The following is a 60,948-nucleotide window of genomic DNA, read 5'->3' as shown; positions in this document are numbered from 1 at the left end:
CTCGCAATTTGATCCACATCGGCTACAAATTCGCCCAATTTTTCCAACGAAATGCTAACAGGGCGGAGACGTCATCGCCCCCCGGGCGCCATCCATCCTACCAGTCGCTTTCAACTCCGATCGAGTACATCAATTACGAATCCGAAAAATTGAGCACCTCCTTAACCAAGTGAATGAAAGATGAGAGAGAGTGCAGCAATGTCGATGAATTTCATCATCATGCTTGGGCCACAGGTGGAACTTTAGCAAAGGTTAAGGTGGGTAGGATGAAGGAATCATGATCCAAAATCAGTCCTAGGTAAGTAGGAAAGCAAAGGCAAGATGTCCGAACTGGTTTGAGCTCCTCCCTCCCTCCCTCCCTCCCTCCACCTTCCCCCCGCACCTTTTCCCATCAATGAAAAAAAGTCGCTTGTTTTAAGCCCCCTCTTTTTTCGCCCTCCTGTCATGCACTTTGGCGTGACTCATCGGTCGTCCTAACACTCCAAGAAAGAAAAGCAAAGAAGAGTTGCAAACAAAAGCCCCACCTTCCCCATCTCACTCTCTCTCTCTCTCTCCTCATCTCCTCAGATTCATCCGCTTCCTTTAGGGTTCTCTCTCTCCTTCCTTTTCTTGCGAATCCGAGACTCCAAAGAGCCCTCACGATTCAAGATTCGGCAACTGTGCGTGCACACCCTCCTCCGCTCTTTCGCCAATTCGAAAGAGACCCCCCTCGTCACCTCGCGCTCCCCACCTCGCGATCTCCGCCCTTCTCCTTTTCTTGGTGGGGGGTGGTGCGTCCGATCTCACGTGGGTCGCTCCTTTTTTCTTCCACTTCGCCTCGTAGCTTCTTGCTTTCTTCTGGGTAGTTGAGAAAGATTGCTGGGTCGCTTGGATTTCCCCCCCGTTTGTTTTGGTCTGGTTTCGCTGGGAGTTGTTAGGTGGGTGTACGATGAAGATATCTTTTTACATAAATCCCGACTAGTTTCAGCTCTTTAGTTCGGTTCCTCGTGCACCCGTTGAGTTGTTTCTGCGTTTTGGTCACTTGGGTTTTGCGGAGTTTGAGACTTTGGTTAGTGTGGGAAACAGGGTCGTGGATTTTGTGGATTTCGATGGCTGCATCTGGGGATGGTGCTGCTGGTGTTAAGGGCGTTGAGAAGCTGGTCTCTGCGAGGAAGTCATTGATGCTCAGCTTGGAGAAGTCGAAAGCCCTGACTTCGAAGCTGGAGAAGACGGGCCCGAGATTGGCCGAGATCAACCAGAGGTTGCCCTCTTTGGAGGCCGCAGTCCGGCCTATCCGCGCAGATAAAGACGCCCTCGGTGCTGTGGGTGGGCACATTAACCGCGCAGTCGGCCCAGCCGCAGCGGTGCTCAAGGTTTTCGATGCTGTGCATGGCCTCGAAAGGATGCTGTTGTCAGATCCGCGCAACGATTTACCCGGGTACCTGTCGGTGTTGAAGCGACTCGAGGAGGCATTGAGATTTTTGAGGGATAATTGTGGATTGGCAATCCAGTGGTTGGAGGATATAGTGGAGTATTTGGAGGATAATACGGTGGCTGATGATAGGTACCTTTCGAATCTGAAGAAATCATTGAGGAGTCTTAGGGAATTGCAGAGCGATGGTGGAAGAGCGCATCTTGATGGTGGGCTCCTCGATGCAGCATTGGATAAATTGGAAAGCGAGTTACGTCGGCTCTTGACAGAGCACAGTTCGCCCCTTCCAATGTCTTCTACATCATCTCTTGGCGAACAAGCTTGCATTGCACCGTCTCCATTGCCAGTAGCTGTCATTCAGAAGTTGCAAGCTATTCTTGGGAGGTTGATCGCAAATAAGAGGCTTGATAGGTGCATATCGATATACGTAGAAGTGCGCAGTTCCAATGTTAGAGCAAGTTTGCAGGCTCTTGATCTGGACTATCTTGAAATGTCAATCTCAGAATATAATGATGTTCAGAGCATAGAGGGGTATATTGCTCAGTGGGGGAAGCATTTGGAATTTGCAGTGAAGCATTTGTTTGAGGCAGAATATAAACTCTGCAACGATGTGTTTGAGAGACTTGGTATGGATGTTTGGATGGGTTGCTTTGCGAAAATAGCTGCCCAAGCGGGTATTCTTGCGTTTCTTCAATTTGGGAAGACTGTTACAGAGAGCAAGAAGGACCCAATCAAACTTTTGAAATTGTTGGATATATTTGCATCTTTGAACAAATTGCGATTGGATTTTAACAGGCTCTTTGGGGGAGCAGCCTGTGCTGAGATTCAGAATCTGACCCGGGATCTCATTAAGAGGGTCATTAACGGGGCAAGTGAGATTTTCTGGGAACTTCTTGCTCAGGTAGAGATTCAGAGGCAAACCCCACCTCCTCCTGATGGAAATGTACCGAGATTGGTGAGCTTTGTGACTGATTATTGCAATAGGCTGCTGGGAGACAATTATAAGCCTATCCTGACTCAGGTCCTGGTCATTCATCGTAGTTGGAATCGCGAGAAATTCCAAGAGAGACTCCTTATTACTGAGATTCTCAAAATTATGAAAGCAGTAGAGCTGAATTTGGAGACTTGGGTGAAGGCTTATGATGATAGTAATCTTGCCAACTTTTTTATGATTAATAATCACTGGCATTTGTACAAGCACTTGAAAGGGACAAAGCTTGGTGAGCTCTTTGGAGAATCTTCATTAAAAGAACACGAACAGTACAAGGAATACTACACCACGGTTTTCTTGAGAGAGAGCTGGGGACAGCTTCCTGGTCACTTAAGTAGAGAAGGCCTAATTTTATTCTCGGGGGGGCGTGCTACTGCTCGTGATCTTGTGAAGAAAAGGCTGAAAAATTTCAATGAAGCTTTTGATGCCATGTATTCAAAGCAGTCAAACTGGGTCATGATGGAGAAAGATCTGAGGGAGAAGACATCCCAGGCTATAGTCCAAGTGGTTGTGCCTGTTTACAGGAGCTTTATGCAACACTATGGACCACTGGTTGAGAAAGACCAAAGTTCCAGTAAATATGCTAAATATACTGTGCAGAACTTGGAGAAAATGCTGGGTTCTCTTTATCAGCCAAAGCCAACTAGATATGGCAGTTTCAAAGGAAGGCAGCTTAGTGGAAAGTTTAACAATGGGCTACAAGACCTTCGTCGCACTACTTCTGCTGTTATGTAATTGTCCCATATATATTTACTCCATCATGGTTAACCCGCAAGGGAACCATGTTCCTATATATTGACCCAGTTGGTTGGTAGTCGGTTAGCCTGTTGCCATGTACATATCTCAAAAGAATGGAGTGGTTCTGCAATTTGAGTTGGAAGGTGGAAACAAGTTCATTGATTGCCTGAAACTCCACCTGGTGATGAAGTTTTTAAGTTGCCCGATATTCTTACCTACTGTGCAGTCTGTTATTCAAAGCTTGAAGATCTGAGTGCTGATGATCTAATTTGTGGATCTATAAGGTCAGATTGGAACACATTAATTTGTAGCTACTCATTTTACTCTTTGTATTCATCATTTCAGCCCGATTTCTTGAGTTGCTTGATAGGTGGCAGTATAATCATGTAGCTGCTGGGTGTTGTTTTTTTTGTTATCATAAATGTATTCAGCTATCTAGCAGCAAAGTTGAAGGTTCAGATCAGTGCTAGTATGTGAACTATTGTGGTAGAAAACATTTGCATGAGGGCTCAGGGTCACCAAAGCAGTGTTGTCAATAAGTAATGAAATCATAGTCTGCCATTAATTTTTATTCAAGAGCAAGCTAATGTTTTCTTCCCTTTCCATCTCTCTCTCTCTCTCTCTCTCCCCTGCTTGCTGAAATGATGTATCATCCTTGAGAAGCTTGAGAAGTAAATGCATCATCAAGCAAGGGCTTCTTTCTCATCCCTTCTCTGTCCTCCATAAAGTTGCGGAATGGGACGGGGATGTTCGACCTTATGATGGTGCTTGATACTCTATATGTTTCTTATTTAGCAGTTCCGCTAGATCTCAAGAGGGTGCCTGCTTTCAATGTCTCTCTTCTGATTACTGTATTTATGGTTCTCTTGGAACAGTTTGGGCTCATCTTTCCAGCATTACCTTAGCAGGTTGATGATTCTTCTTTAAACGCAGTTTATACTCATCTTTTTTTTATTTTTTGAGTTTGTTTTAGTCCCAGTTGATGAGTTTTACGTACAGAAAAACTCTGTAATGTTAAGTTGGAAAAATATTCGAGGGGATGGCTCATGATGTTAAATTAATTCTCGCGTGTCGTGATTCCTTCCCCCTTATAATGTAACTTTCTTTCTTTCTAACTTTCCTTGATATGCCAATAGATGTTTCATTGCTAGTATGTATATAAGACCATCTGCATTGGTAGTACATGGTCTGTGGTCTGTAGCATTCAGAATTTTCCCTTTTTTTGGCTGGAATAGCATTCTAAACTAGTTGGTATTTAGCAAACATCGGAACTCGGCATGATTCGGACAGGTAGATCTTCGGTTGCGATCCCTCAGAGAGAGTGAACAACTCTCTGCAATTCTTTTCTGGTGAGGTTTTTAATGTCTTGATTCGAGACGAGCGCGAGAGGGATGGATTGTATTCAGATAAGCAGAGTGAAATCAATAGTGGAAGGCAAAGCTGGTGGTTTTGGTAATTCAATCTTTTGTGTCACATTCCGGTTTTATCATTGAAACTGCCGAATCAGTCTGAACTCTGTAAATGCTCTAGTCCATCGATGGGAATAGTGCATTATCGAACTTCTGCAGAAACTCTCACCTTAAACAAAATTTAGAGTGCTGAATCTATTACGGAATAAAGTAAGGCCATCTAAGTACAAGCATCAAATACTTCTCCTGGCAACTGTCCTGTAGGTCAAGCCAGGTATTCCTTAATGTGGTGATGCCATTTATTTACATCCGGGTGCAGTTATGGGAATTGAGCTGCTAGCCCTAGTTCAGGGTACATCTTACATTGTGAAAGGCATTGCCAGACCACCCCTATCAGCGAACAAAAGCACCACCCATTATTATGGGGCAGATCTTTCTAGCTGCTGTCGAGATTCAGTTCCCCGTGGAAGCAATTCTTTAGATCTGGGATGCTTGAGCATCGCTGAAACCGGGAAAGTTGCGGGGTTTGTAATCAACCGTTCTTCTACTCGAGAATGAACACAAAATATAGCAAACCGGGTTGTCTTGTGGGGGCAAGATAACTCATTGTCGAATTGGTGAATTTAGTGTGTTGCACATAAAACCCGTGCGATCATAGTTGTGTATAGTTGAATCACAGTGATGCTAGATCAAGAAGGAAACCTGTACCGATAATCAAAGTTAGACGCCCTTGTTGACACCGAGTCCGAAGACGAGATCAATGTCGAGATCCGTATTTGAGATTTAAGATTGAGGTAGACAAGCTCCAATGCCGAGTTTGTGCCTGACTACGAGCTTATCTGTAGCCTTACCAAGAAAAAGCTGTATGATTGTTGCACTAAAGTATAATTATGGGTACACCAGCTGAGAATGACAGTCGAAGAATTTGATTTTGATGCCCCCAATGACGCAATGATGGTGTTGTATTCCTTACATTGAACTCTGCTTATCAAAGGGACTTGGGCATAGAAACCCACAGGCTTTCTACATCAGCTATTGATTGCAAACACAGGACTTCAATGTGGATGTTAAGGGTTTTCTTGGGCCATTAGGAAAGGAAGCTTTAGGGCATCTCTCTCTCTCTCTCTCTCTCTCTCATCTGGTAGATTGTGAATGTTCAGGAAATTTAATGTGAGTACATGAATGAAATGAGGAAGTATGTGGAAGTGACAAGAGTCAAATCTCTGTGGTCAATTAATTGGAAAGAAAAAATATATGATAATTATTCTTGGTGTCATTATTAGTGGAGAAGAAAAATTCTCCACAAGCTACTTTTACCAGCTTTAAATGTATTACCGACTATTTTGGAAAATTAATGCATCAACAGGGATGAAAGTTGTCTTGCAGATAAAATCCTCTCCTATGTTTGTATTTTTAATAAAAAACCAAGAATATCTCATATGTCTTAGTATCCATTTGCTAATAACTTTGGTTATGTTAGTAATTGTGGGTCTTTGCTAATATGTATTCTAAATTTTTGTAGGACCTTGAAATCGAGGGGCAAATTAACCGATCAATCCTAAACGTATTATACGGATGCCAATTCAGTCATAAATTTTTCAATTTTGCCAATTTAGTCATACACATATCCGCGAAATTTTAATACAGTCATTTCGGCCATCCTACACGGCACACCTCACATTAGCGATTTCCTCCAAAAATCAATCGAAAGGACTACATTAGAATTTCGTGCGAAGGTTTAGAATTCACGTGGTATCCATACATTAAATTCATGGCTAATTGGATAAATCTCCTGAAATTGGATGAGGCAGCTTCTATAAAGGTAGGTAAATAAGCTATTGTTGATTATCTGGATTGCTAAAGCTGTGAGGTGTCTAATCTCAATCACAACATGTCTGGCTTCCCACGGGGGAAATCGCAGGTCAAATGTTGGTGGTTCTGGTTAGACTGTCCATCGATGCTGAAACCAAAACAGGAGCTTGCTGCTGGTTCAGGTCAACTTGACTGTTAGCTCAAAGAAGAGGAAAAACAATAATAAACAATAATAAACACGTGACTTTTCTAGCATAGTTGCGCCCCAAATGAGAAGCAAAATGAAAAATAAAATAAAAATAAATAAAACGTGGAACCTCTTGCTTTGTGGAAATTCAATACCCAGCATCTCATCCAAATCGAGGACATCGTACTGTAAAAATCAAAGACTTTTTTAATTAGTGGGTTTAGCTGGCAAGCTGATGTTTTCTAATCATCAACTGGGTCATTGGATTTCACCTAACTTAATGACATTGTTTAATTTGGGATTATATGTCTAATCTAATCTAATCTAAAGAGATAAGGTAGGGTAAGCAAGATAAGCCTAGGAGTAGGACAGCCCACGCTTTGCTTCATTCCTTACATTGACCCAATGATCTAACTTTGATTTAATTAATCCTACTCTTTTCCAAGATTAATTTTCTACTATGCCCATGTTTGAATATCTGTCTGCCAATAAGACATAGTCCACCAATGTTTTTTGGGTGTTTTTTTTTTTTTAAGGATTAGGGAATCTTCATGAGCATTTTCTTGTCATGGTGTTCATATACGCATGTTGGACAACCTGGCGATTACATTTCTTGGCAGATTAGTTCCGGATTGATGATTCGTGTTCACAACACAACATTGAATCCATCAAATCTGTGTTTGTCGTGGGATCGATGTGATTCCTTTTTTTTTTTTATATCCTGATGATAATGATAGCGATGGTGTTTACTGTTTACGGTGTGAAAAAGATAGAGCAGCGACGGATGGTGTTTACTGTTTACAGCGTGAAAAAGATAGAGCAGCGACAAAGAAAACGCGTACCAACTTCAAAAAGTCGGTTTGAAGCTGAGATAAGTGAGCTATAAGTCATAAAATATGTCGCGGAACGACAATTAAGTCTTACTTTCGAATAGTACGATCGAGTCTAGAAACTTATCAAGTTGCATAATCAAGAATTTGTTAACTCTTTTCTCATTTGGCTAATGAATAATGCTGAGATGGTTTTTTCTTTTTATATATTTTCTGTCTCTAACAATGACCAAAATGAGTATCTTAATTTTTTTTTTCCAAACCTTAATTAAACTAGATTTAAAAGTAAAAAGAAAAGCAGGCAACAAACATCAACAAAGAGAGAGACGGAAGGGGTTGGGCCTCCTAATTCGTTAGCAAGGGCAGGCGACCTTCGCTTGGTCATAGGTGATGGTCATGAGCCCTTAACTGTATGCGGTGGGCCAAGTGGTGGTGCCACCAGCGTACGATGGTGAGTAATCCCTCCCCTATGGGCTATGGCTAGGCAAGGGTCGCCGGCCTGCACCGACACTGACACCGACACCGACGAAGCAGGGTGATTGACCCTAAGCCCCAATCTATGTTTTTTTATATCCATTTTTTTTACTTTTCTTTTGGAAATTTTACCCTTTTCTTTTTTATTTATCGACCTTTTTTCTAATGCAACTTCAACACGGACCACATGTCTTCAGAAAATATGAGAAAATGTCATATTAGCATTTCCCGTTAGCTAAATTAAACGAAACTAACCGAGATTTGATTATACCAATTTGACAAGTTTTGGAATCCGATTGCACATTTTGAAAGGATTCTCGATTGTATTTTTGGGACTAGTTTTGGGACTTTCGATCTATTTATCCCCAATAAGATTAGTTTTGGCCAGCAAGGTTAAGTCGATATGTGTGCACTTAGAACCTATGAGATCATCAAAATTTTAGAGGGAAAGACAATTTTTTTTTAATTCAGATGATACGAGAAAATCTCAGGAAATCATGTCGGTATATAGATTATCATAAACAACTTACGTATACAAATTTCGTCCATTGATAATGTTATTGTGAGCGACTTCTTCAAAACTTCTCTCTTAAATCACAGCAAGATAACGAGTGCATGCCAGGTCCTTTTACGGACAAGAACCTTCTTTTTGGAGTAATCTTCTAACATACAAAGAATCTAATTAACTTTATAAATTATGTGAAACGCCAACGATAAATATCGATTTTATTAATCTACGAGTGATTTGAATTTTTAGTGTCAAAAAAATTCAACCCAAAAATTCGAGCTAATTGGTCACATGCAAGTTAGATCAGGAACAACACATGAAATTTGATGAAAAGGGGGCCGCACAGGCGAAATAACATGGGGGTAGAACTTGATTCCGATATCATGTAAGAAAGTCCAATGCATACGTGGAGGGAGACCGTTGATATATAAAGAGTATAAAAATCCTGTAAACAATCGAAGGCGGGACCCTTTAACGATAAGGTCTTATGTAGAAATTAAGGACTACTTTTTATAATTATGATGTGATAGAAGTTCTTACAACTAATTTGTTAGTCGTGAAAGCTTGGTTGTCAAAGGGAAAAATTACCAAGAAAACGAGCTATGGACCCCATAGAGAGTGGCACGAAATTTCTTCTTCTTTTCATTTAGCTTACACGTTTTTACCTTCTCCGCCTTTCGTCTTCCAAGTTCCAGGAATGTGCTTTGCTTACGCAAAACAGACTCTGGGAAAAAGCCAAAAGAACTGTCAAACTTACAAAGAGCTCAACTGGAGTTTGGCTTTGTTCTCCCTCGTTGGTTCATGCGTTACTGCTTGGTATGAAAATTAGGCGAGGAAGCCGAATCACCGTCCATGGCGATGGCTCAGTGATAAAGAGAGTTACGATGTCGTTCACTATATCAAAAGTTCGAATCATATCGTGAGAGAGAGAGAGAGAGAGCAAACATCTCGACGATCTATCCTGCTAGAGACTTCCAGGTTTCTGGCGGTGCATCGATGAGATTGTCAAAAGTTGGAACGGACTTGTCAATTTTAAATGTTTGGGTTTTGAGTGGACGGAACAGTAATGCATGGTTAGAACAGAGCATGTCGTGACAGGTTAAAGACCTTTGCACTCCGTTTGGTACGTGGGAATGAGGTGATTAGAATAAGATAAAAGGAATCAAAATGAATTACGAGGAACAAGAATTAATAGAGATTAATTCGAGAATTACTATATTTCGTGACACATCGGATTGAAATGTATCTTTCTATGGCTTGATTTTTATTGTCTAGAATTGCTATGCATAATAGCAAAAGAGGTAAGTGTACTAATGATTTAAAATTTTTTATATGCTAAAGTTATCAAATCTATGGCTTAGCTAATAATTCACATGTTTACTTGCCTTTTTCTAATTAACTCATCCCCACCTTCACCAGGAAAAGGGCTATCATATTGTCCACTGCCAGTGGAATTCCAAGTCCAACATGGGAGGGAATATATTTGGAACGTTTAACTAATTGATTAAGTTGTAAAAAAAAAATTAGATTCAACTTGGAAAAGAAAAAGCTCTTTCTTCCGTTTTGTCTTTATTGTAAACAATTTCCCATTTTCTATAGGCCCAATTCCTTAAAAAACCCCAAACTTTAGCCTTTATCCCAATTATATCCCAAACTTTTTTTTGTCTCATAAAAAACCCCAAACTTTTACTTTTGTCCCAAATCTACCCGGTTTACTATTCGTCTAATTTTTTAATATTATTTTTTATTTTTTCGAATTTTTTTCTTTTCTTTTCTTTTTCCTTTCCTTTTCTTTTTTTTTTTATCACCTTCAACCTCTGGCCGGCGAGGTCGGCCCCGCCGGCCGCTGGCAAGGCTCGGCCTCGCGTTGCTTGGGCGAGGCCGAGCCTCGCCACCGGCCGGCGAGGTCGGCCCCGCTTGCCGCAACGGCAAGGCCGACCTCGCCATCTGCTAGCGGGGCCTAGCCTCGCCAGATCTGGCGAGGCCAGCCCCGCCGACACCGGGCGAGGTCGGCCTCGCCGTTGCCGGGCGAGGCCGAGCCTCGCTCACGGCCGGCGGCCGAGCCTCGCGATCCGGGCGCGGCTAGGCCCGTCCGGGCGAGGCTCGGCCTCACCCAAAGAATCCAGCGGAGGTTCGGCTCGGCCGACCTCGCCGTTCTAGCTGGCGAGGCCGACCTTCCAGGCCCGGCGGGGCCGAGCCTCGCCAGATCTGGCGAGGCTCGCCCCGCCGCCGGCCGCGAGGTCGGCCGAGGCCGAACCTCGCAACGACGAGGCCGACTCGCCAGTGCCGCGGGCCGAGCCTCGCCGGCTGCTTGGCTCAGCCGGACCGGCGACCGGCCAGAGGTTGAAGGTGATAAAAAAAAAAGAAAAGGAAAGGAAAAAGAAAAGAAAAGAAAAGAAAAAAATTCGAAAAAATAAAAAATAATATTAAAAAATTGGATGAAAAGTAAACGGGGTAGATTTGGGACAAAAGTAAAAATTTGGGGTTTTTTATGAGACAAAAAAAAGTTTAGGATATAATTGGGATAAAGGCTAAAGTTGGGGGTTTTTAAAGGAATTGGGCCCATTTCTATAAATGAAGTTGAATACTTTTACTATTTGCTGGAAAGAGAAAATACTTTATTTATTCACTATGTGGGTCAAGGTGCTCCATATAATAACAACAATGGAATTTGTTCATGTGTATGAAGATGTTATTCCTTTTTCTCAATGTCAAGTAAACCTCAAGACACTTGTCTTGGTCAAGATGCCCAATATAACATTGATAATGGAATTTTTTCCCCATTTATATGTAGATTACTTTCCTTTTTCCCGATGTCAAATGAATCTTACGACACATTTGACTCCAGTGACTATTTCATTACAGGTATGTTATAGCTTGATCATTTATTAAAGTGTTTGATTGCAGTAATAACTATTATAGCGTAATCCCTACTATAGCCAAAGTTGTAATAGCTATTACAATTATAGATGTAAATATTAACTTTTAATCATAATCATAAATAAATTGTCATGGATATAAATAAACATTTGATACAATGAAATATATATCTAATAATTTCTATAAGGAACTAAACTCATGAATTACTAGCCCCCCAAAAAAAAACCCATGAATGACTATGAAAGTGATAATCACTATATTCCTTCTAGTTTCGATTTTAGAGATGTTTGGGGTATTCTAATACTATTCCCCCTTATTACATATGTCATATATGGAATTAAATACTATAACACATATCACATCACTTATCTAAACAGCGTAATATAGCTCCACTAAATTACGACGTAATAATTATTACATTACAATTTTATTCTATTATCGCAACCAAACGAGCAGTTACTCTTTTTTTCCAACACCATAAAAAGACAGTCAAATTGTCAAAGTTCTTCCAATAATTTGAAGAGTCGTTATATCTATATACGTGTGGTTTCACAAATAATTACACAAAAGACCAAGAACTCCTCAAGCCTGGCCGAACAATTGTAAAAGATCCCAATTTTTACAACTCACATTAAGAATAAAAGAAAGTGACAAAATGGAAAGAATATAAAAAACCTTAGAGTAAATGAAATTGAAAATGATTGTTCAACCAAGGTTCTCTCATACTAAAAAATCTCCAATTTATCAAAGAAAAGAAGAAATTATCTCAAAATGTCTGCAAATCCTGTAATTGTTCACATAAACTCAGTTATCCAAAAGAGAAATTCTTCTGTGATTTGATGGGTTAAAGAAATTACCATTAAGCATGAGTGCTCTGTTTAGAGTAATGTGCATCGAGACAAACAGGAAAATAATACTCAACTTCTTCTTTTCCAGAGAAAACAGTAAATTGGATCTTTTGCTTGATATATTACTTAAAAAATCATCTTTAAAAATGTTCTTCAATAAAAGAAAATAAGAAAGTTCTTGTCCTATGTAAAGATGACAAAAGTGTGCTGTCAGAATCGTTTTATTCAAGGCAAATATCATATACTTTGATGGTGACTGCAGTTTTTTAACCCCTACAATGAATGTCTTCTTTGCTAGGTTTGTTGAAATTGGAGGCATATAGCCTAAGTAAATGCCCACATGTTAACTCAGTGTTAAAGGTTGAAAGCATAATATCGTGACGATAAGAAAATAAAAATTTGTTAGTTTTGTTTCGACTGCGACCCAATAAGTTATGTTTTGAATTGACTCGATATTTTCTAAATTGCTAAGTTCCGTTTGATCGGATTTACCCTTTTCGATCAAATGCAAACACTCTCAATCGCGATATAAATATCTTTAATTCTTTTTTATTGAATGTGCTTATGGAGAAATTACAGCCTGTTTGGTTCTTTTTGTCGATTCTCTCCGTAAGCATTCGGACGAAAAGTACCAAATATCTTCATATTCTATAAGCAGATAAGGTTAGACCAATAATTAGTATGAGATGACTTGCTTGACCAGCCTCCTTCTCAAGTTCTCAACAGCTATTATTAGATTGCATACCCTAGACTGATCCTTCCTCCTATTGTTGGGTGCTCATAGATGATTTGTTTACTGTGAGCCCAATATTATATAGCCCTACTAGCTTTCCAACCTTTTAAATAAATAGGGGAAATTACACAAAACTCCTCCGATTTCGAAGATAATAAACGTCTCTTCCCAAACTTTTAAGTGTTATATATTACCCTCCTGAACTTTTATTTTGTCATAGCAGGTAACCGTTCATTATATTTTCAATTAGCATGGGTAATATATATGACTTTTAAGTTGTAAAACTACATATTCATCTCATTTTTTTAAAAGAAAATCCGTCTTTCACCCTTGATTATCTTTATGACATATGAAAAAATCGGAGAAAAATAAATCAACTAAAATATTTATCATAAAAATAACATCTTTAGTAATATTACAAAAACTAAGATTATTAAAATTTAATATTCAAAGAAATAATAAGATAGTTTAGCAAAAATAAATACAATTAAGTAAAATGAGAAAAAGACCTCCAATAACAAAACAATCAAATTACAAAAATTGGATAATCATTACGTACTAATAAATTGACGAAAAATTATTTATCAATAAAAAATACTAAAAAGTATCCCTTTGAATTGCGATCAATCATTTCCTATTATAATTCTTTAATACTTTTATTAGTCCATTATTCTTTTAACTTAATCAACTCTTTAAATGTATAGAATTAGTAACCCTCTATTTATAAACCATTTTTTCTTCCTTGCGATGGCAAAATCACCTCGTTCCCAACCCCGCCTCTTATGGGGCGGTGCAGGACGAGCCACTGCTCCACGGGGCCGGGACGGGGATCACGGTTGCCATTGTCGTCCCGTCCCGCCTCCATCTATGGTAATATCCTAAAATTTGAGGAGGTTTTTATGTAATTTTCTTAAATAAAGTATAAGCTAGTGTGCTGGCTGATTTAGCTTTGATCCTGAAAATGACAGTTGATTCGACCAATAGTAGGCAATTTCTCATCAATAGACCGGTGACCCGAGCAAAAGAAGTTAGGACACTGCTTTATTTTTAGGAAGAGAAAAGCCATCACTTGACTCTTTTTTTTTTGGGTCCAATTATGATGAAAAATTCCACCTTTATCTAGGCCATGAATGACCCTGTCCCAGAAATCGCACGCAATTAGTTCTGACGATGTGCAATCATTACATGATTATTTCTTAGGTCTCGAAATAAATTAACAAAAAATAATCTTTCTTTCAATGATGTATCATTAGATACATTAAGCACCCTATTAAATTCAATTATTACAGTAATTGCCAATCTCGCGCACTCTACGTAATTACTATTAAAGCCGCTCATTTACGAAATTTAATTTTCTTTCACCTAACAATTTAAACTTTTGGATGAACATTCTAATACGATATTAGAGTGAGGTTCCATCATCGAATTTATTCTGCAGGTGAGACTCTCCATTCATCAATCTCATGTGCCACTCTCAGTTCGATTTGCACGCGAGGGGTGCTAAAACTCAAGAGCGGATGTTACAGTGTCCCACATTAATTGTGTAGCAAACCCTATGTTTATGGCAAATGTTTTCCTGACTTTTTTTTGGGCCGAAAAATACATTTCCCACTTGAACAATCTCTGAAATTAATTAACCCAAAAAATCTCATCTTTATGTCCTTTTCGGACAAAAAGTCAAGAAGTACTCTTTGCATGAATATTGAAAGATAAATGTCACCAACCATAAACGGAAATTCATCCACATATGATGCAATGATTTTTGTGTTTTCCTATTCTTCTGTCTCGTTGTATTAAGTTTTTTGGGGGGTCGAATCCTTTTTTGCTGTTGAGTGTCGACATAAATGAACACAATCTGCTTTCTATGTCACGGCCGGGATAAAGTTAGGTGGAACACGTCATGTTATGATCATGAACCGTTAACCTTAGAATCATGTCCACATGCTGAATTTCCCAAGCAACGGGCAATTCCTCATGTCCACAATATTGCTGAAATCAGACAAGATATGATCTGATCGGATTAAAGAATCAAAGAGTAGAAAAAAAATTGGCTAAAATTTTTTAGAAGATTAGGTACCCGATTGAATGTATTAAATCGACATTCAAACTAGGCCGTGAGCGAGTCGGTATAGTGCCGAGCGTGAGCTCCTCGAACTTGACTCAAACCCGAGTAGGATTAATATTTCTTTAAGGGAAAATGACACAGATGGTCCCTGAACTTTGGCCCAATGTCCAATATGGTGCATAAATTTTTAATTTATTTAATGTGGTTCCTAAACTTTAGCCTTATGTGCAATTTCGTTCCCGAACTTTCAATTTGTTGAATGTGATCCTTGAACTTTTGATACATGTTCAATTTAGTCCCCATATTATATAAAAATATTTAATATTATTCATGAACTTGAATTAATAGAAAGATGTCATCGAATAATTTCATACAGTCGAATGGCTAACTTGAATATGTAGCAAAAGTCTAGGGACCACATTAAACAAGTTCAGGAACAACATTGTACACTGGGCTAAAATTCAAAGACTATATTGAATAAATTGAAAGTTCATGGATCACATTGCACATTGAGTCAAAGTTCAGAGTCTATTTGTATCATTATGCTTTTTTTTTTAATTGAGCTTGTATATGTGGCTATGCTATGTCGTTTCAAAAAATCTTTGCATTTATTTGTATAAATTATTTTTTCTTAAAGAAATAGTAGAAGGTGGATTAATCGAGCTTGTCCAGCTGAGTATTGACCTAGCTTGAACTTGACCACCAGAATAGCTTAGCTCAAGCTTGACACAAAATCACACTAGCAAGTTCATACTTCTAAGAGCCGTGAAATTTTCCATGCTCATTAGTAACAATTGACAACTATGTTGACCAAAACCTAGAACTAATCGCAAGAGAAGTAGGGCAGCTTGTTTGGGCCGCTGAAAAAGAAAAAAAGCAACCTCGTCGAGTTTTCCGCCAAAATTTAAAATATTACAAAAATTCACAAAACTATAAAAACATTAAACGTGACTTTATGTGCCAACATTTCGTATAGAGTTTCAAGTGCTTCAGATAAAAAAAAATATTAAACCGCATGAACACAAAGGCTGCGCATGACAACGATTTTGTGCCCGGGAACAGATTCTGCTCAGAAAATGATTCTTTTTTATTCTGTGCCGGGAATTGATTCTGAGCATTTTAAGGCGTTTAAGCATACAAATAAAAGAAAGCACCAAACTCCCCAAAGCGGGCATAACTGGTAGAGATCTTGGAGAATTCTAGCTCGAGATATGGAAGTCGTTAGGGGTGATCGGTTCCCGGTCGGGTCCAGTTCCACCGGTTCCCAATTTTGGGAACCGTGGACCGGACCGTTTGGTCCTAGGATCGAGAACCGGACCGGACCGTCGGTTCGGTCCGGTCCAATAGAACCGGTCACTTAGGATTTAGTTTTTTTTTTGGTCAAATACTTAGGATTTAGTTCACATTTTACTAATTTTTATCAATGAATTTATATCAATGAAGTTCACTTAGAGTTTAGTTCACATTTTACTAATTTTTATCAAAGAATTTATGTCAATAAAGTTCACTTAGGATTTAGTTTACATTTTATTAATTTTTTTGAAGAAAAAATATGTCGGTCCGGTCCGGTCCGGTCCGGTTCCCCCTTGGAACCGGGAACCAGACCGCCCGGACACCGGTTCCACTTTTAGGAATCGGGAACCGGACCGGCACCCCTTAGAACCGCCCAAATAGTGTCGGTCCGGTCCGGTCCGGTCCGGGCGGTTCCCGGTTCGGGCGGTTCCGTTTGCACACTCCTAGAAGTCGCTAGTTCAAACTCGCCGATTTCATCTCAACCATTTCAATCAAGGGCGCTCGCGCCCATTAAAACCCGGGGCTTCACCAGGTCCACAGGGCTCGCGAGATGCTCCTCGAGTCTCCCCCATCCAAAGATCACAAAAAAAAAAAAAAGAAATTCGAAAGATACAAAAATAGGAAGCACTGAAGAGCAGTAGAACTAGCCAAATCAATCAATCTAACAACAAGTTCTTGGTGACAAACCCTAGGCTCAACCAACTCATGACAACCTATAGGATCCAAGAAGACTCGCTCCACCAAAAGGTCGAATGGCGCAAGCAAGATTTCGAGTTACAGTAGTCACGAGTAGTTAAGGATGGGGGGAGGGGAGGGGACAGGACGAACGACCGAAGCCCCGACCGCACCGCCTTCCTTGGAAAAACAGGAACAGCCGGATCGAATCTTGATCCGATAAGAGGGAACAGGATCAAGATTAGGGCAACCCAGAGGGAGAGCGACCCGTGACTTTTTCGAGCTGTTCTTGACATTTGTTCGTGTGGTCTCGGCCGCCACCACGTCACCGGGCCGCCGCCACGTCAAGAAAATCAAAGAATCCTGCGGCCGTCTCGCCGGCGGCGGGCGCCGTGCGAATCTACGTATGGGCCCTGATCTCGAGGGCTCTGGCGCGACGGCATCTACGCGCGCGCGCGCGCGCATGCATACATACGATAGGATACGATCTTGTCTTTCTTTTCCCTTTTCTTTTTGTTTGGATTTCTTCGAGATTTGTTTATTGATTTGCCGCAATAAATATCAGCTCGCCCTATCCAGCCGCGTTCATCTCATTCTTATCTCTTCCCCACTTGGAAAGAAAAAGAAAAAACAACGCCAGTTTCTCTCTCTATCTTTCTGTAATGGAAGCCCAAGGCTTTCTTCTTCTGCTCTGTGTTTCCGATAATAGCAAATAAGGGAAAAGGGTGTACTCTCTCTGTACCCAGAGAAGCCATAGCTAGGATCTTTATCCCGCGAGACTGTCCAGTACGCAGGATATAGCAAGCCCAGATCTTCCTCTCTTTCGTGCCTAGCGCAGAGAGAGGGGGAGGGAGGGAGAGGGAGGGAGAGCGATTGATGACAAGCAGCCCCGTCCAGATTTGGAAGCCCAAGAGGAGAAGAAGGAGACGGAGGGGCGAAGGTTGATTTGATCTCGTCCGACGCCTTTTCTTGTTTTTTTTTTTCTCTTGTTTCTCCGCCTCTGTTCTTCTGGGTGGTGGTGGTGGGGGTGGGGGTGGTTTTCGGTGGAAGGTCTTTGGGTGTCGAAGCGAGAAGGGACGAGTTTCGAGGTCTGTAATGGAGGTGCTGGTGGGGGGGTCCTCGCTGGGGATCGAGGTGAGCTCGGCGTCGGCGTTCGTGAGGGAGCGCGCCGCGGCCGCGGCGGCGCAGGCGCAGGCCGGGGACGATTCGGGCGCGGGCTTCGGGGCGGGCCGGTCGGGGAAGTCGGAGGAGGACTCGTCGTCGGAGAAGTCGTCGTCGATCGGAGCCCCGGACGATAGCGACGAGGAGGAGGAGGAGGAGGACGGCGCGGTGGTGTCGTCGGAGGATGCCAAGGGAGGCTGCAGGAAAGGCGGCGGGTTCGGATCTTTCGGATCTCTGGCTTCGCTCGAGGACTCGCTTCCCATCAAGTCCGTTCCCTCTCTCTGCAACTCTGTATCTTCTTTCGATTTCTTTCCCTTGACTCGTACCTTATATGATATAGAACTGAAATTTCATGTTAAGATCGCATTTGATTTGGCGAAAAGGGTCGTTTAGAAAGGAAACAAGAGAGACTGATGTGGGTTGTGTTTTTGGTGGGGACGGATGCGTTGGTCGGGAAGCAGGAGGGGGCTGTCGAACCACTTCTCGGGGAAATCGAAGTCGTTCAACAACCTGTCGGAGGCGAACCTGACGGAGGCGGTGGGCAGCAGCAGCGCCAGGGATCTGGCGAAGCCGGAGCACCCCTTCAACAAGAAGCGCCGGATCCTCCGCTGGTCCAAGAACTTCTCCCTCCTCTCCACCGCCAAGTCCATGCCCCTCTTCCCCCTCAGCGAAGAGGACGACGACGACGACGTAGACGACGCCGACGCGTCGCCCGATCACCGCGACGGGGACGCCGACGCCGACGGCGGGAGGGGCAAGTCCGCCGCCGCCGCCGCCGCCGCGAGCAGGTTCTCGGGGGGCCGCCGTGGGACGAAGCACAGCGTGTTCAAGTCCTCGAGCTGCTTCGCGCTGTCAGATCTGCACGAGGAGGACGAGGAAGAGGCCGCCGACGACGAGGACAACGACGACGAGGAGCAAGGCGGAGGAAATTGATTTTTCTCTTCTTCTTTTTTTAATTTTAATTTTATGTGTTTTTTTTTTTGGGACGTTTAACCTAACTTTATGTTCCTAATCATCGATATTAAAAATAAATAGATGAAAAATTATCCTCTTCAGTTTACATGGGGACACGGTCTTACTTTGGACAAGGAAGGATTTGGATGAGGATAATAAATTTAACGAAATGAAATTAAGTTAATTAGGATTAGTGTCTTGGAAGACACTGATCGAGCGTATTTTATTGCAGATATTTATATTATTTTATGACTAATGTTGTCGGAATTGTGGATTATTTTTCATTATTTATTAGGGAATTTATTATTATTATTATTATTGTTGTTGTGTGATAAATTAATGGGGGGAGTAGTCGTCGTATTCGGATAATGGGTGCATGTGTAAGGAACTGGCTGATGGATTTTGATAGGCCAAGTGGGTGGTGGTGGTGGTGGTCGCGCTGGTGCTTGCGGCGATTTGACGAGTTTGACCTCGGCGCGAGTGGCTGCATGGTGCATGGTGTGTGAACTGACCAGGGTCGATCTCGTCTTTTCAGCTTTGGTGCACTATATCCACCATATAATATATAGGGCGAATACAAAAAGAAAATAAAGGGAAAAGCGCCGACCTAATGAAAATAGGGTTAATATCACGAAAAATTTTAAACTAGTACACCTGTGATAAATTTATCTAAATTGATTTTTTTACCACAAAAAATTTCAAATTGATATACCTGTGATAAATTTACTAAAAATTAATTTTTTGATAATAAAAAATCTCAAATCGATATACTTGTGGCAAATTTAAATTGGATTATACCACGAAAAATCATAAATTGATAAATCCATGACAAACGGATAGGGGTAAAACCTTAAATTGGTACATTCGTCAACTGCCACGTGTCATCAAACTCAACAATTTGACGAGTAAAATTTAACGGAAACTAATTAAGGGTAAATTTATAACGGGTGTAATAGTTTGGGATTTTTGGTGATCAAAAAATTAGTTTAGGGTAAATTTGTTACTTGTGCACCAGTTTTGGATTTTTCTTGGTATTAACCCTAACATATCTCGAATTATGTCCACTGTAACACAAATACCTCAAGTTAGTTTTTTTTTTGTATCACATAAAACTCTAAACTTGGCCGCTATGAGACAAATGCCCCAACTTTTTTTTTTTTGTATCATGAAAAAATCCAAACTTATACATGTGTGGCATATATATCTTTTATTTCAGTTCTATTTAGAGTATATTTATCCCATTGGTATAAGTTTGGGATTTTTTATAATACAAAAAAATTTGGTGTATTTTCATGTGTTTTTTTTAAAGGTAATGCGGAGACGGCATCTTTTTCGTGGCTTAGGAAGTTGTCGTGCCTCGATTGACATCTCTCTCTATCCTCCCCTTTTTTCCAAGAATGCGAAATGGAATTGACTACATAACGTTCGATTTTTTCTTCCTCGGACAAGATAATGGTCGCATCGTCTTTTCGTGGGAAATATAATGGGAAAGCATCGAGGGGGAGTGGTAGAATTCGGGACAAATTGGGGGGGATCGATGAGAACCTCTGAACCATTCTTTTTGATGGTTGTTGTTTTGGGTGGTGGTGGGAAGAGGACAAAGTCGAAGGAGGGGGGGCGTTTTGGAGGTTTGATATGTGTTCTTTTGACTTGACCCTCGAAAAGCAAACCACATCGTGCGATCGAGAGGCGTTTTATTCGAGGGAGAGGAGTTTACATGGCCTACGGAAGTGTGGCTAAGAATGTCTCGTGAATGTCTCGTGAGTGCCCGTGGTTCGATCGGTGGGGCCTTTCTTCGGTAAGGGCCGAAGAATGTCTCGTGAGTGAGATGTGCTGGCGAGTTTTAACTCGAGTTATCTTTTTAATGATTACCCGGTGTTGAAGTATTGTTCCACGTCGCTGGATAACAAGATTTAAATGCTCTTTATATTTTTGTGGTCTCTCTTCACTTAATAATTTAAACTTTTGAGTTGGACTTTCTAACACTCGAAATGAGATGTTGAATTTTTTTTTATCATGCGTCCCACGTTTGTCTTCCACAGCTAGGCTTGAGTGCTCTAGTATATAAGTAGGTGGCCTTGGACCGTGAGGATTATTAGAGCGTGGAATTAACTTGCATGTCATTGCGCCGGAATTGAATAAACGATGAAATATCTTTTGAATGTATCCAAAAGGATGTTCCATTAGAATTGAATCGACGGTGAAATCCTTTTCGAATATATATGGGTCGATGTGCAATTCGACAAAGGTTGTGAAGGACCTTTTGTTGATTTTCGGATGGGAAAGTAAATGACAAGGAATTTAAGGGTATGAAAATTGGAAGCAATTGCGGCTGGCCATTTAAATTGCTGAAAGATAAATTGCGGGATAGTAAAGATAAAGCAAAATTTGCATAGAATATCGAGTTCCGTTATAGTGATTGGGGTTTACAAAGTGTACGGTTATGTAAAGGTTACAAACGGTTGTTAAAGTTAAAAAGATAACTTTCTAATCCTACTTTCAAAACAAATAACTTCCTTGTCCTATTTGCGGTTATAAGAAGCAACAACAACAATTATCCACATGAAGTTACAAAAATTATAAAATAACAGCACTAAACATAACCACCCAACAATTCTACTAACTAATAACACTTATTTAAAATAAGTTACATATTCGAAAATATTGGTACTTGACATTATATGTTGATGTCGATGACTTTATCCATTGATAACTATTGTTTGTTGTTGGTAACTTCCTTGACAAGTTGTCTATACTCTTCAAGTTGTCGATTGTTCTTTTCATCAACGACTTTTGTTATTCACCAAATTATGCTATTATCGACTAGGTGTGTCACTTATCGATTATAATAAAAAAAAATTGATCTTTTTGGTTGTCAAAATATGCCCCTTTTTAAAAAAAATTGAATAATTCGTTGTTCATTTGATCATTTTAAATTAGATAATCAATGGTCATCGTATGCCCCATTGTCATCAGCATATTCAAAATTTTTTTTGCCAAATTTTATCTTGGCTAGATTCATCATCCGACTCATATTTTTCCATTAAAGCCACATTTTGTGGAAAGTCTTCACGTGGCTCTTTGTCTCTGTTTTTAAGTAGTTGCTCATACTTAGACATTCTCATTGCTAATCGAAATAGATTAGCAAAATCATAGCCTTCAAATCTTTCTCTAAGATCAAATTCGTGAAACCTTTTTCTAAGAAAGAAGTAAGACATCTATTTTTAACCTTTTTGAATTGAGCAATAAACTAATCGACCGACTCATTACTATATTCATTAAGTTTGTTCAAACCAGCAATCGATACCAAAAGTATCGTTCTATAAAATTGATAATAAAATTGTCTTTTCATCTCAGCCCGGTTTCTAACATAATGGGGTGGTAAGTTAGTATACCAAGTAAAATCACTTTTTGACAAAGACAGAGAAATAGTTGAAGTCTTAAAAACTGGTTTCTCTGTTTCCCCACACTAGGCTATAAATCGAACAATGTGTTCGATAGTCGATTGTTCATATTCGCCGGTAAAAATGGCAAAATCAGGGGTTTTGAAGCCTCTGGTACCAAGACAACTATTTGGTGAGAAAAAAAACGGGTAAATCATTTTGAAATTAGAATATAAACGGAAAGAATTCTTCCAAAATCATCTTCAACATAAAATATGAACAATAATATACGTCAAGATTAAATAAGAAAATAACAATACTTACAAACTCCACTTTTGAGGACAAATACAAAACTAAAAATGGAAAGGGGAATGTAATTTGAGATGACAAAATAAGCATGAGAAGATATTCGCTCTCATAAAATCAATAACATAGATATTATACTCATATAAATATTAGGGAGAATGTAAATAATCATTCGGATTTTTCGCCTCAATTCCATTTTGATTTTGCATCCGACTTTTCTACAAGAACCACAATGCATTTCGCAACAAAACTCCATATGGAAAACGACTAAATTATCCATTTTTAGAGGGTAATTTAGCAATTACGAGTCTATTTCGAGACGAAAAATCCAACTTTCTAAATACAACTTGAATAAACAAAGGAGATACCATGCTTCCATGGACTTAATTAGCAAATTTACTAATATTTTAAAATATTACTGTAATATGTCCAGAAGACAAAGCTAAAACTTATTCATCAATTCGAACATAAAACTTTAGTAATTAATAGAGAAAATGAGGAAAGAGTAGTTTGAATTTCATAAATACAACTTCAATTATGTGAAAAAGTTTGGGTTGGACTAGTTTGTCGGCATCGAAGCTCGCGAAAGAAAGGACACGCGTCACACTCTCGCTATACTTCGATTGACTAGCTCATCATCTTTGCTTAATCTTAATTAAAGACTCTTTCTCTTGACTTTCTCTATAAACAACAAGGCATGGACATACGTAAGGGCTAAGGAAGTTGTTGTCTTCCTTAAAGTATCTTTTGAGCTGCAAGATGGCAAGCGATTCTTCATGGATCGGAGTGGATTAAGTAACTCTTTGGTCTTTGACCCTTGTGTCATTAGCATCCAATGAATATCTGCGCTGTTCCGAGGGAGATTTCCCGGCATGGCGGCTCTCGTCACCGCTGATGTTGTTGGTTGTAACTATGCTTAGGATAAGAACCTCCCCTCGACTCCCGTGAGAGTTTCCGAGCCTGCTCCCCTTACGTGTGATGGGAGGTGAGACCGTTCGAGGCAACGATGATTGGCCGGGCAGTCAAGCTTTCGTGGAGATGGGTTAAGAGAGATCGAGCTCATAATCTTCGCGAAGGTCAAACGGGAGAAGTTGTTACGAAAGGAGGTCGAGCTTTCACGATGATTTGTGTAGTCATCCACTGCCAAATCTTACTATGAGAGTTTCCGAGCCTGCTCCCCTTATGTGTGATGGGAGGTGAGGCTGTTCAAGGCAATGATAATTGGCAGGGCACGGGCAGTCAAGCTTTCGTGGAGACGGCTTAAGAGAGATTGAGAGTTCTATTCTTCGCGAAAGTCATACCTGGGAAGTTTGTTACGAAAAGAGGTTGAGCTTTCGCGATGATCCCGTGGTCATCTGACCGGCTATTGAAAGAAAAGCTTTGCATTTGCTCCTCCAACCAACCCATTACTTTACTAATATATCATTAGCGACGATGGCTCTTCCGTGTGATGATTGCAAAAAAAGTCCTGAACCTATTGTAAGATGCCAATTTAGTTATGAACCTTTTAATTTAGCCAATTTTAGTCCAAAACCTTTTGACGATTCGTCAATGTAGTCATTCTGGCTAATTTTGGCCAGAAATTATTGACGTAGACATGGACGCAGGCGTCCTACGTGATACAACCAGCGCTGATGGGGATAATTTTTTATTTTTTTCCCTTTTTCTTTTCTTTCCTTTTTTTCTTTTTTTTCTCCTTCTTCCTTGGCCAATCGCCAAGCCTTGAGGATGGCCGGCGGCCGGTCACATACGATGGTCAAAATTCAAAAAATTATCAATGTCAGCGATAATCATGCCAAATAGGACGACCAGCATCTACGTCAGTGATTTCCAACCAAAATTGGTAGAAATAATTACATTGGCAGATCCTCAAAAGGTTTAGAATTAAATTAGCCAAAGTGAAAGGTTTAGAACTCAATTGGTGTCCGTATAATAGGTTTACGATTTTTTTTGGTAATTTCACCGCTCTTGTATAGTAAATTTTCTCCATCGACAGTGTTTGCAATCATAAAACCTAAATCCGACAATATTCTATCTAAAGTATGAGCCCCCGAGACAATAATTAAATTGTGTGAGATGACAGATGCATGCACAAGGCACGACCATTCAACATCACTTATGAGGATTTTGTAATTGCTTTCCAATTGTCTCAAAAGTAATTCAGCTCACGGTTCTTCGATCCACTAAGGTCATGTCATCGGATAAAGTTCGTAATTACATAAAGGGCCATGTTTGCTCCAACGCAAACTCCCTCCACTAATGTCTTTGGTTGGTAGGTTTACTGTATAGCCATTACTCTTATCTAATTTTAGTTAAATCTACAAATAAGTGGTGTCCAAAACTTATAACCCACCAATCAAATGCATGGTCGGAGAGAGTTTCAAAACGAATCATTTCGTGATGGCATTAGGTCGATTAGTTGAGTAAGGCATGATTAATTTTTTTGTTCTATTTTACAGGAATGGACTATATATAAAAACATTTTGGGTCAAAACTCGGATTTGTTTCCCATTCTAGTCAATCTAATCGATCCGTCCAATTTAGTTTTCGAAACTTCAAAACTATGTAAAGCCTCACCTTCCTCGTATCCTCGTAATAACTATTCGCCTCTTTTGAAGTTCTCTTCAATGTTCTGCACATGCAACGATGGAACGGATTCACTAATCCACATCCCGAGATTTGCCTATATAAAACAGGTTTCCTCTTCGTAGATGAGTCATTGACCTGCGCATCAAACCGAGCGATTCTGTAGTCGGGCCGAGCCGGACGGGTCATAAACTTATATTCGAAAGCCGATAGGACCCGAAAAGCAAAAAGATCCACGGATAACAAGCCGGGTCGTCCGCCGTTCATCTTGCTTTCTTGGGACAGAATGTGAGAGAAATGTGAGAGAGAGCCTGACCCCAATGGTTCCGGATCAGTACTTGCTCCAACTAAGCCCAATGCTCTCATAAATTCGCTTTCATGTTAAGTTGGGCCCGAGCGCGAAGGACTAAGTAGCTTTGCAGGAGAACAAGGATAAATGGAGGGAATGAGCAGGTGAAGAAGAAGACACAAGTGACTCTGATAGAAAGAAGAGTCCGAGATCCAAATAGAAACCCGCGTCAACCCGATTGAATTGACTGGTCTAGGGGTGATCGGTTCTTGAAATGGGCTGGTTCCACCCTAGAATTGGGAACCGAATAAGACCGGACCGAACCGGACCAATCGTCCCTATTCGGTTGTTGGATTAGATCAATTCGATTAAGGGTTTTGGCGATTTCCTTTTCCTCATTCTTCAAAATTTTTTTTTAAAAAAACATTATTGGCGTGTCCACGCGGCTCGGTTCCGCATCTGGAACTAGGAACCAGATTCACTACTCATGATTCCAAAAATTTGCAATCGAGAACCGCTCGGAACCAAACCAGCCTGATTCAACCGTCAGTCCAATTCCCGTGCAGACTCCTAGACCGGACGATCAATACGCACTCAAAAGAGTTAAAAAGTCCAGATTGGACAGATTTAAAAGCTGAAGATCAGAATCGAAATGCAGCAGCATGTCAAGCTACTCATGGAATAACCCATCTGATCGATTCACCGTACAACACGTTTTACAGGAAAGCTTTTCCTCGCTAGGGTTCACATCTTCTCAATTCCAACACTCTCAAAAAACGAAAAACCCTAACGAATCGCATCCGTATAACCATAGACTCCGTCTCTAATTTCAAGAAACCAAAACCCTAGAAATTCTGTACACGATCATCAGCAGCTACTAACAAGAAAGAAGATGCTTAGAACCCAAAAACGCGGTCGCCAGACGGGGAGAACCGATCGCGAAGCTCAGTACTGGGTGACGAGCCGGCGGGCGCAGACGGAGCAGTAGAACTTGCGCTTGGTGCGGAAGTAGAAAGGGAGGAAGCAGAACCGCCACTGGCTCTCCACGTCCATCGCCTGCACCGCCCCGCCGCAGTAGGGGCACGCCCCCGGCGCCGCCTGCCGCGCCACCACCCGCTCGTCCTCGTCGCACACGAACACCAGGCACATCTCCGGGCCGGTCCTTCCTTCTCAGCTCCTGCGCCTGCTCCTGCTCCTGCTCCTGGGGTTTCACGAGGAACGGTTCGTTCTTCGCTTTCTTTCGGCTCTTGTTGATGTGGGGAATATGACTTTCTTGTTTTCTTGCTTTCTTGGGGTCGCGGTGGCTTGAAATTTATACATGGGATGGGAGAAAATCCAGATGATGCTAGAATGGACAGAGGCGGAAATGGAATGTACCGTCAAAAGGAGCGCGTGTGTAGAAGGTTCCGCCGCCGCGTTGGGGGAAACTTTCCGGGTCTTGTCCGTCCCACGCGCTTCCCTCTTAGATTGTTTTCGTCTTATGTGCCGCCCGTCTCGTTTTTGGACTTGTCAAATAGTCGGGTCACGTCGGGCCGAAAAATAATCCGATCCAAAAATTGACCCATTTTAGGCTTCGTTCGTTTGGTAGAAAATATTCTCTTTTTGAAAAATATTTTATCGGAAGTCATTTTTCTGGAAAATATTTTCCCGAAACATAATTTTCCGGTGTTCGGCGATCAATATGAAAAAGTTTCGGAAAATATTTTTCGCCGGCGGCGGCGGCCGGCGACCTTAGTGAAAAAGAAGAAGAAGAAACTCCGGAAAATGATTTCCGCTTTTGAAGAAGCGAAAGTCATTTTCCATAGACTTAGGCTATTTTGTGAGGGGGGAAGGAAAATATTTTCTCACGGAAAACGTTTTTCGCCCCCCGAACACCGGAAAACCCGGAAAATATTTTCCGGGAGAATATTTTCCGCCAAACGAACGAAGCCTTAATGAAGTATAAATTCAGTGATTCATACCTAACTCGATTTATATTGTTAAAGATTAATATCACTAAAAATTTAAAATTATGCTATTTGTGACACATTTATCTCAAATTTTTTTTGACACTAAAAACCTCCAAACTATGCTCATTGTGATGCATTTATCCCAAATTTTTTTTTTTGATATCAAAAATTCTAAATTATGCACTTTGTGACATATCTATCTTCGGTTACAATTTCGTCCAAAATTATTGTTCATCGCACTGTTCATCGTCTCCTCCAAGGAAAAAATTGCACTGCTCATAGTTTTCGAAGTTGCTGTTGATCACCTTCTCGCTCGGCCGAAGTTCTTTCGGAGCTCATCCGTCGTTGCCCATCGCCACCTGGACCTCCGGGAGCATCGTCGTAGTTGCCAACCATGGCAGCCGCTCGAGCTCGAAGCCTGGCCACGGCCGCTCCGCTCGTGCTCGAAGCTCGGACTGAGAACGAAAAGAAGGGGACCCTCTGTTTCCACTATCACCCGAGCCACCGACAAGGACAAGTTTCTTCAGCCACCCACGTGATAATGAACCCACATTCAGCACGTAAAGGAAGGAGAGGTCCAAACATAACAGAGTTCACGAAAAGAAGCATTGACGTATGTACTCGCCGAGTTTCTTTACATGTTGCGAGCACTACAAACTTTTAGATCCTTTGAAACTTTAGACAACAACGAGCCTGTAGCATCACTGCCAAAGTTTTTTCACTCACTTCCTCTTCTTAATTTTCTCGTCAACCAAAGAGATTAGCCTCGCAAGCCAAAAGCCAGTGATATGCAGCCATACAGCGACGAAACATAGTACCAAAAATAGAAAGAAACGAGGAGAAGAAGAACGGAACTTCAGATCTATGCCAGCAGCCTCAGCTCTTTGAGCTCGAGCGGCTGCCATGGCCAAGCTTCGAGCAAGAGCGGAGCAGCCATGGCCAAGCTTCGAGCTTGAGCGGCTGCCATGGTCGTCAATTACGACAAAGCTCCCGGAGGTCCAGGCAATGGGCATCAACGGACGAGCTTCGGCCGAGCAAGAAGGCGATGAATAGTAACTTCGAAGATGATGAACAGTGCAATTTTTCTCTTGGAGAAGACGATGAATAGTGATTTTGGACTGAATTGTAACGGAGGGTAGATATGTCATAAAGTGTATAGTTTGAGGTTTTTGATGTCACAAAAAAAGTTTAGGATAAATGTATCACAATTGGCATAATTTGAGGATTTTTGGCGTTACAAAAAAAGTTCGAGATAAATGTGTCATAAGTGGCATAGTTTGGAGTTTTTTGTGGTATTAATCCTATTGCTAAAACACTTTTATGCTCATATCTAAACTAAGGCGAAAGTACGGAGTAAGTGATGGCAAAAGATGGTGAAAAGAAAGCCATAGAGGTAGGTTAGGTCTATGCAAATTGTAAACCCATTTGACAATTCATTTGATATCTATATTAAACCTATTTACTCGATATAACTGATCCATATAATAACACACTTAACTTATCAAATGTGACTTAAGAAATGAGTTTATGACCTATTTTGACAGGTCTAATCTCGTTTAATGGTCTGAGGTAGGGCTTGCTTGACCCTCACGAGACTACGCTGTGAATCGTGTCATTTTAAAAGGGTCGAGATTTGACTATTTCATGCCCAAGATAAATCCCAGTTGACCTTTTTCTTATCCGTTTTTATCATCGACAAATTAATAATGCCTTCCGCATGCAAATATTCCACACCTACAAAGATAAATTCTTTACCAAATCAATTGATAGAATAATAATGCATTGATTAGTAATAACCTCGAACCTAGTTTGGCAATTTTGCGTTTTTTCCCCTTTTGTAACTATTTTATTCATATCGATTCATCCATTTCGACAAGAAACCTGGCCGCCCATGATAAAGGTCCTAACTCGAAAACAACGTGTCCAAGTTTCAAAAGCAGATAAAAACTTGATTTTTCAAAGGTTTTCTCAAGCGTGCCGGCTCTAAAAAGCAAAACGAAGTGCTTGGAATTGACAATGACGAAGAAATTACAATCCTAGACGTGAAATTAGCAGAAAAAAATAAACACGACAAAACTGAATTGAACGACTAAATTTCAGTTGCTGGAAAAGTCAAAATGTTGACAAAACTCTCGATTGTGAAAAACCCAAAAGAAAACACGAAATTCATATTCACGAGACCCGTTGTGCACCGAAGACTCGACCTTTAAACACGGACCGAGGAAAAGCCTTGTTATATCTTTAGCCAAATTATCTCACTTCATCGTTTTCCTATGGCTTAAAAATGAACTTCGCTATCTTCTCCCTAGCACCGAGAACACCCAGAAAACCATAAGAGGATCAACACAGTAGATGTGAGTATATTCACTTCACCATCAATCCCCGTGTATTCATTACAACGAGGGCGATTCAAACCAGACTTGGACTCTTCAAGCCTTCTCGGCCGGAGGCAGGGCCAAACAGGGGCAACATGGGAGTTAGGGCTGTCAAAAAAGCCCGGACCGACTCGAACCGGCCCGGTCCGAAAATTTAGGGCTTCTTCGGGTCGGGTCTCCTCTGGTTCGGGTGTAGTATTCCTTGTACAAGGACCGATTCAGAATCTTTTCGCAATAATTTCTTGGAGTAGATGCACTTAATTTGAATATCTGTTATAAACATCCATTTAACTTGCCTGATGCGTAAATCAAATGTTTGAAGGGTAATGATTTTCCCTGTGAAAATTAAGAACATCGGTCTAGACTCATACTCTGTAGTTATGGGAAGCCTAGCTCATTGTTATGTTCTGTCACCTCTTCTCCTGAAGTTGGAAGGAGAGTTTTACAGAAAACGTTGAAATGTGCAAAATGCTAGTGTTTCCTGTTTACTGTTTCTTTGTCATAATGTGCAAATTGCTACTAAGTTCTTAGAAAGGAAAATCTATGAGGGCTTTAAAGTGGTTTATGTATTTATGTGGTGATTAAGGATGGTTGTTTAGAGAGGGAGAAGAATAGTGGAGAAAGTGATGAATTATTTGGGGTACTTCTGGTAAGTTATGTCAAATTTTAATTTTCCTATGTTATAGATGCATTGCGACATGCAACCTATTTTGTATTTTCTTTTTCAGGCGACTACACACGAAGTGAATGAATATATTGTTCAATATGTACAGTGCAACTCTAATTACAAACAAATTCATGCATGTATATTGTTAATTTTCATTAACATGGACTTTTTAACTGTAGATTACTTAATATTCTTGCATGTGATTGTTTCTTCTGGGTACTTGAGTGACTGTAGCTGCTTGCTTCCTGTTGGATTTGGGTGCAGGTATCTTGCAATTGTGTGGCCAGATTTTCCTTATTTTTCTATCCATAAAGTTGGTGATTGGTCTAGCGTTGACTCCGGCATTGCAAGACTTCTGGCATGGGATACTTGTCGCAATAGATTTGCCATATTAGAATCTGCACCTGCCCCAAGAATTCCCGTAGTTCCTAAAGGTGGTTCCTCAAGCAAAGCAAATGCATCTGCTGCTTCTACAACAAAATGATTTTGAGTTATCTTTGAGTGTGGTCTATTGAAATTTGAGCACTTTTTGGACACTTTTGTGTGATGAATGTGGCAAGAGAGCATGTGGAACTGAGAGTCTCTTTCCAGATATAATGACCAAGTTTGCTTCACGTAGCTGCAGCAGATATAGTTGTTTAGCTATCTAGTGTGCTTTCTTGTGCATGCCATTTAATTTTTTTTTTCTCATTGCAAGTCTTTGACTTTGGGGAAATGCAATATAATAAGAATGAAAATGGGGAAATTCGAAGTGATTCTGTGGCTATTCGGGTTCATACTCACTTTTGTAGTTTGTACTGGTTTATAGGTAAAAAAACAAAAAACCCGAAAGCCCGACCTGGACCACCCCGACCCGAATTTTCGCTCCATATGCTTTGGGTCGGGTCAGAGATAGCATGTGACCCATACGCTTCAGGTTGGGTCAGGTATAATAGAAACCCGGCCCGACCTGACCCATTGACACCCCTTGGGAGTAGCTATCGACAATGGTTTGCAATGAGGTACAACGACGATTGGTGCGGGAGATCACTAAAGCTGAGAACGTGGTGAAGCTTGTTGGTGGTTGCCTGATTAGCTTGTTAGGAATCCTACTGGACTGAGGATTGGGCATGTCTCAAACCAAAGCTGAGTCGGCAATGAGACTTTGGGCACGGCATGGGCTATAAAGCGTGGCCAAGAGATTTACGGTGATAGAGGTGCCTAGATTTGCGCAAGAGATTCGCCTAGGTTTAACTGGAATTGCTGGCGAGACTTATGGTTGTAGACATTTGGCGAACACGAATGATTGTCGATGAAGGTGGAGGATATTAGTGCTCATAACAAGAACTTAGCAAATGCAGATATTCAGTCCTCTCGCGATGCCTCTCTTAGGCCGTACCTTGTCAGGACCAATTTTTAGCATCCGTCTAAATTCTTATTCCGAACATAAGACCTTCTGGCCTTAGTTTTTGATGCATAAGATCCTCGTCATGGCAAGTGTAGAGCATACTATCAAAATAAGGTGTTATTTTACCAATCTAAGATCTCTAATACTAGATAGAAATTTGAAGAGAAGAAGAAAGAATTAGCTTTGCATGGTTTAAGCACACGTACACACAATTTTATTGCTGGAGGCTAGTCTATCTCAACATATTACAAGCTATGCCTTTTATAGGCATAAGAGAATGCCAAGTTACATATGACTCACTAATGACACATGACTCATGTGACTCATCAATGTGACATTTATGACCATGTGACTCATCAAGGTGACATTTTGATATTTTTGACACGTGACTCATCCCAAACACCATTGTGAGACACTATTAATACACTTTCTATTCATCGTTTGATGATGAAGGGGATGAGCATCCTATCCCCATCTTCTTTTCTAAGTGGCGTACCACCTTTTTCTTCTTTCTTCTATACTTTCCTTGGTCGCAAAAATCCAGATGGAAAGATCTCAAATGCGGCGGTTTTTTAGGAGGAGATTGATAAGAGTTTGATGGAACATCATTAGAGCCTGAAGGGATATCACTTGGAATATTACCTAGAGATAAATGTGTTCCTGGCATGACAGGCTGTGGCCAGTTGTCGACATTCATCATTGATGAGGAGTCTCTAAGACTTTATGATGGTCTATAATCAAAGGGATCTTGAGAAAGTGGTCCACCCCATGGGTCCTGGGAAGTTGACGGCTGGTCTGGATTATCTTTTTTGCATTCCTCTAAAGCAGTCTAAATCAGGGGTTTTGTCTTTTGATAATAGCATGAATAATCCCATTGTACATCGGTATTATCATCTGGCCAAACTCTTGGAGGAATGGTGCGATTATTCTCATAGAATATTAACTAGATTTCCTTGTATTCTCGCAGATTTACTCCGATACAACATGACAGCATCTTATAAAGCTTGGCAGGGACTACTTGAGCTTTATAGGTCACGAGTCCTACATGTGCCAGGTATCTGGAAACATTGCTGTCAGGCTTAACAAATATCCATATCCTTTAAAAGAAAATGATCGTGTGCAGCTCTGGATCTGGCTTGCATACTCTTAGTTATTCAATGAAAAAGACTTTCTATGCTCCTAAGGGTTTAAACCAACAAACCATTTCCGCAAACTGGTGGTATTTTCCACCATCATCGATTTCTCGAATTACTTGACTGATAATTCCTGGTATTTTTATTGTTGGAAATTGAATCACAAAAGTATGGCAATTAAATGCATACAAATAAAACCATTTGAGTCCTTCGAAAATTTGTCTTTTGGGGAGAAAGACAAAGGGTCAAATGAATGGATAATTCGGATGCATGCCATTTGGTTGAAGATTCAGCCCACCATACTTTCTGAAGATCTTGTATTGATATTCCCACATGAGGTTTGTGAGATTATCAAAAGGAGTGTTGGATTTGATCAAATCTGGAACTTCAGGAGGATACATTCTACTAGAGAATCTAGGTTTCATGTCTTGTATTCGAAATCCACCGGTCGGACTTCTAGAAACATACATGAATAATGAAGAAGAATCTTCTTTGGGCCTAGAAAGGAGATTTTCAAATATATTCTTATCTTCTTTAATATGTTTAGACTCAAAAGAGTATTTTGAAAACCATTCTACCTATCGGAGAAGTTGTAAATGAGGCAATTGCTTCTTGAACTTCATCATCTAATTGAACAATGACTTATCCAATTCAATAAGAAAATGATAACTAATAAGATGAAATTCAAATTTCTTGATTTCATACTTAACGGTTAAATTTCCTTAAAAGTGGAGTGATAATACATTTCAACATCTATGAACCTTCTACTTTAAAATCCACAAATATGTCTCTTGCCTACAACTTCTTTTAAAAGAATAGTTGCCCAATAATTGTCACTAGCATCTGTCTAGAGGATCCTTTGGCCATGGGAAGGGATTTGCAATGGTAGAAAAAATTGAAGTTTTTCTTTGACAGCTTTGACTGCACTAGTTTAAGATTTTCCCCAAGGAGGAGGATTTTTCTTGAGCATCTTTTGCAATGGATGCATGAGCCATGAAACCTTTGGCACAAAGTCCCTTAAGTAATTAACAAGGACTGTTATACTTGTTTGGGAGAAAAATTCTCATCAGGAAAATTTAGCAACTCTTTTACAATGTGCTCCCTAGATAGTAAGAACCATCCTTAAGATGCATTCCAAAGAACTCAATTTCTTTTTGAGCTATTACCATCTTTCTTTGTGAAAGCATTATGCCATACTACTTGACAAAATCAGCAAACTGACCTAGTAATTTACAATGAGATTCCTCATTAGGACTGAACAAGAGGATATCATCAAATTGGGCTAGTAATTTACGGTGAGATTCCTCATCAGCACTGAACTGAACAAGAGAATATCATCAATGTAAATATGAGAACTAGCAGTAATTGGCTGAAAAAATCTTGCATATGGCTTTCTAGAAGAGAGAATGTGAAGTTTTTAAACCAAAAAGGAAGTACCTTGACTCTCCGAATGTAAATTGATGATGGTGGCAGGGAAGTAAAATTTGATGGATACCTCACCAAGAAATCACCAAGATCGTGAATATGGATGCTGGATTAAGGGCCGCCCAACTGCAATTTTTCTTCAAGATTTGTCACTTATCCAAGGCTGAAAGAGAAGTTAGTTTAGTGCATGTATGATGGATACTGAGGAGCCTGAAGTGCCAAGAGAGGGTGAGGTAGATGGGCATGAAAGTTGTCCCTCTATGAGGTCCGCTCTATTCTTGTGAGTTCTTTATTTATAGAGAAGTCCACTTTCCTTTGAAGAAATAACAACAAATTTTTCTTTTCTTTCAAATTTGAGCCCTCCTATGTCCTGTCTTTCATTGCTTCACTCCAACTCTGTTTCCCTTATGTCCATTTCCTTATCTTCTTTGTGTTTTTCTATGCTATTCATGATGCCCTTCACTTTTGCCCACGTCTTCTTATCCTTTTCTTTTCCTTTGTCTTTATATCTTGGCCCATTCCTACTTTCTTTCTTTTCACACGCTCAAGGCCAGACTATACTTTTTTTCTTTTGTCCTTTTTTTGTTTAAGCTTGTTCGTTCGAATTACTCCTCTAAAAGATTAAATATGTGTCCTCTTGAGATCGAGACTTTGACAATATAGAATTATATCTTTCCCAATTTCGATCAATGAAAAATTAATTTTCCAGATTCAGCTCACTCATGATATTTTCGGCCACTTTACTAATAATGGGCTTGGCTAAAATTTTAATTTACGTGGGCTTAGTCCAAATAATTTCATTAAGCTCAGAACCTCTCTTGCTTAAGTCCCTTAGTCCAATTAAAATTGAATTTATATGGGCTTGTTACTATTAATGTGAGTGCTCCTAATATGCAAATTAATAATATTTTTGTTTAGGAGTCGGGATTGATCCCTAAATTTTTATGCAGTAAGTGACTTAATGTGTTGTCAAAATTTAGGTGTCGACACCATTAACAAAATTTTAGGTCCCTTTTTGTTTTATTGGCTTCCAAGTTTTGGCCGCGGGCTGGGCCGTGGCTAAAGTGAGCCTTGTGGCCTATATTGTAACAAATTTTGGAAGCTAAAGTGTGACATCCTAAATTATCTTTCTATTTATTATGTTTGTAATTAAGTTGGTTTAAATTAGTTTTCTACTTTATTGCGTCTAAAATGGACATCAATTTTCTTGTTTATTTACTGCAATTAAAAATATCTACCTAAATTTACCTAATATCTCAATCTTTTTTTGTCTAAATCATGTCATTTGTCACTCTTTAATTTGAACACCTACCTTAATTCTCACATAGTGTTTGAATCTAATTCTTAAGATGACATCATTGATGACATTTGAACTAATCAGAGACGTTGTTGGATTGAGAGACATCCAGTTGATCTCTTCCTTCAAGGTTTGTCACTTATCCAAGGCTGAGAATTTTTTTTTGTTTTAGTGCATTTGTGATGGATTGTGAGAAGTCTGAAGTGCCAAGAGAGGGTAAGATAGATGGGCATAAAAAATGTCTCTTTATGAGCCCCGTTCTTTTATTGTGAGTTTTCTATTTATAGAGAAATTCACTTTCCTTCGAAGAAATAACAAATCTTTTATTTTCTTTCAAGTTTGAGCCCTTCCATGCCCCGTCTTTCATTTCTTCACTCCAGCTCTGTTTTCTTTATGCCCATTTCCTTATCTTTTTTGTGTTTTTCTTTGCTACCCATGATATTCTTCACTTTTGCCCGCGTCTTCTTATCCTTTTCTTTTCCTTTGTCTTTTTTTTCTTAGCCCATTTCCTACTTTATTCTCTTTCACACGCTTAAAGCCAGACTATATTTTTTTTCTTTTGTTCTTTTTTTTTTGTTTCAGCTTATATGTCCAGATTGCTTCCCTCAAAGATTAAATATGTGCCCCTTGAGATCTAGAATTTGACAACATAGAATTCTATCTTTCCCAATTTCGATCAATGAAAAATTAATTTAACAGATTTAGTTCACTCGTGATATTTTCGGCCACTTGACTAGTAATGGGCTTGGCTAAATTTTCAATTTACACGGGTTTAGTCCAAATAATTTAATTAAGCTCAGAACCTCAATTACTTAAGTCCAGTAGTCCAATTAAAATGGAATTTATATGGGCTTGTTACTTTAATGCGAGTGCTTCTAACATCCCAATGAATAATATTTTTGTTTAAGGGTCGGGGTCGATTCCTAAATTTCTATGCAATAAATGACTTAACGTGTCACTAAAATTTATGTGTCAACATCATCAGCAAAATTTTAATGTCCCCTTTATTTTGACTGGCTTCCAAGATTTGGCTATGGTCAAAGTGGGCCTCGTGGTCTATATTGTAACAAAATTTGGAAGTTGAAGTGTGATATCCTAAATTTTCTTTCTATTTATTATGTTTGTAATTATTTTAGTTGGTTCAAAATATTTATTCGATTTATCGCCTTTAACTTCAATTTCCCTATTTATTTACCGCAATTGAAAATATTTACCTAAAATTACCTGATATCTCAATCTATTTTGGGATAATTCAAAAAAAAAACATCAACTTTACTTGGAGTGGCAATTATGGCCCGGACTTTTGTTTGTCTCAATAAAAAGCACCAACTTTAATTAGTGAGTTATTAAGTAAGATTAATTAAAGAAAATCAAACCGGTTCAAAATAATTAGTTTTGAAGCTTTAGGGAAAAATATGTAATTCCAACAAACTAACAAACTAAGTTGTAAAATATAAAAATTTTGGGGACCGTTAAACAATTATCTTAAAAGATAAAAATGGACTTAATTAAATGATTAAATTAAAAGTGGGTTGTTTTGGTACTTCTTAAAATCTTCGGCTTGTCTATAGTGTAAATAAAATAATCATATGTCTTAGATAACAAAAGGATAGCTTTTGGTATTTAATTTAATTAATATGGCTTGATTAGATGAAAATCAAAAGTTAGGGGTAAAAATTATAACACAAGAAATTTTATTGGGGAAATAATGTAATTCTAAAATTCTCTAATTATACGAAATTATCTTTAATTTTAGTGGTAAATGAGAGTTTAATTAAGGGTGCTATTAAAAAATGAAAATTATACTAGTTACTTAAATTATGGAAGCATTATTGTCTAAAGCTAAAAGCATCCCAAGAAAAAATGAATTTGTGAAAATTCTCTATTAATCTATGATGGCATGATGAAATGAGGATTAATGTTTATATGTTGAAATGTACGTAACTAATTGATTGTCACAATTTATACGAGAAATACCAAGAGATTAACACATTCACCTTATTATTTACAATTGTAGAAATAGAAGATATACGTGGCATTTATTGTGTTATAATGAATTTTGCATAAATGATGCAATGTAATGAAGACCTTTGCTACGGTTTATTTGCCAGAGAGCGAACTGTGTGTATAAAACTCTGGGAAAAAACAGATATTCTACCATCTAAGATGGGTCTCTACAAGGTTGAGAGGACACGAAATCCTATAATTCATACAATCTATAATAGCCTTGTGTAGCTTGTGATGTGATATTATGGAATAGCTATCGTTATGACGTTATACAGTGGTGTATTTATCTTTGGTGATATAGAGGATACCAATGATGAATGGGCCGAGTGCTGTGGCAAAGAGGTATTAATGATTTCGTCCGCGTGAGTTAGTGGTGATGATGCCTCGTTAGTTAAAATGGGTCCTAGCAGCAATGAGTAGAGACTAGATACTCACTTGTGTATATTGGTGAGCTATTATGTGATAAATAGTTGTGAATCATGAAATTATATATATGCTTCCATTTGAGTGAGTAATTTTTATGCCACATTATCCTATCATTTTCATTGCATATCATGATGAAAAACTAATGCATTTTCCCACATTCATTTTGTATGTGCATATTTATGAAATTTATCTTGATTCACATTATTTTGTTGATACCAGGTTGAGTTGTAAGAAGATCTCCTACCTTACACTCAGTATTTCATTTATTGGGTTTTAACTCACATTTTTATTATACAGCTCTGTACACTTATCCGCCGGGGTAAGTACAGCGCAAGTGCCATAACTTTTGTACGGAGGACACTTAAGTACCATAACTTTTTTTTGGCTCACTTGAGTGCTATAACTTTCAAAAAAATGATCACTCAAGTGCCACTTACGAGCTGATCGTGAGGGCCCGAAACCGCTGCTTTTCCGGTCGAACGGTGACCTTCCCGGCGAGGCGAGCACCACCAGCTTGAAGAGGGGGTGTCGATGAATCATTCCATGGTCTCCGTTCGTCTCGAAATTTCCGTTTTAGCTTCCGTTGACGAAGGTAAAAATGCTTCGTAGTCACACAATTTATCAAGCCGATTTGTGTGACTACGAAGCATTTTTACTTTTGTCAACGGAGGCTAAAACGGAGATTTCGAGACGAACGGAGGCCATGGAATGATTCACCGACACCCCCTCTTCAAGCTGGTGGTGCTTGCCTCACCGGGAAGGTCACCGTTTGATCGGAAAAGCCGCGGTTTCGGGCCTTCACGACCAGCTTGTCAGAGGGGTTGGTCGTGAGGGCCCGAAACCGCGGCTTTTTCAACCAAACGGTGACCTTCCCGGCAAGGCGAGCACCACCAGATTGAAGAGGGGGTGTCGGTGAATCATTCTATGGCCTCCGTTCATCTCAAAATTTCCGTTTTAGCCTCCGTTGACGAAGGTAAAAATGCTTCGTAGTCACACATTTATCGAGCCGATTTGTGTGACTACGAAGCATTTTTACCTTCGTCAACGAAGGCTAAAACGGAAATTTCGAGACGAACGGAGACCATGGAATGATTCACCGACACCCCCTCTTCAAGCTGGTGGTGCTCGCCTCACCGGGAAGGTCACCGTTCGACTGGAAAAGTCGCGGTTTCGGGCCCTCACGATCAGCTCGTAAGTGGCACTTGAGTGATCATTTTTTTGAAAGTTATGGCACTCAAGTGAGCCAAAAAAAAGTTGTGGTACTTAAGTGTCCTCCGTACAAAAGTTATGGCACTTGCGCTGTACTTATCCCCTTATCCGCCACTATATTTTGGAGCGTCTGTATACTTTGAATGCAGCTATGAGCACGTTCTACTATTTGGGTAGATATAGGGCTACCAGAGTGTATCCCTCATCATTTTATTATATGGTACGATAATGTTAATGGCAAGTTAGTTGGCCCAATGATGGGAGTTGATGGTTCACTTGATTATGACAATGGAAGACATGTGATGATGTCCGAAGTCATAGACCCTTGGAAAAATAGCTTGATTATTTACAAGCAAGCTTTTGTTAGTATGTATGTAGAGGCGCTAAGTAAGCCCGATCTCTTCTTTGAGCTTATATAATGTATTGTGTTTTCTTTTGAATATTTGTATCAATATAGTAATTTTAGAAATTGTCATAAAGATGCAAATGTATATTAGTCGACTTGGTTGATCGTGTGTGGGATGATGCGTAATTAGTTTATTATGCTTCTGCATGTAAAAATTGTATAAGGAAATTAATATAAGTAGGTTTCATAAAGGTCACATATTGCGAGTAGCATTTTGGGGCATCAGTTGCTTACTATACATTAAAAATGCCCAAAGTGCCTTGAAGACACAAACTTCAACTAAATCTATTTAGGGCACTAATTTTTATCCACATGATTATTGATATTCACTTTCAATCACCTTCTTGGTCTCTCTTTCAAAGCCAAAACCTATTAGCTACTCTTAGAACTATTTTTACCACAAGTTTTGCCAACAAAGTTAGCCACTTATCACTCATTTATAGTGTCACATATCCTTCATTTTCAATCATATATTTGAACTATGTGATTACATCATGCACGACATCATTTTTTTTCAACTCTAACCTATTAATGTTTAAATGATTTCAACTTAAATCAAGTTTCTCATTCGTGCACATGCCTTGGCCGAACTCTACTCTCTTTCTCTCCCTCTCTCATAGCCACTTACCACTCATTTATGCTGTCACATCTCCTCAATTTCCAACCATATGCTTTAATCATAAGATTACATCATGCATGACATTATGGATGAAATAATATTTTAACACTAGTTACTTTATATCTATTATTTGCAACTATAGTTACTTTATATCATAATTATAACCCTAGTCAATTAACATGAGTTAAAATTATTATTTAAATAAGCAAAGGAGGAAGACAAATATATTTTCCCTTCTCCTTCTTGGAGGTGCAACTTCATCTTCTTATCTTGACGTGCAATTTCCCTTTCCCTTTCCAAAACAACAAGCAAAGTTCCTTCAAGCTCTAAAGCATCTTTCAAGGTAAAATTCATGATGGACTTCATTTTCCTTTTATTATTAATTTTTGATTGAAAAATATAATTTTAGATAGTTCATAAATTTTATTCTTGTTTGTTTTGTTTTCAAGTGATTAAGGCCTTGGAATATTCAAGTATTTTGCTCATGGTATGTGAATCTCTATGGGCTTAATTGGATTGATCCACTTATTACTCTTAATCCTTATTTGATTTGAGCTTAAAGTATGGATAATATTATAGATCTATGTTGTTAAAGGAATTAATGATTTCATGTTGAGCTAATAAAATGCAAGACTATGTATGATTTTGTATCATGGGTGATGCCATGTTGATATAAGATGAGAATAATATTATCTACTTGTGCTTTTATCGTGATATTGTTATGGATTAATGCCGTGGAAAATCCCAAACTGGTACACCTATGATAAATTTATCCCGAACTAATTTTTTGACCACCAAAAACTCTAAACCATTACACTTGTAGCAAATTTACCTTCCGTTGAATATTATTGATATCTCGGAAAATCACAAATTGGTAAACATGTAACAAAAAGAGAGGTAAAACCCTAAACTAGTATACCCATTGACTTCCACGTGTCATTCAACTCAGCCATTTAACGGTAAAATTTAACTAAAACTAATAATGGGTAAATTTGTCACATGTGTACCAGTTTTAGGTTTTTTGTGATAAAAAATTAATTTGGGGTAAATTTATCACAAGTGTACTAGTTTTAGGTTTTTCGTGGTATTAACCCTATTGTTATTTATATTTTGTGAAAAGTCCATTATATTCATGATGCCATGAGGAGATGTTGTGAGTAATTTTATGGATCATGACTATATTTCATGAATAAAAACATGGTCGAATGATTTCAAGAGGATTTTGAATGATTTTGATGAGCAAAATCATCAGAGAGATCAAACTATGCATGTACAGGGGTAAAATAGTAACTTTTTGTAATACAAGGGCAAAAACATTTTTTTTACAGCATATAAATTATTCTGTGAACAGTGAAGATGCCAAAAGTTAGTGTGATAATAGTCATTGATAACACATGTTTTACATCTTGAAGAAATTTAAGAAATAAGTTTGGAAAGTGTGGGTGAATATTTGTTGTATATAGTAGGTTGATCTCCTAATTACTATAGTGGACTAGTGTTGGGAGCTTTGACATGGTTGGCAGTGCTTGTAATGGCTTTTACGAATATGTTGGTAGAATACGGGGAACCTTGACATGTTTGTGAATCTATGTTATGAGACATGCTCACAAAAAATGAAATGCTTGATATGTTATATTGAGATTGTGTTACAAACACTTGAATCATGTAGAATACATATAGTATTCCCTAAGTGATCGAATCATTTTATTATGAGCATGTAAATTTTAGATGAATGAGTTTAGTATATATTGTACTCTTGCCAAACGAGTGATTGATATTGTTTGAATTATAGTGATTCCTTGAAATGATATGTGATATTACTCGTTCGTTATTATTATGTTGTTGCACTCTCGAGTCGAGTGGTGAGTAGATCTCATTTACTGAGGTTAGGCTCACTTCAAAATATCTTTCCATATTGGTTGAGTTCGGAGTTCAGGGGTATTTAGATTAGCGCTACCAAAGATCTTTTTAAGGAATGGATTAGAGTGTGTGGCATAAGTAGTGGTGTATCTTTGGTACTTGGAGTTCTAATTATGTATAGTAATTAAAAAATGTACATCATTTGTGACTCAATTATTTATTCTTGAGAAAATTTCAAATAAGGACCTGAAGTGAAATCATTTTCTTAAAAAAGGGCTTGAAGTGGACCTTATCTAAAAAAAGGGTATGAAGTGACTAACTTGGTCTTAAATAAGGGCATGAAGTGATTAACTTAGTCTCAAATAAGAACCTCAACCTAGAAACCAGCCAAACCCTATTTGCAGCTAGGGTTATTTTTGTCTAAGCAATTTTTTTACTCTTTCTTTCTTCTTTTATTTCTTTTCTCTCTTGTTCTTCCTTGCTCTTTCTTCTCTTCTCTTCTCTTCCTCATGCCTCCGTCTCCATCGCTCTGCAGATCACCTTCTCTAGAGTCCATCTCTATCTCCTTACCGACCTTGCCATCCTCGTCTCCCGCCGTCCTCAACAGCAATTCCAGTTTCCTTCGTCGAAAGATGGAGGTCGATCCGAGCCCTAGATCGAGCACGAGCGAGCCAAGATGTGACTCACAACTCACATTTGAACCATCTCGAGATAGACTCACAGTCATAATGATTCATCAACCTTTTTAGGTAACCAGCATGCACTACACATTTGAACCATCTTGAGAAGCCACATATTCCGCCTCTATGCAAAATTGCGTCTATGAATGTTATGAATCATCCAACCTAGACTGAACTGAACATTCCCAATAAACTGTCCGTGAAGGCCAATTTCATACGCAGGGAGAACATGAAACTGTTACTTTAATTACCAGAATAAGTTTTTACAAGCAAAAAGAATAAAAACAAAACCCAATTATCAATATTTCTCGATTCTCAAGTTCATCATCATCACCAGTCGCTTCGGGCCAATGACAGAAAGTCGATCCCAAAGTGGTGCCCAAGAGGCTCTTCAATGGGAGTTCCCAGGTATCCTGAAGATTTCATTGTTGGAGAAGGCAACTGGTGGCGAATAACTTCAATCTAGCTTCTGCCAAAATTGATGAGCGCACGTGCGAGGACGCGTAATGGCAGAATGTAGAGCACACACTTTGAAGTTCGTTGATGGGGAGTCTGCAAAACTGAAGCACACGGTTAGTAGGTTTGCAAAACTGCAAGCCTCCTTGAATATCTTTCCATTTTTTAAATTGTTCAAATTGTTCAAATTGTTCTGCACCTGTGCAAGCTCGTTGGTGAGGAGGCTGATGCTCTTGTCAAGAAGGAGGTGATGCAGAATGAAGGAGGCGATGCAGAATGAAGGGGGCGCGAGCAAGATGAAGAAAGAAAGAAAGAAAAGACAAAAAGGAAAAAGAAAAAAAGAAAAAGAAAGAGTAAAAAAAGTACTTAGACGAAAATACCCTTAGCTACAAATAAGATTTGGTTGGATTCTAAGTTGAGGTCCTTATCTGAGACTAAGTTAGTCACTTCAGATATAATGTCCATTTCAGGTCATCTTTTGAGAAAATGGTTCCACTTCGAGCCCTTAAGTGAAATTTTCCCTTTGTTCTTTGAAGGTTCAAATTTTATGAAAAATTCAGGGCGTGACATAGCATATCTTAAAGTTAACAAGAAACAATAAAGAACGTGATAGATTTGTTGGCACCTACTCTAAGAAGAGAGCGAAGTGGGAAAGATCTTCCACTCCTTGCATCTCGTAAATCTGTAGGGGCATCTATATGACTCTAAAAAGTAGAAATTATGGAAAATTACTTACAATTTTGATGGATAAGTGTACTGGAAGTCTTAAAAATTGTCACAAAAGTGCAATTAACTCATAAAATTTGTTATGAAAGTGCAATTGAGTCCTTAAACTGTCAAAAAGTGCAATCAATTCCTAAAACTTATCACGAAAGTGCAATTGACTCCTAAAACTTTCAAAAAGTGCAATCAAGTCCTAAAATTTGTCAAATTGATCCAGTCAAGTAATTCGTTAAGTGCACTTTTTGAAAGTTCTAGGATTCAATTACATTTCGTAATAAGTTTTAGGACTCAATTGCACTTTTATTACAAGTTTTAGGATTTCCAATGCGTTTATCCCTAATTTTGATGATTAAGGTGAGATTAATTATGATGCGGTCTTAGTAATGAAATTTAATGAATTAAGTAAAGATTTGGCATAATAATAACTTAGTAATGTGGTAGTCATTTAAGTTATATAGAGAACAAGGAACAAAATATATATTTAATCTTGTGGCTTCAAATGGAATGAGGGATCTGATCATTAATTTAGTGGAAGATTTTTTTAAGTCAAAACAAAATTTTATTCATTTTCAAAGGGATACATTAGAGGTACAATGCAATCCCAGAAAACTGCAAATTAGCATAAAGCCCAAAAAGTTTCAAAACAAGACAAGTTCTAGAAATCAAGATAAATTATCAGAGTTTGGTCAGTAGGGGACGCAAGCTTCTTCTTTTTTTTTTGGTCAAACGGGACACATGTTCATAGATCACATTTGTGACTACTTGAAATCAAAATCGACGTCCGATCATCGAATCTTGCATTGTCCGTATGAGCGCACACCGAGATCTCCCTCTGTAGCTACAGCTTTGCCATTTTGCGGTGTGGGCCTAGGTTTGGCATCCTCAACACCATCACCATATGGAGAAAATAGGTCAAGCGAGCATAAATTTGATGCCTGTGAGGGCGAACCCTTTACACTATAGCTCCTATGATCATTTTCGAAACTGGACTTGTAAACCAACGTAACATAGGGGAATTGAAACCGCGAAAGCATACACACAAAACACTACAAAAAAACAAGGGATTAGCGACGAATTTTGTGACAAAAAATTTGGCAAAATCCGTCGCTAATCGAATTTGCGACGAAATTAGCGACGGAAAAAATTCCGTTGCTAATTCGGCGTTGCAAAATTTTGCGACGGAAAATTTCAATTTCCGTCGCTAAATTGCGACGGAAAAAAATTCGTCGCAAATTAGCCACGAACTTTATCCGTCGCAAAATTCGTCGCAAATAATTCGTCGCAAATTAGCCACGAACTTTATTCGTCGCAAATAATTCGTCGCAAATTAGCCACGAACTTTATCCGTCGTAAATTCGTCGCAAATTAGCCACAAACTTTATTCGTCGCAAATTTCGTCGCAAATTAGCCACGAACTTTATCCGTCACAAATTAGCCACGACCTTTGTTCGTCGCAAATTAGCCACGACCTTTATTTGTCGCAAATTAGCCACGAACTGTATTCGTCGCAAATTAGCCATGAACTGTATTGGTCGCAAAATTCGTCGCTAAATATTCGTCGCAAATTATACACCATTTGGGCCATCAAATCTTGTCCATAGCAATAGCTACGAATTAATGAACATCATGTAATACATTCAAAACAATCAAAGGACACGAGACAATCATAGATTCCGCTTTAGAAACAGAAAACGAACAAACCAGACACAATGCCATATAATTGAAAAATATAACTGAAGGAAAGATGCTAGTCCGCAAAAAATAATGATATATGCAAAGTTGCAAAGTCTGACATGATTCTATTTGATATCCAATCTTATAATACATTTAAAACATTCAAAGGAGGCGGGACAACCATAGATTCTGCTTCAAAAACGAAAAATCGACAAACAAGACACAAGATTGGGCAGCTTTGGTACTCGACAGGACACCAGAAGCAGTCACTTTTGTCGACACCTGATGAAATGTGGATACATAAATAAATATATTCAATCAGTCTAGAATATAAAAGAAGCGTTTATGCATGGATGTGGAACTAGGTATAAAAAAACAAGTAGGAGGGTTAACAAAAAAACGTTTCAGAACGAACATCAATGTTCTTACATATGAATATGAGTCAACTTTGACATCCACTGTAGTTTTTTCACCCTTGTAAACCGTATTTCTGTCACCTACGAAAAATTAGATCCTTCTCCAAACAGCATTCAACAGTTTAATGACTTAGAGAGGTGAATTACCAACACCAATTCCCAGGAAGAGAGGACTCAAAGTCAATTAAGGCATGCATTTCTACAATGTTCAAATATCATGATTTTTTGTAATAAGCATGTCATCCTGGGATCTCTAAATTTTCAGTTTTTCGCAAGCAAAGAACCTAGTTGTAAGAAAGTTGTGCACAGAAAGTAATTGTAGGGCAGGAACATATTGGCCAAACTGCACTTATGGCACAAAAGATTGTGAAGCAAGCTTACCCCCGATTTTGAGAATTTTAACTAGAAAGGACCAAGAAAATCATCATCATCATCAGCAATCTCAGCATCATTGTGTCGCTCATCATTGTGCCCATCACCTATTGGATTGACGGGAGGTACAGGAGGAACCTCATCGTGATCGAGGTTGAGGTGTCGCATAATGATTTGCATTTGTTGTTCCTCTTATTTCTTCATCCTTCTCTACAAGTATATTTTTCAGTTGGCTCAATTCTTGGGTCATTTGCTCCTCAAGTTATGTCCTCCTTGGAACAGCCGCATTGGAGGATGAAGTTGCAGCATGATTCATTGTGTATACCCTTGACAAGGATCCCATCCCAAATATTTTTCCTTTTTTCATCCCACCCGTTGCCTCCACCCATAATGCCATACTGTCAACTGATGGCTCAGACGCAGCAACACCATCACCACCACTAGCATTGCTCATTAAAAGTTCATCATATTTTTCTTACATTAACAATATAGATGAAAATAAAATAACTTCATATATATAACTACCATAAATATTAAAAGCATTCACGGTTTTCATTCTAGTTTCCATAAAGTCCAAAGTATAACCTTACATACCTTAATAGCTTTTGCTTGATCGCAAGTCCATGTCTTATTTTTTTTTTGAAATGTGTTTTCAAATGTAGCTGCAAATGTCGGTTCCGTCCCCAATTCATGTGCCTACAAAATGTAAACATGAGTAATTGAATTAAATTAACTTATAACTTATTTAACAGACTTACCATTCGTTTTCGATGCTCCCCAATGTTGATAGAGCCCCCAGCATATGTGGCAGACCTTTCACTAGAACTAGAAGATCGATTCTTTTTATTCTGCTCACTGATTTGCTAATTCTTTTCAGTTTCCCAAATTCTGTTAATTTCCGTCCAATTGTCAGCTGTAATGAAAGCCGGCTTCACTTGCTTGATCTTTGCTCTATTCATCACATTTCGTATGTGATCACTGACTTTCTTCTTAAAAATTCTTCTCACTTCATTCTCTTCCTTTTCATCCCACCTGAACTTCCGCTGCAATCAATACAAAAACAACTGAAAGTTGTTATGATGGTCACATATCCATTACCATGCACCAGACAATTCGGCGATAGATTTTGTAAAGTTCATCTCGGGAAAAATATCTGGTTCGTTTAGTACCGAAAACTAAAGAGTTGTTCTGGTCCCTTTACATCATTCTTGACCATCAATATACTACACCGAACTTAGTTGGTGAGAAAATAGAATATTTAAAACTTACCTTGAACTCATTCCACCACAAATCTTTCACTTCTTGTGGAGCAGTGCTGTAATTAATATACTGCCCCATCCAATAGTTTTTGACTATTTTATTCAGTTCCCTCACAACAAACGTAGCATCCGTGAATCTGCAAACATACGGATATTGTGCAACATCGACAATTCAGTTGACATCCATATCTAAAACCATAAATATTATATATACTTACAAAATGAAGTACTTACAAATCTCCACATGGGCATATCATGATTCGGTTATCTTCTTCACCTGTGTTTCCCTCATTATTCGATTGTTTCGCTGAATAATAAGGTGGAACGGAAGGAGATGGATCTGAAGGAGATGGAACTGAAGGAGATTTAGTTTGCATGTGTCCAAGTCCCCTAACATGTTCTTGAGGGTTGGAGGAAGGGCCAACGTGTCCATGTTGTCCATCAGCATATAGTGGTTGAGGGTTAGATAAAAGGGCAGGAGAAGAGGAAAGGGACGGGGACGAGGACGAGGAAGAGGAAAGGGCTGGTCTTCTATGCATGTGACCTCCGTGTTTATATTGACAAGTAGGAAGGTTAGACAAATATGTAAAAAAAATATGAACACGTATTAGGGACACATAATGACGTACATGATGAAGCTTACCATTTTGTTTCAGAGAGCAAGAGATAAAGTTGAGGCTTTTCCGAAGCGGAAAATGTATCCTCTTAATTAACCAATGCCGAGTGTTTATGACGTGCAATTTCCTACGAACAAATATACTATGAATTGCACTCATTTTGATATCAAACATCAATATATGATCACGATATGCCATGCTAAGCCAACAATAGCCATAATTAACCACACGATCCACTTTCAAACCACACGATCATTCATCAAGTACAAGATCAACCAGGAAACATCAATTTCAGCCACATGATCTTCGTTCTCGGCCACACGATCATCAATCAACCCACACGATCAGGCCATAGTTAACCAATCAGCCACAATTAAGCAAATCAACCACACGATTAAACTAATTAACCATACGATTGGCATTAAACAACTAATCAACCACACGATCGTCATTGAACGCTTAATCAGCCACATGATCGACAAATTAACCAGGCGAACATCGATCAAAGCCACATGCAATCCTGAAATCGGCCCCTAACTTAGCCAACCAATCCGATACTAAACAATCCATAAACAAGTCTGATTAATACCCATTATACTAGGTAGGGTTTAGGGAGTCACTTACTTGGTTCAAGGCCAAGAAAAACCAAACAATGGGGCAAAATGGCCGGTCGGCCAGTGGCGGGCTTGGCGCGGGCGCAAGTGGCGACTAGTCAGCCAGGCGCTCGGCCACGGCCGGGCGAACTGGACGACGGACGGGCGAGCGGTTGGGCAAGAGGCTAGGCCACGGGCGATGGCTCGGCCACGGGCGAGCTGCCGGGCGCGCAGGCGACGACGGCTCAGCGGCGACGGGCGACGGCTCGGTGGCGACGAGCGAGCAGGCGATGGAGGCTCGGCCAGAACAGGGGAACTCAGAGGCGACGGCGAACGACGGTGGAGTTGGGCGGCGACGGCGTCGGGCGGCTGCTGGGCGGCGACGGCTACGAGCTCGGGCGAGGCGCGCGGGCGAGTTGGGCGACGGCGAGCTCGGCCAGCGAGCGGCGAGCACGCAGTGGAGCGGCGACACTCGCGGCTGCAAGCTCTGGGCACGCAGGCGACAACGGCGACGGCGGGCTAGCAGTCTGGCGGTGGGGACAACGCACGGCGGCTGGGCAGCGCTGGGTCGCGGCGGACACGGCGGTGAGCGAGCTGCTGCTTGCTCACGGAGGGGAGGGGAAGGCAGTCGGCAAAGGGGGGCACGGCGGCGGACGGGCGGTGCAGCTAGGCGGAGGCGGACGGCCGAACGGCGACGCGACGGCCGGACGAACAGCGGCGCAAGGCGGACGGCGAACGGCGGTGAGCAGCAAGGAAGAATGAAGCAGAAGCCGCGTCAAAGAGGAACGAAGGAGGAAGAGAAGAGAAAAAAAGAAAAGAAAGAAAAAGAAGAGAGAGAGGGAAGAAGTCTGCATGGGATAGAGGGGGAGGGGACGTGAGCGTGAGGTTGCGTGCGGCAGAGGGGAGAGGGAGAGAGAGAGGGGGAAAGAAAGTCAATATCCACTCAAGTGGAATCCAACGGTCTACGTTCGATTTCGCGACTGAAATGTGGATTCGCGGGCATTTTTCGAATCCGTCACAAAATCCGTCGCAAATTTGTGATGTATTCCACATTCGTAGCCATTTTTCGAATCCGTCGCAAATTTCGTCACAAATTTGCGACGGATTCGAAAAATGTCGACGAATCCACATTTCCGTCGCAAATTTGCGACGGATTCCAAAAAATGGCCGCGAATTTTGAATCCGTTGCAAATTCCGTCGCAAATTTGCGACGGAAATTGAGACCGATTCGAAAAATGGCCTTTATCAACATTTCCGTCACAAAATCCGTCGCAAATTTGCGACGGATTCGAAAATGGCCTTTATAAACATTTCTGTAGCAAATTTGCGACGGATTCGAAATTCCCGGCCATTTTTCGAATCCATCGCAAATTTGCGACGGATTTTGCGACGAAAGTGAAATTCGCGGCTATTTTTTCGAATCCGTCGCAAATTTGCGACGGAAATGTGGATAAAGGCCATTTTCGAATCCGTCGCAAATGTTGCGACGGATTCCACATTCGCGGCCATTTTTCGAATCCATCGCAAATTTGCGACGGATTTTGCAACCGAAATGTTGATAAAGGCCATTTTTCGAATCCGTCGCAAATTTTGCGACAGATTCCATATTCGCGGCTATTTTTCGAATCCGTGGCAAATTCCGTCACAAATTTGCGACGGATTTTGTGACGGAAATGTTGATAAAGGCCATTTTCTAATCAGTCGCAAAATCCGTCACAAATTTGCGACGGATTCGAAAAAATGGCCGCGAATTTCACTTCCATCACAAAATCCGTCGCAAATTTGCAACGGATTCGAAAAATAGCCATGTTTTTCGAATCCGTCGCAAATTTGCGACGGATTCGAAATTCGCGGCCATTTTCCGAATCCGTCGCAAAATCTGTCGTAAATTTGCAAACGATTTTGCGACGGATTCGAATTTCGCGGCCATTTTTGGAATCCGTCGCAAATTTGCGACGGAAATGTTGATAAAGGATATTTTCGAATCTGTCGCAAATTTGCGACGGATTCGAAATTCGCAGCCATTTTTGGATTCCGTCGCAAATTTGCGAAGGAATTTTTTCGCAAATTTGCGACGAATTCGAAAATGGCCGCGAATTTCACTTTCGTCGCTAATTCTTCGATGAACAGTAGCCACGAATAAGTTTTTGTTGTAAAATGAGCGACGAAATTAGCGACGATCCAAATCCAATGAAAAATAGAATATTGCAAATGTCATCGCACGAATAATATTTGACTTGTCGTCATTTAGCGACGAATTTGCCGACGATCAATTACATTAATAAGAATAATCAACAACAACAAAAATAATAACAACAACAACAACAACAACAATACTAATAATAATAATAATAATAATAATAATAATAATAACAAGAACAATAATAATAATTATGACAACCAAAATAACACATGTCGCAATAATAATTACACATCATTAGTATTTTGTCACAAAAATTTTAATCTTCATGTTCGTCTTCGTCTTCGTCTTTGTCTTCTCCTTCGTCTTCGTCTTCGTCTTGATCAGCATCTTCGTCCTCGTCTTGATCTTGATCTTGATCTTGATCTTCATCTTCTTCATGAGCATCATCTTCATCATCTGTCTCAAAATCAGATTCTGTATCACCTTCTACATTTAATTCGCAAATTTCAGTTGGATCCACATCTATCATTGCTCCACATGGATCTCGTAAAGTTGGAATGTTATATTCCTTAGTTTCAACCGTGTTACAAACTTCCTCTTGTTGATAGGCTCTATCCTTCCAGTGTTCCTCGATTTTTCTCCGTGCTTTGATTTTACATACAGCCCACCAATTAGCTTTGTCACGTTTCAAACTAGGATATGATGCATAAGATACTTGAATTGCTTGTTGTGCCAAGACAAATGGTTCATATTTCATATATCTTTTCTTGTGATTTATTTCAACCAAATTAAACTTCGTATGCACCTTCATTCCTTTGACGGGGTCGAACCACTTGCACTTAAATAACACAACCCGCATTAATGGTCCATGGTACTCTATCTCTATGATTTCATCCAACAAGTCATAAAAATCATCTTTTGAACTGTCACCATTGGATGACCGAACACACCCACCACTATTCATTGTGGCTTTTCCCATTTCATATTCTTGAGTGTGAAAATTATATCCGTTTATGAAATATGCTGGCCAACTTCGTACTCTTAACTTTGGACCCCATGACAGATGATATATCAATCATTGCTCTCCAAGTTCATCATGATTACTGTGAACCTAAGGTTACACACGCAAAGTCAATAATATATATTTTAATAAATGATGTATAAAATATTAATAACTTGGTTTTGGTCCATAGGCAACTTACATATGTTTTGAACCATGCTGCAAATTGTTCATCGCACAAACGGTCAAACTCATTTAGTGGTAGTACATACATTGAAGTTTGGAAAATCCTAGTAATAAATACCATTTATATATTAGCAAATATTTGACACACAATACATATATTTGCAAATTTACACTTACTCTAAGTATGGCTCGACTTTTGGGTAGTTCAGTAAAATATATGTATGGGCTGCATGCCATTCTTCGCCTGTTAAGTAACGAAACTTAGATGCGCCGCTTGGTCGACCTAGATAATTGAAAATAGAGAATGATTTGCAATTGGGATCAATGGGGCCCTCATCATTTCTGCCTGCTCTCCGCCTCTTGCACTGCACGTGCGGCTCAAAATAGTATGATGTAAATGTTGTCACTTCTTCCACAATATATGCATTACAAATTGAAGCTTCAACACATACCTTATTCTTCACTTTTTTCTTCAAATGATATAAGAATCTAGTTGCAATAGAAAGAAGCTTATCGGAACATAATATATAATAAAGTAATTTGAACTTTATTTTAAAAAAATTTTACCTCTCAAATGGATACATCCATCGAAATTGGACGGGACTTGTAACTTTGGCCTCATAAGGCAAGTGAACTAAGAGATGCTCCATCAAATCAAAAAACGATGGAGGAAATATCCTTCCTAAGTTGCAAAGAATAATTGGAATATCTCTCTCTAGTTTCTCCATGTGTGATGCTTTTAACACTGTCGAGCAAATATCATGCATGAAATTACTTAACTCTGTAATGGCGTCCCATACAAAGTTCGGTAGAACTTCCTTGAAAGCTATTGGAATTAGTCTTTCCATAAATATGTGACAATCAGACTCTTCAAACCTGTCAACTTGCATTCATTCAAATCAACACATCTCCCGAGGTTCGAAGCATATCCATCAGGAAACCGCACAGATTTCAACCATTGACAAACAACTCGTCTCTGCTCCTTATCCAATGTATAAACTGCTTTTGGTTTTGGTCCCCTGCTGCTTGCATCCACATCTAGTGTTGGCCGATCACAAATATTTCTTATATCTTTTCTTGCGTTCAAGTTGTCTTTTATTTTTCCGGTGATATCCATCACAGTATTTATGACATTGTCGAAAACATTCTTTTCTATGTGCATGACGTCAAGATTATGATGAATAAGATGGGCCGTCCAATATGGTAGATCTCAAAATATACTGCGTTTAGTCCACTTATGTATACTTCCGTATGCAATAGTCGTGCCGTGAGGGTTCTAAACAACAGTTGGAAAGTCCTGCACCCGCTCCCAAATTTGATCACCGGTCAACCTCAATGGTGGATGTGTTCTTTCAGTCCTATTCTTGATGAACTCTTTTTTATTCCTTCTAAATGTATGATTTATCTATAAAAATTATCTATGACAGTCAAAATAGCTAGGCTTCTTTCCATGTTTTAATCTAAATGACTTTGATCTCTCCAAACATATCGGACATCCTAAGATCCCAACTGTACTCCATCCAGATAACATTCTGTAAGCTGAAAAGTCATTTATCGTTCAAAGAAGAGCAGCCTTCATTACAAATGTTTGATCGGTAGAAACATCATATGTAAGGACACCTTCATCCCATAGCCATTGTAACTCTTCAATCAATAGTTGCATATAAATATCTATTAACTTTTTCGGATTTTGCGGGCCAGTCACGATCAATGTCAAAAACATATAAGGTGTCTTCATGCACATAGCAGGTGAAAGATTGTACGTCGTTAAGATAACTAGCCAATATGAATAACTTTTTCCTGATTTCCCAAATGGGGCAAATCCATCAGCACAAAGACCTAACCTGATATTTCGAGGCTCTATCGCAAACTCAGGGTATGTTCTATCAAAATGTTTCCAAGCCTCTGCATCTGAAGGATGACACATTAGACCCTCTTCTGTTTCATGATTTGCATGTCAAGTCATGTGTTCAGCAGTGGCTTGAGACGCATAAAGCCTTTGCAATATGGGGATTAAGGGCAGATAAAACATTTGCTTGCATGGTTTACGCTTCTGATTACGACCCTGCCTCTTGTTAATCTTGTACCTAGGTTGACTATAGAATTTGCAAGATTCTGCATTTTCGTCATCTCTCCAATATAACATACAACCCTTACTACATGCATCAATCCTTACAATCGGAAGACCTAAGTTATCCACTAGCTTTTTCATATCGTCAAAATCACTTGGCATGATGTTATCACGAGGCATTGTTTCCCGCATTACTTCAACAAAAGAGTTGAAGCAATCTACAGACACATTATGCTCTGCCTTGATATTTAACGTCTTCTTGCATCCGATAACTTAGTGTGGTTGTCACAACCTGCCCATAAAGGTTCATCTCGCGCTTTCAACACTTCCCGGAACCGATTAGATGGAAAAGTTTCATTACACACATTCTCATCAAAACCCGTTACTCCTATCTCTTCCAATTGTGATGCATGACTAGTACCCACTTGTTCAAGTGTAGGAGTAAAACTAATACTTGCATGGTTCGATTCTGAAACAAAATTCTGACCAGCTGCATCAATCACCATCCTCTCGTATGGGTTCAATTGGTCATAATAGCTACATTCTTCCCTAACTAAAAATTGGTCATTTCTTCGATATCCTTCATCAGATATAAATGGTTCACCATGGCAAGTCCAATTATAATAGTTCGGAGTAAACCCAAATCTACAAAGATATTCTCTAACTTTATCACACACATGAAATTTACCATTACTGCACTTTTTACACAGACACCTTAACTTATTTACATCCATGAACTCATATTTACTACTAACAAAGTCTAAAAATAGTTCCAACCTAGTACAAAACTCATCGGTCAATCCTCGATGTCCAGGTAAGTTCTTATTATACATCCAAGCCTTGTCTCTTTGCATTGTGTCCGTATAAAAATAAAAAAATCTCGTAAAATATTAAAAATATCATATCTACTGTTCTTAATTAAAACCATAAAATTATAAAAATTAAAATTTTGTTTTTGACTCAACAATTACTTTGAAATTGAAAAAAAATGAAAAAATTACCATGTAAAGAAGACTTACCCAAATATTTGACTGAAATTTTTGTAGTAGAAAGTGGTCAATTTGATGAGAATTGCAACATTCACTTGGATTGCAAGACTTTCAAATGGACACGTACCTAAAAAAAAAGAAAAATCGCTTAAGATTCATTTTTTAATAATTTTTATTTTTTTCGAATTTTTTTTTAATTTTTTTAATTTTGTTTTTTTCCCCTATATTTTTCTCCGGTTGCCGGTCCGACGACCGGCTGAGGCCGGCGAGTTCGACCTCGCAGGCCATGGGCGAGGCCGCTCGGCCTCCCCCAGATCTGGGGGAGGCCGAGCGGCCTCGCCATTGCCGCCGGTCAACCTCGCCGTCGCCCAGATCTGGGCGATGGCGAGGTTGACGGCCATGGGGGGAGGCCGAGCGGCCTCGCCCCAAGATCTGGGGGATGCCGAGCGGCCTCGCCCCATGGCCGGCGAGGTCTCGCCGGTCGCTGGACCGGCGACCGGCGAAGAAGTTAGGAAAAAAAAATAAAAAAATAGTCAATAAAATAAAAAAATTCGAATCCAGCAATGAATAGTTTTGCGACGAACCGTATTCGTCGCCAATTAGTCACGAAGTTAGCTATGATACTTACTGGTAGAAAAACTTTACCGAGATTGATTTGTGCGCGCACGGATAGGTTTATCGAGAGAAACGAAAGAGGGAGAAGGAGGGAGAAAAGCGAGGGGGTATATGAGGAATCAGTACAAAGAGAGAAATTGAGGGCGGGGGTGGATATCACAAAAGTTATTTTCCGTCATAAATTACAAATTAGCGACAAATTCGTTTTCGTCGCAAATTAGCGACAGTAAAAAAATCCGTCGCTAATTTCGTTGCAAAATAGTAAATTTCGTTGCATAAATTAGCGACGGAAAATAAATCCGTCGCTAATTCCGTCGCAAATTAGCGACGACTAATTTTTCGTCGCTAATTTGCGACGGAATTAGCGACGACCAATTTTCCGTCGCTAATTTGCAAAGGAATTAGCAACGGATTTATTTTCCGTCGCTAATTTGCGATGAATTTTTATTTCGTGGCAAATTCCGTCGCAAATTTTGTCGCAAATTAACTACGAAAAATTCCCCGTCGCAAATTTCCGTGGCAAAATCCATGTTTTTTTGTAGTGAAAGCTATCAGACTAGATCGAGAGAGGAAAGCTCCTAGATATATACTTGATTGGGAGAAAATCAAGAACAAGAAAAAAGAAAAGCAAATCAACCAAAGAAAAAGGGAGAGGAGGGAGAGATTTAGCTCAATGTCCTCCCCTCCAAGGAGGTCGAAGAAGAGAGAGAGAGAATCTTTGGGAGGAGAGAGAGGCCACTTGAAAGAATATTTTAGGTAAATTCTGAGTACTAAAGTACCTAGGTCGTAGAAGAATTGATTGTCTAAGATTTAGTTCATCTAAATTATATATGAATTTATATGAGTTCTTTATTAATTGATGAAGAGCATCAGAGTTGCATATCGCCCAGGCACAAGTCTTAAAAAAATTTCAACACAAGATACTCATGGCTCCATAGATGGCCGTTTAAGGCTAGTCAGCGAAGCCCATTATTCAGTTTCCACTTTTGAAGAAGCATAGGGTTATAAAAAAAGGACCAAGATCAATATTCTTCGACTCTCATTCTATCCAATCATCTTTAAAACGAAGTCCAATAGTACCCTGGTCCAACTAAGAGTGCCTCACATCCTCAGTGCCACATTCCCTCTTCATGGTTGATTCAAATGGAATGGTTGGAAATTGAAACTAGGGCTTGCACTTGCCCACGTTCTGGCTTAGGGCATGAATAGGGAGCTAAAGGTTCTCTATAGAACAGAGAGGTGAAGATGAAGAAGAAGTGGTTTCCGGGCAAGGACAGAATAATTTACATAATGAATAGGAGAGAGAAACTCAGAAAGGAGGAAAAAGGTGGGGATGAGGGATAGGAGTCACATAGTTTAGATGAGGGCGGCGATTAGAAGAAGCGTCTTGGGGCAGACTACCGCTCGTAAGAGGGTGGAGAAGAGCTCCATCGGAGAAGAGAGCCTAATTGTAGATTAATGATATATTTGCTCGTAATTTTTAGGCTGTATTTTTTTTTTGGGTTGCCAAAATTTCTTTACATTTCATCGCAGAATAACATGAGCGTACGTTGTTAAGTGGGTTTCAGAACATAATATATCCTATAAGGGTTGACGAGACTTGAAAGCCCAACCGTGAGAAAGAGCTTTTCAAATTTGGGCTTTGACAACCCAATTCACTACTCTATTTGTTTCTCTTGAGTAATAGGCTACTTAGAGATCTAAGTAATTGATAAATAAATCTTGATACTCCAGTACACACTCGTCCCAAATTGATTGATCTGTGCCCAACAGTATACTTATCAAAGTTAAAACTATCCGACTCAAGACTCCAACTCTCTTCTGATTGTGGAAGGAAAAATCTTAGGGTTTCCAAGAAACTAGGGTTTCAGCTTGATAAGTGGAAATCAAACAGGCCCTTACTTTTTCATAGGATACTTTTTTTTTGTCAGACATAGGATACTTGAAAAAATAACGAAAGACACTTACATTTATTGCACACCGATTTGAAATGATCCCGAACTTAAAGAACTAATCAGAATCGTATAGATGATAAAGTGCTAGATTCAAAAGCTTGGGGATTATTAGTTTCTTTTTCTTATTCCCTCCTCCTCTACAAATTTTTCAAGACGAAATCGTTTAATCACACGAATTATGCTTTCATTCGTTACATTCACCGAATTTGTTCGAGTACAACTTCATCACCTTTTTGTATGTGCTCAACAGGTGCATTCTAGAGAAGCCATAGTAACATGTACGACTTGCATTTTCCTATTAGACCAAGAATTTATTGCTCTTGAGTTGGGAATGGTTGCTTGGCGGGATAGTCGATGGGTGTGAAACCAAAGCCGTTTATGTCTATGCATTTTGATTGCAAAGCTGCAAGATTCGTTGCTAATAAAGCTTATGTTAGCAAGAGAACACGCATTCATTATATCCTAAAGCTGTTATTGAAACGTGGAGTTGTATAGATCAATTATGTGAAGTTAGAAATGAATTTTGGCAGACTGATAAACCTTTGAAAGGAAACATATAGTTGAATCATCGAAATGTGACTTATGCAAATTTGAAATGTCAACAAAAGTGGTAACACAACTTGTGATTGGAGATCCCATGAAGTAGGTTCTTGTGGGTACCAACAAGTCACCTCTTGATACTGTTGAACCAAAATTTATTTAAGTCCCTTCTATGGTGTGTGGTTGGTGTTGAACTGCATATCAAACAAAAATTGATTTAAGCTCCGAACGAATTCCATGTCGATTATGGGTGGTGAATTTTATCTGCAGTGTATACTTGATGGAATCACCTACAAGTGTAGAGTGAGGCCACTCTTATGAGATTCATGGCCGAATCTCTAGAGCATTCGTTAATAATCAGCTGCGCACACATCCTATCAACACAAGCCCACGTTCAATGACGGAAATTGTTTGGGGAAGGGGGTGTAATGTGGTTTGTGAGAACCCTAGTTTACAATAAGATTCCTTTGTTTTATAGAAGCTATAAGCTTTACTATGGTCATATATGTTTTTTCCCAATTTTGTAGGTCTGGTTCATAATTTAAAAGATATCAGATATGATGCATTACCCTCTAGTATGAAACCAGCTTTTATCTCTTCTTTTCATTGATAAATCTTTTTTAAATATGTGGGGGGATTGTTGTATAAAATATTTCACAAAGCTTGTTTTCCTTGCATTTACTTATCCTTCATTGCTTTGAAAGCTCTCTCACTTTAATTTTACTGATGGGTTTATTTTTGTTTAGCCTTGTTGCAACAAGAAAAAGGTGTCAAGATCGCGCACATGAAATTAGGCTGAAGTAAGTGCAAAATTCAATTTTGCACTCGCACACGAGATATATGCAAGGCCTAGTTTCTTGTTACCAAATTTTTTTATTTTGAGACCTTATCTGGATACCTCTTATCCCTCAAATGGCCCTCGAGTCTTCATGGCCGTGATTCTCACCTCCAAAGAAAACTATACATCTCCTTTCGATATGAATCATATCTTATATGGTCGTTCTCGTTTAGCAGCCAATTGTCGAGACAGGGCTTTGGATTCTCTTTGACTAGCCCGGTGTCTCTCTTATATGTTCATAGGGTACGCCGGAAAATCCGCAGATCAGCCAAGTGGGCGATGCGGTACATAAACCGGCCCCCTAGCAGAGCATGAGGAGGGTCGTAGCGTGTCCTATGCAATGTTGGCGCAAAAACGCATTTACCGAGGTCGGAACAGCACAGAAGAGAGATTGGACGAATCCTTCTCCCTATTGTTTTCTGAGTCATCGCGGCGGGTGCGCGTTCTGTACTTTCAGCGGGCAAAGCTCAACGATTAGCGTCTTTCTCTTCTTCGGTAGAGCGGCAGAAGACTTCTTCAGTTCAGGAAAGAGTCGAGGAGATTAAAAAAAAAAGACAGATCTTTCCCACTTGCCGCATCAAGCGCACGTGATCCATAGTCGCCATTGTCGCGTAAGACATGTCCATAGTGGATTTCTGGCCACACCCACATGGACTCATGTGCAACACAAGTTACTTGTATTCTATCATGAACTGATCTTATCAACGTGCCCGCCATCTTTGATTTCCGCTTGACTTATAACCCCATGTGTCGACTGCCAAAAGGAATAGCACTTCCCGGTTTTGCTGTTCGAGTATTGCATGTGTCGATCGCGGTCGCGGCATCCAAACCTATCCGGAACCTTATTATATGCAAATCCTCGGGATATATAATAACGTAATGACCGGTAAGTTCGTTAATCATAAGGTGACAATCATTGAAAACCCCGTTTCCCAAGTTGTAGCCAACCACAATCCCACACTCTTCCCACTACTTAACGTGGTTTCCGCCTCTGATACAATCCTTTGCATTAAAACCCTAGCATGTGAATTGATTCCCCACCGTACCCATATAAATATCATTAGCTTTAATTAGTGTTTAACATCAATCTTGATCAAACCCTTCTCTCTTTCTCTCTCTAGAATGGCATTGTTTTCATGTGGGCTATTGGGAACTCTCCTCCTCCTTTCTTCCTTCCACTCCCTCGCATTCTCAGTGCCATCTAGACGTCTCCTAGCCACTTCTAGCACTGTAATCCGGCAATACCTGGCGCCGCACAACGCCGTGAGGTCGAAGCTCGGCCTCCCGCCCCTCCAGTGGAGCGAGGCCCTCGCGAGCTACGCCTCCTGGTGGGCCCACCAGCGGCGAGGAGACTGCGCCCTCATCCACTCGAGCAGCGACTATGGCGAGAACCTCTTCTGGGGAGGCGGCCATGCGTGGAGGCCGCGGGATGCCGTCGCCGCGTGGGCTGCCGAGGGACCCTACTACGACTACGGCACCAACACATGTGCGCCGAACCGAGATTGCACGCATTACACGCAAGTGGTGT

The 60,948-nt window shown here is 39.7% G+C and overlaps 4 protein-coding genes across 5 annotated transcripts in view; 3 read left to right on the top strand and 1 right to left on the bottom strand.

Moving 5' to 3' along the window:
* Positions 1 to 593: 593 nt before the first annotated feature.
* On the top strand, positions 594 to 4,293 carry LOC115671501 (exocyst complex component EXO70A1). Of its 2 annotated transcripts, none has more exons than XM_030593088.2 (2): positions 594 to 3,424; positions 4,016 to 4,293. In XM_030593088.2, the coding sequence occupies exon 1, from the start codon at positions 1,089 to 1,091 to the stop codon at positions 3,135 to 3,137; it is 2,049 nt and encodes a 682-aa protein (XP_030448948.1). In that variant the 5' UTR covers positions 594 to 1,088; the 3' UTR covers positions 3,138 to 3,424; positions 4,016 to 4,293. The 2 variants fall into 2 exon arrangements, with proteins under 2 accessions (XP_030448948.1, XP_056174722.1); XM_056318747.1 differs by having other exon boundaries at positions 3,939 to 4,293.
* Positions 4,294 to 17,494: 13,201 nt separating this feature from the next.
* LOC115667042 (KID-containing protein 1-like) lies at positions 17,495 to 19,075 on the top strand. Its single transcript, XM_030588672.2, has 2 exons — positions 17,495 to 18,281; positions 18,477 to 19,075. The coding sequence occupies exons 1-2, from the start codon at positions 17,950 to 17,952 to the stop codon at positions 18,946 to 18,948; spliced, it is 804 nt and encodes a 267-aa protein (XP_030444532.2). The 5' UTR covers positions 17,495 to 17,949; the 3' UTR covers positions 18,949 to 19,075.
* A 7,102-nt stretch (positions 19,076 to 26,177) lies between these two features.
* LOC115671554 (uncharacterized) lies at positions 26,178 to 26,842 on the bottom strand. Its single transcript, XM_030593175.2, has one exon. It carries the CDS (start codon positions 26,680 to 26,682, stop codon positions 26,479 to 26,481), a length of 204 nt encoding a protein of 67 aa, XP_030449035.1. The 5' UTR covers positions 26,683 to 26,842; the 3' UTR covers positions 26,178 to 26,478.
* A 33,700-nt stretch (positions 26,843 to 60,542) lies between these two features.
* Positions 60,543 to 60,948, top strand: part of LOC115671380 (pathogenesis-related protein 1) — a 526-nt gene continuing 120 nt past the window's right edge. Inside the window, exon 1 of the mRNA XM_030592923.2 lies at positions 60,543 to 60,948. This exon is cut by the window's right edge and continues 120 nt beyond it. Within this exon, the coding sequence (XP_030448783.1) occupies positions 60,543 to 60,948 (406 nt within the window).

Source organism: Syzygium oleosum, unplaced genomic scaffold, assembly GCF_021117445.2.
Source record: "Syzygium oleosum isolate NSW1041296 unplaced genomic scaffold, Sole_v2.1 Sole_v2.16, whole genome shotgun sequence".
In the NCBI taxonomy this organism is placed as follows: Eukaryota; Viridiplantae; Streptophyta; class Magnoliopsida; order Myrtales; family Myrtaceae; genus Syzygium; species Syzygium oleosum.
This window is presented reverse-complemented; position numbering and strand designations above follow the sequence as displayed.

Coding starts and splice junctions, on each gene's coding strand:
- LOC115671501 (XM_030593088.2), top strand. CDS start 1,089: ATGGCTGCATCTGGGGATGGTGCTGCTGGTGTTAAGGGCGTTGAGAAG.
- LOC115667042 (XM_030588672.2), top strand. CDS start 17,950: ATGGAGGTGCTGGTGGGGGGGTCCTCGCTGGGGATCGAGGTGAGCTCG. Junction 18,282..18,476: donor GAGGACTCGCTTCCCATCAA/GTCCGTTCCCTC, acceptor GTCGGGAAGCAG/GAGGGGGCTGTCGAACCACT.
- LOC115671554 (XM_030593175.2), bottom strand. CDS start 26,682: ATGTGCCTGGTGTTCGTGTGCGACGAGGACGAGCGGGTGGTGGCGCGG.